Genomic DNA, 72,089 nt, shown 5'->3' with positions numbered 1-72,089 from the left:
TACAAGAACTGGAGCGTGCAATACCCTTCAGATAAGTTTCCATCTTGAATATCCCGACTAATACCCAGCAAATCCAGAAATCTGTGGAGGGATACCGGTCTTGGTGCCAATGGGTATTGACTTCTAAGGTTTCCGTTAAGGCCTGCATAACCTGCAACTTCCTCCAATGTAGGTGTAAGCTCAAAGTTAGAAAAGCGAAATACATTGCGAGTCGGGTACCAAAAAGGTATTAAAGCTTCAATTATGTCCAACCTTGGCTTGACATTCAATAGTCCGACAAGGCCTTCCAGAACTTTTACCACTGTTTCTCTACTGCCTTTTCCTATATCATTCCACCACATATGGAAATTTAAAGGGATCTCATTAAGGACTGTGAAGGGTTCAATTTCGTTTGTGCTCATCCTGCACATTTATTAAGGTGATTATTTTGACCCAAAAAAGAAAAAGTAACACTATTTTTTCGAAAAATTTTCATTTCAAAAACAAACTCGGCTTCGCAAATATGGCCTTTAAACACTTCAAGGGAAGAAGATTTTAAGGCTGTGCCTGCTAACTATTAAAAATGACCCAAGGTGGCTGTTCTTGCAAAAACAGCCTTCCAGCGCCCTTTTGGGGACATTCGGCTTATTTTAAACAAGAATGGCATCACCCGACTTATTTGTGACAGAATCAAAATATTGTTGTTTTTGGGCTATTCTTGCAAAAAGGGAAAGTTGGACCCGATAAAGGTTGCCTACATATCCCACATTCGGTGAGAATCAAACTAGCGTAGTTCGGGCAAATAAAACTATTTTTGAAAACAAAACTCTTTTTTTTCATTTCATTCTTCTCAAAAAAAAATTCGGCGGAGTTTCAGTACTATTTGGACATCGGTTTTTTTCAAAACAGGTGACTAACTCACTCAACCCTTATACCGCTATTTTCTTTTCCAACTTTTTTCTCATCATTCAAAAGTCGGTCAGCATGCGAACCCAAAGCAAATAAATGCACAAGTAGCACGTAAAATATGCATTAGTACGGTCTTTTTAATTTGGGTACACATGTCCTAGACGGACCCAACCCCTGTGTTGAGTTCCCAAAGTCAAATGCACGTGATGCAAACAAGCGTTCCTACTAGGGATCCAACATGAGGCTTTGTTATTATAGGTTTAAAACCCTGGGTTTATTGTTCTAGACCCGGCTTACCCGAGTGGACAGCTCGAGCCGATAGGGGGGTAGCGTACCGGGAATACAGAAGCTTCACCGGTTTTGCAACTTGCCTGAACCTCGTTCTAAAATTGGGATATGACTCTAACAGAAAAGAAGTCACACGAAGTGAACACTTCCCAGATGATTTAGAAGACTCAGAGAGAAGAGGGTTTCGTAAAAATTTTATATACAATTCAAGCAATATCAAAGTGGTAAAAAGCAGCATTTAGCACATTAGGTTCAAATACGTAAAAATCAGATAATAAATAAAAGCCAACTATAACAGTTATTCCAAGATCGAATTCTGAACCTTGAACCAGAAGTTCTGGGTTTTGTCCCCAGCAGAGTCGCCAGAATTGTCATACCTCCTTTTTCCTACACCCGGAAGGGTATAAGGGAGTTTTTCCAATTAAAGGACAATTGAAATGGGATTTATTTCAATTAAAATTCAGAGTCGCCACTTGGGATAGTTTAATGGTGTCCCAAGTCACCGGTTCAAATCCCGAATCAAGGAAAGATTGACTCTGTTTGACAGTCCGCGAATACAGAAATTCGGGTAAGGAATTCTATTAACCCGAAAAAAGGTGTTAGGCATTCCCGGGTTCCGTAGTTTTAGCACGGTCGCTCAACTATTATTATTGTCTTATTATTTGATTTTAATACATTTTTTGAACCTATGTGCATTTTAAATTTAAAAACCGCTTTTATTTATTTTAAAGATGATTTGGCATCGTCTAAAACATGTCTTTGGACTGCGCCACATGAAATGCACCCGCAATCTGAAACACATTTTTATTCAACGTTATTAAGATTTGGATTTGGGTCACATTAAATGCACACCCGAGTTTAGAAAGGTAATATTATTAAAATAACGTGCCTAAAGCAACTACGCGTTTGCAACTTTGCGAGGGTCATGAAAATTCGCTAAATGGCACGCTTCGATTTCTAAGGATGAGCAAGATTAATTAAATGAGGGTCATGATTAATTTTACTATTTAATACGGCGCACCTCAAATAATTAAAGGAGTCTAATTAACTAACTAAAGGCTTAAAGTTATTTGAATTCCATCTAGGCGGGCAAACGGCTTAGTCTTTAAGAATCAATAAAATGGAATAACATTTGGTTATGTGGAACCCAATCAAAATAGGCACAAATCACATTTTGTTATTTTGCATATTGGAAAACAAAAGGCAAAGGCTTAATTGAAACCTGTGGCGCGTCTTGGACTCGAGGAAAACACTGGATCAATGTTAAAGGCCCAATTGCCAAATCCAGCACCGAATTATAGTCATGCTCATTGTTTTAAATTAGAATCAAATGTTGTTTTCTAGACCAACACCAAAACATGTACACAAACACTCTTCAAAGTCATGAGAACCAAGTATATAAACATTTGGACTCACTAGTAGAACAAACGTCTAAGCCTAATTTCATTCATTAATCTAATCCAAAAATATTTAAACAAATAATTGACAGTGTTTTAAGAAATCTGAAACGAAAAATCCCACACCATGACTCTGAATTCTCTTTTGAAAGCAGTCCTTGAAACTATAAAGTAAAAGATTCATTTCAAACACTCCTACAATACACAATGTTCATGGCAAGGAAGATATCTCACAATATCTTCAACAGAACACATCTTTATTTCTTTTTTTACATTAGCCTCTTTACCGTTAGCTCTAACATGAGATTACTACCAAACCAGGCAACCTTGAATGACATAGCCAAAACTAAAGAGAAACAAATCATGTAAAGGGAACAGTAGCTAATCAGTAGAGGAGTGACCTTAAAATCCAAAATAACTCAAATCCAAACTTCAAAGAGACAGACATCAACTACTTCCATTATAATTTTCATGAAACTGATGTGCTAATAAATACTTGCCAAAGTGAATATAGTCTATCCACCCAACTTTAATGCACAGCAATAGAGTTATGAATTACTAACACCACATCAACAACAGACCTACTATTGGGCTTAATACTTGCTGATTTGGCCAACCAATGGCCAAATCTACAACTACAGCCAATACTCAATGACAAAAGCCTTCAGTAACCCTTAAATAGACATCACTTTGAGCAGGATCACTGATTCCATATGAATAGGCATCATATATGCACATCAAAGCTAATTATGACACAAGTTTCAACATATGAATCTAATGAATCAAACAGTAATAAGTTCATGACATTAGACCCTTAATAGTGAATAAGAAATCATTCAAATACATGTGAAGCCACTGAGATATGCTGAATATCCAGAGTTAGGATTACAAACATTACATCATATCCATTAAAACTATAACAAGTTCAATTAAAGCTGAAAATAAACTAGGTGATAAACATTAAGTCATGATAAACTACTAGAATCAGACTTTGATACGAGGCTGAAGTTTAAATATTGGAGCATCAATTTTCATTCAACATTCATATTCCCACTCCAAGGATTCAAGAATGTACTTGATACAGCAAATAAGCAAAGAAAATCTGAGGTTAAGAAGGAGAAACAGCATCAACAGATTTGATTCAATAACCCAGCGACCAAACAAAACTTGAAAGCCAACTATTACTCAAAAAAAACAACTAACGCCAGAAATCCTTTGTAACTTTCACGCAATGGAACTAACAAGGAAACTGGGCTAATTCCCACACAAAGGATAATAAATTTCAATGTTTCTTAGACTCAGCCCTTTTTCAGCTTTCTTAAACTCTATCTTCTTAACTCTCTCCGTGTTCTCTTCCGTATTCAGAGTCTTTTTCAGTATGTCTCTTCGTGTCTATAAATAATTGTTCAACTTAGTGCATTCACCACTATCAATTCAACTTTTCATTTCTTAATTATCCACTAGTTTAGTGCTTTTAATTAATTCAGTAATGCAATTTCTACCCTACCACTATTGAGAAGCTTCCTATGTTTTAAATTATCACAATTATAATAAACAGTAAACAAAAGACTAATACCTTCAACTGGATTGAAAAATCAAAATCAGCTATTAGATTGATTAACGACATACATGAATATGAACTAAAGAAAACAAATGGACAATTCACAATTTTAAACCTAATTCAAAACTTAATTAAATTGTTCAAAGACAAAGAAGAGAAGAAGAAGAGGCAGAGGTGGAATAGGCATTAAAATAAAAAGAAATGATACCGGGAAACTCACCGACTAAGCTGGAAATCAACTTGGTACCTGACTTTTCGATTTCATCGCCAAATAATGTTAGTCACTTGTTCTTTGTCAAAACAAGTGAATAACATTATTTTGTGACAAAATCAGCTCTAAAACTGGAACCATCATAATCAACCTCGAGTTTTAGGTTTGGCTCTTGGAACCCGGATTTGGGAATTAAGATTCGAGGGGTTTAGAAAGGATCTGAGGGAAAATACTTGGAGATTATGGAGGACGGAGGCATGGGGATTCCCTGGTATTAATTTAGGATTGATTGGAAGTGGCACCGCCACCGGAGAATATTAGGACGTCGCTAGGGTTCATCCCTTCGAATCGATATTCGAAGAGCTCCAAGGATATTCGAAAGAAATGAAGTAGGGGTTTGGAAAGGGGAGGGTGAGAGGAGTCTATGGTGTATTTTTGGGGGTGATTGGCCACCGTCTGCCACCGTGGACGATTTCCGGCGGGTGGAATGAGGCGGTGAGACAGGGTCGTCTCTGAAGAGAGGTGAGAGACGAATGGGGGGGTTCTGATTTTGGGTATATTAAATCAATGATTTAATTAAGGCCGTTGGATGATTGAAATCCAACGGCTCCGATTGTATCGTTGATTGAAACGGGGTCATTTTAGTTAAGTGGGCTGGACTGGTTCAAGGGCAGGTCTGACTTGGGTCATGGGCGAGGTTAGGGGCCGTTCGATCAAGTGAGATCGACGGTCCTGATCAAACTATACCAAACGACGTCGTTTGATATGTCCTGGGAAGGACCAGATTTTTACATGGGTTTGGGCTGGATCGGGCAGGTTTGGCTGGGTAATTGTTTGGGCTTCTTAAATTAAATTTGGTCCAATTCTGATTTCTTTCTCTTTAATTCTTTTCCTTTTCTTTTCTTCCTTTTTTTTTCAAAAAATTAAAACTAAAATCCTAAATTATAAAACCAAATCATCCTATCAAAAATACTAATTAACTCTAAATAATAATTATCCCAAATATTATTTACCAAATCAAAAAGAAAATCACAAAATTTCGACATTAAACACTAAAAATGCAAAATACGTTATTTTTTTTTAAATTTTTGTAAAACAACAATTCACTTAATTAATCTAAAAATGTAAAATTAAATCCTAAATGCAGATACTATATTTTTGTATTTTTAATGCATTAAACATGTACACAAACATATGCAAACAATCAGGAAAATAGCATAATAATTCCTAAAAATAACACATAATTAAAGAAAAGACCTAATTTTGGGAATTCTTTTGGAGTAATTCGTATGAGGCAAAATCACGTGCTCATATCCACTCCTGTGGGCGATTCTCTAGTTGTGGATCAGGTCTATCGGTCCTGTATGGTCACATTCTGCGGTTTCGAGACTAGAGCGGATCTCATGTTGCTTGATATGATCGATTTTGAGGTCATCCTGGGCATGGATTAATTATCTCCATATCACACCATCCTAGATTACCATGTCAAGACTATTTCATTAGCGACGCCAGGGTTGCCGAGGTTGGAGTGGAGGGGTTCCATAGTTGATACATCTAGTCGGGTTATCTCTTTCCTGAAGGCTCGGCATATGGTCGAGAAGGGGTGTTTGGCTTATCAAGCTTATGTTCGAAACACCACTGCAGAGTCTTCGACGATTAATTCGGTACCAGTAGTCCAAGAGTTCGCCAATGTTTTTCCTTCTAATCTTCCTGGCATGCCTTCGGATCGTGATATTGATTTCTGTATTGATTTGGCTCCAGGCACTCAGCCTATATCTATTCCACTGTACTGTATGGCTCCTAAAGAATTGAAGGAGTTGAAGGAGAAGCTTGTTAAAAAAGGGGTTTGTTAGACCCAGTGTATCACCTTGGGGTGCACCAGTGTTATTTGTGAAGAAGAAGGATGGGACTATGCGGATGTGCATTGATTACTGCTAGTTGAACAAAGTCGCCATCAAGAACAAGTATTCGTTGCCTCATATCGATGATTTGTTTGACTAGTTGCAGGGTGCTAGGGTGTTCTCTAAGATCGACTTGAGATCAGGGTACCATCAGTTGAAGATTCGGGACTCAGATGTTCCGAAGACTGCATTCCGGACTAGATATGGCCATTATGAGTTTTTGGTGATGTCCTTTAGCTTGACTAATGCCCCAACAACATTTATGGACTTGATGAACAGGGTGTTCAGACCTTATATTGATTCCTTTGTTATCGTCTTTATTACGACATCTTGATATACTCGCGTAGCTTGGGGGAGCACGAGCAGCATTTGAGAGTAGTGCTTCAGACATTGCGAGAGCAGAAGCTATATGCTAAGTTCTCCAAGTGTGAGTTTTGGCTAGAGTCAATGGCATTCTTGGGGCATGTTGTGTCAGGAGAGGGTACTAATGTGGATCCCAAGAAGATTGAGGCAGTTCAAATTTGGTCACATCCTACTTCTGTGACCGAGATCAAGAGTTCCTGGGATTAGCAGGCTATTACAGACGATTCGTGCAGGGCTTTTCATCTATTGCATCACCTCTGACTAGATTGACCTAGAAGGATGCTCCTTTCCCTTGATCCGATGATTGTGAGGAGAGCTTTCAAAAGCTCAAGACAGCTTTGGCTACAGCACCAATTCTTGTGTTGTCTTTGGGTTCGGGGATGTATACGGTATATTTCAATGCTTCGCGAGTTGGATTGGGATATATATTGATGCATGAGGGGTGAGTTATTGCATATGCTTCGTGCTAGCTTAAGATCCATGAGAAGAATTATCATGTGCACGATTTGGAGTTGGCCGCGATTGTTCATGCTCTTAAGATATGGAGGCATTATTTGTATGGGGTGTCATGTGAGGTTTATACTAATCATCGCAGCTTACAACATTTGTTCAAGCAGAAGGATCTTAATTTGAGGTAGCGCAGGTGGCTTGAGTTATTGAAGGACTATGACATCACCATTCTTTATCATCTGGGCAAGGCAAATGTAGTCACAGACGCCTTAAGCAGGAAGGCAAAGAGTATGGGTAGCTTGGCATTCATTCTAGCATAGGAGAGGCCACTAGCTTGGGATATTAAGTCCTTGGCTAATAGACTTATGAGGTTGGATATTTCAGAGCATAGCCGAGTTCTTGTGTGTGTTGTTGCTCAGTCTTCATTATTGGGGCAGATCAAGGCCCGATAGTTCGATGATCCACATTTGATGGTTCTCAGAGAGACGGTGCTACAGGGTAATGCCAAGGAGGTTTCTATCGGCGAGGATAGTGCTTTGCAACTCCAGGGTCGCCTATGTGTTCCTAATGTTGATGGCCTGAGAGAGAGGATTCTAGAGGAGGCACACAATTTGCGGTATTCCATTCATCTGGGTGCTACGAAGATGTATCGTGACTTGAGGCAGCATTATTGGTGGCGGAGGATGAAGAAAGACATAGTGGAGTACGTGGCGAGGTGTTTGAATTGCCAGCAAGTCAAGTATGAATACTAGAGGCCGAGTGGCCTACTTTAGCAGATGCCTATACTAGAGTGGAAGTGGGAGCGCATTACTATGGACTTCGTGGTTGGGTTGCCCCGGACTTTTCGGAAGTTTGATCAAATGTGGGTCATTGTTGACAGGTTGACCAAGTTGGCCCACTTTATTCTAGTGGCGACTACTTATACAGCAGAGAGGTATGCTCATATTTACATTCGAGAGATAGTCCGATTGCACGGTGTGCCTATTTCCATCATATCGGATGGAGGCCCTCAGTTCACTTCCCATTTCTAGAGAGTTGCTTAGAGTGAGTTGGGGACCTGTGTAGAGCTTAACACAACATTCCATCCTCAGACCGACGGGCAGTCCGAGTGGATAGTTCAGATTTTGGAGACATGCTCAGAGCATGTGTGAATTGACTTTGGAGGACAGTGGGATCAATTCTTGCCCTTGGCAGAGTTTGCGTACAACAACATCCATCAGTCCAGCATAGAGATGGCTCCATTCGAGGCTTTATATGGTCGACGGTATTGTTCTCCTATCGGGTGGTTTAAGCTTGGTCAGGCTAAGTTATACAGTATAGACTTGGTGTAAGATGCCTTGGACAAGGTAAAGTTGATTTAGGAGAGGTTTCGCACAGCTTAGTCCAGACAGAAGAGCTACACAGATCAGAAGGCGCGTGATGTATCATTCATGTTTGGAAAGAGGGTTCTCATGAATGTCTCGCCAATGAAAGGCATTATGAGGTTCAGGAAGAAGGGCAAGTTGAGCCCGAGGTTTATTGTCCCCTTTGAGGTATTGAGATGAGTTGGGGAGGTTGCTTACGAGCTTGCTTTATCCCCCAGCTTATCGGGAGTTCATCTGATTTTTCATGTATCAATGCTTCGGAAGTATCATTCCGACTTGTCCCATGTGTTAGACTTCAGTACTATTCAGCTGGATGAGAGTTTGGGTTATGAGGAGGAGCCAGTTGCCATTATTGATAGACAGGATTGCCAATTGAGGTCCAAGAGGATTTCTACGGTGAGGGTCCAGTGGAGGGGCCAACCAGTCAAGGAGGTGACTTGGGAGTCCGATGAGGACATGTGGAGCAGATATCCACATCTATTCAGCAGCTCATGTACTTTTCTATGTCCGTTCGAGGATGAATGTTTGTTTAAGAGGTGGAGAATGTAATGACCTGACTGGTCATTTTGCTTTTTAGAACCCCATTCCCTTAAATAAAACTTCCCCCGCTTGCTTTAACTAACTTACGACCTGCGGGGATAATTGGTTCGGGATTTGGAAGAGATTGGGTTAAAATATGCTCATTTGATCCCTTAAGATTTTCTTAAAAGGCTAAGTTTGACTTTGGTCAACATTTTGAGCAAACGGACCCGAATTCATGTTTTGACAATCCTGGAGGGTCCGTAGGAAAATATGGGATCTGGGCCTATGCCCGGAATCAAATTCCGAGGTCCCTAGCCCGAGTAATGAATTTTTATTAGAAATTGTTAAACTGAAATTCAAAGGATTTAAAGAAACTAATTAATGATTGATCACATTGGTATTTGGCTCGTATGTTGATTCCGAAGCCCAGTACAGGTCCAATATAACATTTAAGACTCGCCCACCAAATTTAGTGTCAATCCGAGTAGTATAAGCATGCTTCGGCACGTTAGAAGTGAATTCAAGAACTTGAAGTTCATAAGTTTGATTCAATTGGTTTTAGGGGTGATTCATAGCTTTAGCATTGTTTCAGGTGTTCCGAAGGTGCGAGCGGGTTCGTTGCATGATTTCAGACTTGTCGGTATGCTCGGGCGGGGCCCGGGAGCCTCGAGCGTCAATCGTTCGAGGCTCGAGTGATGTTGGAAAAGTTGAAAAGGGCTGAAGCATCTGGTATCTGTCATAACCGCACCTGCAGTTGAACGGCCGCAGGTGCGAGACCGCAGAAACGGTCGCCTCTCGTAGATGCAGCCAAGGTAGGCCAGGCCAGAAACCGCAGAAGCAGCTCCCAAGCCGCAGAAGCGGATCCGCAGAAGTGGTCCCAGGCCGCTTAGTCAATTCTTCAGATGCGGTCTCTTTCTCACAAAAGCGGGACCGCAGATGCGGTCCCCTAACCGCAGATGCGAAAATCAGTGAAGCAGTGAGCTTCATTTAATACGGGCTCTAAGTCATTTTTACCAGTTTTACTCCTCCATTGGAGATTTTGGGAGCTTTTGAGAGAAGACTTCCACCTAGCATCTTGAGGTAAGTTTATCCCACCTATTCCTAGTTTAATACTTGTGTCTTAGATAGATTAAACACTAGAATTAAGGTAAAATCATAGGGTTAGAGCAAAACCTAGGGTTTTGACAAAGTTAGATTTAACCACAAAATTTGTTATGAAATGAATTAGAAAGTATATATTATTGATCCCTAGGTTATAGAGAACAACTTCCTTCGAAAATTTTTGGAATCTAGGCACGTGGGCCCGGGGTCGGATTTTAGGGAACTTGTATTAAGGGTTGGAAAATTGCTTAAATAGCTAGAATATGATCATGTGAGCTTATATTGACTAGTTCCTACCTCATTTAACTAGTTTTGGATCGTTCGGCTCCGAATTGAGGGTTTGGACTCGTTCTTGGTTTTGGAAGTACACTTTGGAGCGAGGTAAGTCTCCTTTCTAACCTTGTAAGAGGGAATTGTCCCCATATGTGTAATAATTGAATAATTTGCTATTAAATGTGGGGGCTACGTATGCACTAGGTGACGAGAGTCCGTGCGTAGCTACTATTATGTTAATTGTCCGGGTAGTCTAGGACCCGTATCATGCTATATTTGTGAATGCCTATATTTTCTTGCTAATGTGATCACTTAGGATATGCTAGAGACTTGGAAAGGAATATAAGTGAACGTATATACTTGTTAAACCCTTGTATGAATTTATTTGAACATAAATGCGCCTTCATGTGTTTCCTGATATTAATTGATATTTGTGGATCGGGCCGATCGCCTCGGTGGAAATAGATGCATTTATGGTTTGCGCCATTCGACCCTGTGGCAGTGCACAGTTTATTTTCTGCTGGATCGGGCCGTCGACCTCGGCATAATGTGCGCATGATATTTATGTGAAATCTTGTCCATGACTTGTTATGCTAAGTGTTTGAAATGTAAATGGCTAGCTGCAATATTGTTAAGAACATGACTTGTTACCTCTTGTTGCAAACTGTGGATTATTTGTGACTCTCATGCTTAGCATAACACTTTATTATATTATTTGACCCTAGTAATTATCAAGTCGACCTCTCATACTTCTTCGAGATTAGACGAGATACTTACTGGGTACATATTGTTTATGTACTCATACTACACTTCTGTACTTAATTGTACAAGATCTAAGACAGGTACATCTTGCTATCAGTCTGGTGCGTGCCCCTGATTCATAGTCCGAGACTTCCACGATGAGTTGCTCCCTTCCTGTGTCGTTCAGCAGCTTGATGGAGTCGTTCTTTACTTTTGCTGTCTATTCTATCTCGGACAGTAGGATAGATTTATTCTTTTGTATATTCCACTAGTTGCCCACTACTTGTGATACTAGGTCTTGGCACACACGTTAGTAGACTATTCTTTTGGGAACTTGTATAATTATTTTGGTATATTACTGGTTATTTCTTGTTTTAACTTTGACTTAAGAAATTACTGCAATTATTTTGGTAAAAGTAAAATGAGAACTTACTTGGTACTTCGGCGTTGGCTTGCCCAGCAATGGTGTTGGGCGCCATCATGACCTATTATGGAAATGGGTCGTGACAATAATACTATATTAGAAATAAATTTTTGGTACTACCATCATTATAATCTTAAAGGCAACATTAAATTCTAGAAGTACTTTTGAATGAACACGGAAATTGCACGTTAAATATACATTATTTAGTTATATTTAAATTATTTTAAACAAAAATTATACAACTATTAGGCAATTCGCTGTAACGCTCCTGGTAACCATAACTCGAATAGCATGAAATTGTTCTTCCATCCAAGAACTTGAAAATACAAGAATCAGATGGCCTATTAATATTTGTATTCTCTTCATCTGATCATATAGGGAAAGCAACATCGAATTGAACCACGGAAACTTCTTCTCCTTGTGATTAGCCATTCTTCTCTTCAGACAAAAAATCATGCAATCTTGGAGGAAAGCAAAAAAAGTTAGTTATTTTATATTCTTTTGACTATCAGATATATTAATTTTATCCAAAAATCGATTTTGTATGTGCATTCATTAATTGTCATCATGTTTGTTAAGATTATTGAATTTTAAACTTGTAATTAAGTTTGGGTTATATGGAACTGTAATACATTTTCATATTATATTTTAACTCTTTCTTGCTAAAATAATATATCTTTATTATCACGACCCAAATTCCATCTTAGGCCATGATGGCACCCAACACCGTTGTTAGGCAAGCCAATACTAATCAAATAGCAAATCCTTATTTATGTAGTTGACATGTGATAAATTCCATTATAGATTTAAGAAATTTATAGTTTTAAGGACTTAAGCATATTTAAATGAAAGAAATAAATGCGAATCTAAATCATGAAGACAAGCCAAAACATCACTAATGTGTGTGTTAAGACCTGGTGTCACAAATGTGTAGGCAATCTAGTAGAATATACAAAACCATACTATCCTACTGTCTGGAAAAGGAATAGAAAGGAACATAAAGACAAAAGCGAGACTCCAGCTGTTGCAGGTCGGCTCAAAAGGGCAGCTCACCGGAATATATCGAGCTGAGGAGTCCAGTCTATGTGCCGGACTGATGGCCAGATGCACCTTCCTCAAAGCCTGTACAATCAAGTACAGAAGTGTAGCATAAGTACATAAGAATATGTACCCAGTAAGTATCACGCCTAACCTCGCATAAATAGTGACGAGGGGTCGACTCCGACACTTACTAGGGCCAGCAAATATAATAATGTGAAGTTCAATATATTTAATTCATAGTGTATGTAGATAACAACAAGCTCAAACAATAATAATTATTGAAATCCTTTCATCCAATTAATAAAACTAGGCACTTTCCTCATTTAAATTGGTGACCATTCCAGCAATAAGTCATACGAATTATAAGGGTTCCGGTTCTATTATCACACACAAATACCATCGAGGACGTTCGGCCTGATCCAACATAAAAGTAAAATGTGTACTGCCCAGGGTTGAACGACGCGAATCATAGATGCATCTATTTACCCCGCTCGCGAATCATACATGCGACGTGGTAAAAGCATAACCCCGCTCGCGAATCATCCATGCGACGCGGTCAAACATAATTTTCATCATTTAATTCACAACACTTCTTTGATTGTTTCTCAAAAATGAAGACAATTCTCTTAAAATAGTAGCTATGCACGGACTCTCATCACTTCGTGCGTATGTAACCCCCATAATTAATCACATATTAATTAAGTTCACCTATGGGGAAATTTCCCCCCTTACAAGGTTAGAAAAGAGACTGACCTCGTTTTGAGCCTACTTCTAACTCAAGAACGCGTTCAAATTCTCAAACCTGAGCCGCACAATCTGAAACTATTCAAATAGTGTAAAAACCAATCATTATAGGCTTATAAGTCCATATTCAAGCTATTGAAGTGATTATCCAACTCCAAAGACAAGATTCCTAAAATTCACCCCCAAGCACACATGCCCGGATTTCGAAAACTTTTGAAGAAAGTTGTTACCCATAACCTAAGGATCAAGAATGTGTGAGTTTTACTTCATTCCATAACGAATTTCGTGGTTAAATCTTGTTTTTATCAAAACCCTGGGTTTTAATCTAATCCCATAATTTTTACTAATCTTTGTGTGTTAATCTACCGAAAAATCAAGTATTAAACTCACATTAAGTAGAAATAACTTACCTTAAAGTGCTAGGTGAAAGCCCCCTTCCAAAAAGCTCTGAAAATCGCCTAAAGTGTAGAGGTCAAATGAAATAAATGGCCTAAGTCCCATTTTTAAAAGTTGTGCACATGCCTCGGATGTTGCATTTGCGACCTCTGGTTCGCAAATGCGAAGGTTGCAATTGCGACAAAAGCATCGCAAATGCGAACCTGTGCTCCCTCTGCAAGGGTCACAAATGTGATAGTTGGGTGTCCCTGCTGTGTTCACAAATGCGAACAAAATGTCACAAATGCGACGACTGCCCAACTCAGGCATCTTCGCAATTGCGAAGCCTTCCTCGTAAATGCGAACAAATCCTCGCATTTGCGAGACCTGTAACAGCTGCCCAGAAATACCTTAAAACTGGAGTGTATTTACTCCCAACACACGTTCGAAACTCACCGGCGCCCTTGAGGCTCCACACCAAATACTCACACAAGTCTAACAACATCATACAAACTTGCTCGCGCGATCGGAACACCGAAATAACATCAAAAACTAAGAATCACCACCCAAAACCAATGAATCAAATTTAAGAACTTCAAGTTCTTCAATTTACTTTCAGCGCTTATACTACTCGGATTGACACCAAATTTTGCGGGCAAGTCTTAAATGACATAACGGAACTATTCCCGATCTCGGAATTCCGTTTGGACCTCAATATCACCAAAATGTGTTCCAAATCAAATTTATAGAACTTTTAAAGCCTTCAAGAACCAACTTTTACTATTATGCGCTAAAATGCGCTCGGGTCATACAAAATCCAATCCGGACATACGCCCAAGTCCGAAATCATCATATGAACCTATTGGAACCATCAAATCCTAATTCCGAGGTCGTTTACTAAAAATGTTGACCGAAGTCAAACTTGGCCTTTTAGGCCAACCTTAAGGAACCAAATGTTCCAATTTCAACCCAAACTCTTCCAAATCCCGAACCAACCATCCCCGCAAGTCATAAATCAGTTAAAGCACATACAAGAAGTCTTATTTAGGGCAACGAGGTTCTAAAAAGAAAAACGATCAGTCAGGTTGTTATATTCTCCACCTCTTAAACAAACGTTCTTCGAACGGGTTTAGATTCATACCTGAAGTGTTAAACAAGTGTGGATATTTGCTCCGCATGTCCTCGGATTCCCAGGTCGCCTCCTCGACTGGTTGGCCCCTCCATTGGACCTTTACTGCAGAAATCCTCTTGGATCTCAACTGGAGATCTTGTCTATCAACAATGGCAACTAGCTCATCCTCATAGCCCAAGCTCTCATCTAGCTGAATAGTATTGAAGTCTAACACATGAAACAAGTCAGCGTGATACCTCCGAATCATAGACACGTAAAAAACTAGATGAACTCCCGATAAGCTGGGGGGTAAAGCAAGTTCATAAGCAACCTTACCAACTCGCCTCAACACCTTAAATGGGTCTATAAACATTGGGCTCAACTTGCCCTTCTTCCCGAATCTCATAATACCCTTTATCGGCGAGACTTTCAAGAGAACCCTCTCGCTGACCATGAATAATACATCACATGCCTTCTGATCCATATAACTCTTCTGTCTGGACTGAGTTATGTGAAGCCTTTCCTAAATTAACTTTACCTTTTCCAAGGCATCTTTCACCAAATTTGTACCATACAACTTAGCCTCACCAGGCTCAAACCACCCGATAGGAGAATGACCGACCATACAAAGCCTCAAATGGAGCTATTTAGATGTTGGACTAATAACTGTTGTTGTAAGCAAACTCGGCCAAAGGCAAGAACTGATCCCATTGCCCTCCAAAGTCAATCACACATGTCCTGATCATGTCCTTCAGAATTTGAACTGTCCGCTCCAACTACCCGTCGGTCTGCGGGTGAATTGTTGTGCTGAGCTCTACACGGGTCCCCAATTCACTCTATACGGCTCTCCAGAATTCGGAAGTGAACTGAGGACCTCTATCTGATATGATGGAAATAGGCATACTGTGCAACCGAACTATCTCCCGAATGTAGATCCGAGCCAAACTCTCTGAAGTATAAGTAGTCATAACCGGAATGAAGTGTGCCGACTTGGTCAACCTATCAACAATGACCCAAACTGCATCATACTTCCGCAATGTCCACGGCAACTGAACTACGAAGTCCATAGTAATGCGCTCCCACTTCCACTCAGGTATAGGCATCTGCTGAAGTAGGCCACCTGTCCTCTGGTTCTCGTACTTAACCTGCTGGAATTTCAAACACCTAACCACATACTTAACTATATCTTTCTTCATCTGCCGCCACCAATAACGCTGCCTCAGGTCACGGTACATCTTCGTAGCACCTAGATGAATCGAATACCGTGAGTTGTGCGCCTCATCTAGAATCCTCTGCCTCAAACCATCGACATTAGGAACATATAGGCGACCCTGGAGTCGCCGAACACCATCCTCGCCAATAGAAACCTCCTTGGTACTACCCTATAGCATTGTCTCTCTAAGAAATGCCAAATGTGAATCATCGAACTGCCGAGCTTTGATCTGCCCCAATAATGAAGACTGAGAAACAATACATGCAAGGACCCGGCTGGGCTTTGAAATATCTAACCTCACAAGTCTGTTAGCCAATGACTGAATGTCCAAAGCTAAAGGTCTCTCCTCTACTGAAATGAATGCCAAACTACCCATACTCTCTGATTTCTTGCTTAAGTAATCCGCGACCACATTTGCCTTGCCCAGATGATAAAGAATGGTAATGTCATAATCGTTCAGTAACTCAAGCCATCTGCGCTGCCTCAAATTAAGATCCCTCTGCTTAAACAAATGTTGTAAGCTGTGATGATCAGTGTAAACCTCACATGATATCCCATATAGATAATGCCTCAATATCTTAAGAGCATGAACAATCACTGCTAACTTTAGGTCGTGTACGAGGTAATTTTTCTCATGAATCTTTAGCTGACGTGAAGCACATGCAATAACTCGCCCCTCCTGCATCAATACACAACCTAAGCCAACACGCGAAGTGTCACAATATACCATATACATCCTCGAACCGGAAGGAAACACTAGAATCGATACCGTAGTAAAAGCTGTCTTGAGCTTCTGAAAGCTCGCCTCACAATCATCGAACCAACAGAAAGGAGCACCCTTCTGGGTCAATCTAGTCAAAGGTGATACAATAGATGAAAAGCTCTGCACAAACGGGTGGTAGTAACATGCTAACCCCATGAAGTTCCTAATCTCAGTCACGGAAGTAGGAAGTGGCCAGCTCTGAACTGCCTCAATCTTCTTGGGATCCACCTTAATACCCTCTCCTGATATAATATGTCCAAGAATACTACTGACGCAAGACAAAACTCACACTTGGAGAACTTGGCACATAACTTCTACTCTCGTAGTGTCTGAAGCACTACTCTCAAATGCTGCTCGTGCGCCCCCAAGCTATGTGAGTAGATCAAGATGTCGTCAATAAAGAAAATAACAAATGAATCAATATAAGGCCGGTACACCTTGTCCATCAAGTCCATAAACGGCGTTGGGGCATTAGTCAAGCCAAAAGACATCACCAGGAACTCAGCCATATCTAGTATGGAAGGCAGACTTCGGGACATCTGAGTCCCAAATCTTCAGCTGATGATACCCTGATCTCAGGTTGATCTTAGAAAACACCCTAGCACCCTACAACTGGTCGAACAAATTGTCAATGCGCGACAACGGGTAATTGTTCTTGATGGTGACCTTGTGCAACTGGCGGTAATCAATGCACATCCATATGGTTCCATCCTTCTTCTTCACAAATAACACTGGTGCACCCTAAGGTGATACACTGGGTCTCACGAACCCCTTTGCTAACAACTCCTCAAGCTACTCCTTCAACTCCTTCAGAGCCATATGGTGCGGTGGGATAGATATAGGCTGGGTACCTGGAGCCAAATCAATGTAGAAATTAATGTCACAATTTGGCGGCATGCCTGGAAGGTCAAAAGGAAACACATTAGAGAACTCCCAGACTATGCAAAACAACCCTTCTCGACCAGATGTCGAGACTTCAGAAAAGAGATAACCCGACTAGATAAACTAATGAAGGAACCATTCCACTCCAATCTTGAAAACTCTAGCATCGCTAAAGTAACAGTCTTGGCATGACAATCAAGAATGGCATGATATGGAGATAACCAATCCATGCCTAGGATGACCTTAAAGTCGATCATATCAAGTAATAGAATGTCTGCTCTAGTCTCGAAACCACAGAATATAACCACACAAGACCGGTAGATCCGCTCCACGACCACAAAATCGCCCATAGGAGTGGACATATAAACAGGAGTACCCAAAGACTCACGAGGGATATCCAGGAAATGAGCAAACAGAGATGACACATATAAATATGTAGACCCTGGATCGAACAATACCGAAGCATCCCTATCACATATAGAAATAATACATGTGATCACAGTATCTGAGGCCATTGCATTTGGTCTAGCTGAAAAAGCATAGAATCTAGATGGAACGCCGGTTGGCTGAACAGTAGCTGGCTGAACTCCCTCTACCTAGTATCTACCTCTAGGACGGCCCCTACCAACCTATCCTCCACCTCTAGGCGGCCGGACGGCTGGTGCTGCAATCATAGGCTGATGACCCTGTTGTACTGCCTTGCCCCGAAGCCTGGGGTAGGTCCTCTTTATGTGACCCGGATCTCCACATTCGTAACAACCCCGCGGTGCCATAGACTAATGTCCTGAAGCCTTACCCTAATGGCTAGAATATCCACTAGAAGAACCTTGATGTCCAGAATACCTGCCGGAGGAACCCGGAATAGCTGGTGGGCAGTAAGAACTCTCCGGTATCGCACTGAAATAAGGCCTCACTGGAGCACCTCGAGGAAGTGGTAGTGGTGATGAATAACCTCTCCCAAACTGACCTCTGCCCCTAGCTGGGGTACCTCTAAACTCTCCAGAGAATCGGGCCCTCTTGTCCTACTGCAACTGCTCTCTGCTCCTCTGACGGTAACCTTTAATCCTCCGTGCAATCTCTACCATTAGCTGATACTCAATCCCCATCTCAACCTTTCGGGCCATGCTAGCTCAAATACCGGGGTGTAACCCCGCAACAAATCTCTAAACTCTCTTTGCGTCTATAGGAAGTATCATGAGTGCATGGCGAGACAACTCAGAGAATCTCGCCTCATAGTCGGTCACAAACATCTGACCCTGCTCGAGCTGCTCAAGCTAATATCGCAACTCTTCCCTCTGAGAGGGTGGAATATACTTATCTAATAGAAGCCACATAAATGGATCCCAAGTCATGGGAGGAGAACTTGCTGGTCCGATAAGAAGGTAAGACTGCCACCATTTACGGGCCCTGCCCTCTAATTGGAAGGCGGTGAAATCCATTCCATGGGACTCCAATATCCTCATGGTGTGCAGTCTATCCCTGCACCTGTCAATAAAATCTTGGGCATCCTCATGACACTCACCTCCGAAGATAGGAGGGTGTAGCCTAGTCCATTTATCCATTAACTTCTGTGAATCACCGTCCGTACCTGGTCTGGGCTCAGGTGCCACTACTGCAACTGGTTGGGCACTGCCCACAGGTAATGTACCCGAAGTCTGATATACGGCAACTACGTGCCCAGGAGCCTGAGCAGTAGGGGCATGTGCTCCCCCTCCTGCCTGAGATGTGGATGGGTTTGCTGGAAATAAGCCAGCCTGAGTTATCGAGTCCATGAACCGCAGCATATGGCCCATGACCTCCTGGAAGCCCGGTGTTATCATGAAATCTGCCAGGGCAGGCTCTGCTGCGGGCACCTCGCCCTGCTTCTCGATAATAGGATCCCCCTAGTCTACAGATGGTGCAACTGGGGCAGCTCTGGGACGCCCTCGTCCCCTACCTCGGGTCAGTGCCCTCCCCCAGCCTCTGCCTCGGCCTCTAGCAATGGGAGGAGCAGCTTCTCCCGGGTTTGGAACATTCTCCGTACGCATCCTCACCATCTATGAGAGAATAGAATAAGGAAATTTAGTACATCATCAACTGCACAATAGGAAATGAATAAAGAGTAGTTTCCAAACACCCTATAGCCTCTCGAGGATAAGTACAGACGTCTCCGTACTGATCCACAAGACTTTACCAGGTTTGCCCATAACTTGTGAGACCTACGTGAACCTAATGCTCTGATACCATGTTGTCATGACCCAAATTCCATATTAGGCCGTGATGGCGCCCAATACCGTTGTTAGGCCAGCCAACACTAATCAAATAGCAAATCCTCATTTATGTAGTTGACATGTGATAACTTCCATTATAGATTTAAGAAATTTATAGTTTTAAGGACTTAAGCATATTTAAATGAAAGAAATAAATGTGACTCACAATCATGAAGACAAGCCAAAACATCATAATTCTACTAATGTGTGTACCAAGACCTGGTGTTACAAGTCTGTGGGAAATCTAGTAGAATATACAAAATCATACTATCCTACTGTCCGAAAAAGGAATAGACGGGAACATAGAGACAAATGAGAGACTCCAACTGCTGCAAGTCGGCTCAAAAGGGCAGCTCACCGAAAAGTCTCGAGCTGAGGAGTCCACTCTATGTGCCGGACTAATGGCCAGATGCACCTACCTCAAAGCCTGTACAATCAAGTACAGAAGTATAGCATGAGTATATAAGAATATGTACCTAGTAAGTATCTTGCCTAACCTCGTAGAAGTAGTGACGAGGAGTCGACTCCGATACTTACTAGGGCCAACAAATATAATAATGTAAAGTTCAATATATTTAATTCACAGTGTATGTAGATAACAACAAGCTCAAACAAGAATAATTATTGAAATCCTTTCATCCAATTAATAAAACTAGGCACTTTCCTCATTTAAATTAGTGACCATTCCAGCAATAAGTCATATGAATTATAAGGGTTCCGGTTCTATTATCACACACAAATACCACCGAGGACGTTCGGTTCGATCCAACATAAAAGTAAAATATACACTGTCGAGGGTCGAACGACATGAACCATAGATGCATCTATTTACCCCGCTCGCGAATCATACATGCGACACGGTAAAAGCATAACCCCGCTCGCGAATCATCTGTGCGACTTGGTCAAACATAATTTTTATCATTTAAGACACAACACTTCTTTGATTTTTCTCAAAAATGAAGACAATTCTCTTGAAACCTTTAAATCCTTAGATTTTCTTCAACTTAATTACTTTCTTAAAATTTACACATATAATCAAATAGTAGTGTCCACAAAGCATGGTATAGACCTAGAACTACCCGGACAATAACGGAAATAGTAGTTATGTACTGACTCTCGTCACTTCGTGTGTACATAGCCCCCACAATTAATCACATATTAATTAAGTTCACCTATGGGGAAATTTCCCCTTTACAAGGTTAGAAAAGAGACTTGACTGATTTCGAGCCTACTTCCAACTCAAGAATGCGTTCAAATTCTCAAACCAGAGCCGCACAATCCGAAACTATTCAAATAGTGTAAAAATCAATCATTATAGGCTTACAAGTCCATATTCCAGCTATTGAAGTGATTATCCAACCCCAAAGACAAGATTCCTAAAATTTACCCCCGGGCCCACATGCCCGAATTCTGGAAACGTTTGAAGAAAGTTGTTACCCATAACCTAAGGATCAAGAATATGTGAGTTTTACTTTATTCCATAATGAATTTCGTTGTTAAATCTTATTTTTATCAAAACCCTACGTTTTACTCTAATCCCATGATTTTCACTAATCTTTGTGTGTTAATCTACCCAAAAATCAAGTATTAAACTCACATTAAGTAGAAATAACTTACCTCAAAGTGCTAGGTGAAACCCCCCTTCCAAAAGCTCTGAAAATCGCCTAAGTGTAGAGGTGAAATGAAATAAATGGTCTAAGTCCCATTTTTAAATGTTGTGCACATGCCTCAGATGTCGCATTTGCAACCCCTGGTTCGCAAATGCGAAGGTTGCAATTGCGACAAAAGCATCGCAAATGCGAACCTGGGCTCACTCTGCAAGGGCCGCAAATGCGACGTTGGGTCACAATTGCGGTCCCTGTTGTGTTCGCAAATCCGAACAAATGTGGCAAATGCAACGACTGCCCAGCTCAGGCTTATTCGCAATTGCGAAGACTTCCTCGCAAATGTGAAAAAATTCTCGCATTTGCGAGACATGCAACAACTGCCCAGAAATACCAGAAAATTGGAGCGTTTTCACTCCTAACACACGTTCGAAACTCACACGCGCCCTCGGGGCTCCACACTAAATACTTACACAAGTCTAACAACATTATACAAACTTGCTCGCGCGATCGAAACACCAAAATAACATCAAAAACTAAGAATTGTCACCCAAAACCAATGAATCAAATTTAAGAACTTCAAGTTCTTCAATTTACTTTCAATGCTTATACTACTCGGATTGACACCAAATTTTGCATGCAAGTCTTAAATGACATTACAAAACTATTTCCGATTCAAAATTCCATTTGGACCTCGATATCACCAAAACGCGTTCCAAACCAAATTTATAGAACTTCTAAAGCTTCCAAGAACCAACTTTTACTATTATGCGCTAAAACGCTCCAAGGTCATCCAAAACCCGATCCGAACATACGCCCAAGTCCGAAATTATCATACGAACCTATTGGAGTCATCAAATCCCAATTCCGAGGTCGTTTACTCAAATGTTGATCGAAGTCAAACTTGGCCTTTTAGGCCAACCTTAAGGAACCAAGTGTTCCAATTTCAACCCAAACAACTATCCCCGCAAGTCATAAATCAGTTAAAGCAAGTATGGAGAGTCTTATTTAGGGGAACAAGGTTCTAGAAAATAAAACGACCAGTCGGGTCGTTACATTGGTGTAGTAAGACAGTAGCTCACAGGAATCCCACATTGGAAAGGAGAGGGAGAGTCCTGGACTATATTAGCAAGACTGGGACTTACATGTGCATAGGCCTTTTCCCCAATGGGATTGGGGGAGAATAAAACCGTGCGGGTGGGACCCAAAACGGATAATATATGCACAATGTGGGCCTAGGTCGTTACAGTTCGTATCAGAGCCGACTCTCGACCAGTATGATGGGTGGGTACCCACAACGACGACGTTGTTCCTTATTGGTGGGGTGAGTGCAGTGGGACTGTAGCTCACAGGAATCCCACAACGGAAAGGAGAGGGAGAGTCCTAGGCTATATTAGTAAGACTGAGACTTACATGTGCATAGGCCTTTTCCCTAGTGGAATTGGGGGAGAACAAAATCGTGGGGGTGGGACCAAAATGGACAATATATGCACAGTGTGAGCCCAGGTCGTTACATTTATTAATTTTTTATATAATATTTTAAAAAATAGATTCTAACACTTACAATAGATAACAGAAAAAATATTTAACAACAAGAGAGATGATTGGCAAAGGTTAACTATCCTACTAAACGATTCGAAACTGAAATGTTGCTTAATATTTTACCCTTTGAAAATAAAATTTTTATTGGACAAAATTGTAATTATGCTTAAATATTTAAAAAATTTGATGGACTAATATTAAAAATGGGGGTGTTCATGATTCGGTTTGGATCGGTTTTTTCCTATAAAAAAACCAAACTAAGTAGGTCGGTTTTTTAAATATTTAAATCAAAGCAAACTAATTAAGTCAGTTTTTTTATCAATTCGGTTTATGTCGGTTTTTATGGTTTTTTCAATTATTTATCAATTTTTTCTTAAATATGAGACAAACACATATTCGGGTGACTATGTTCTCAACATAACACTATCAACCCAATTGCTATTTTACCAAGATATATTGATAACAATTGAATCAAACAGTGATGAAAAATTTAAGGATTCAATTTTTTGTAAAATAAAATAGATTCGCTTAGCAAAAGAAAAGTAAAGAATTAGATTATCATAATAGCAAAGTACTAGACTAAAAGTACAAACGATTAACATGTACCATACAATTTTTGAAACTTTATATTAAAAAATTACATATATAGGTATAATAATAAATTTTAAATAGCTACTTCTATAGTTGGTTTGGTTTGATTTTTTTCGGTTATTTAATTAAAACCAAAACCAAACCAAATTTGATCGATTTTTAAAATTCAAAATCAAAATCAAACCAAACAAAAAAAAAGTATCGATCTTTTTGCTCGATTTGGTTTGATTTGGTTTTCGGGTTTTATGATCGCCCTTAATTAAGAACTTGAATCAACAAAATAACTTAACTTTTTTAGTATTAAGAATAAACTATTAAGAACTTAAATTAACTAATTAGCCAAAGAATCTGATTCAGGTTTTCTAAATTCATCATACGGGTAAAATCATTTTTAAGTTAACACAACTCTCAAGATATACAAATTTATTTTTAAACGAATGGCAGTATGGTAAAAGAAATCATAAATTTTGCATAGCCACTTATACTATAATATTAAGAGTCAAAATGATTAAAATACAAGCTCGAAAGAATGTATAAATGGTGTCCCATTTCGAAGTAATATTGTCTTATTGTTGCGGTTATCATTTTGCGGAACATTATATTAATTTGATTATATAGGTATACAATAGTTTTTCCTTTACCCTTTAAATCAAATACACCTTCTATATATAGAATTTATGTACAAAAATATTAAATAATACATTAAATTATTCTATATTATATATAAATTTTCGGTACTACCATCATTATAATCTTAAAGACAACATTAAATTCTAGAAATACTTTTGTAATGGCACGACAATTGCACGTTAAATATACATTATTTAGTTATATTTAAATAATTTTAAAAAAATTATATTCATTAATATGGCAACAGGCCGCAATTTAGATATTCTATTCGTCAACGGGGTCATGCTCTTTGAGGTAGCGTTGACCGTAAATTCTCTTCTTGGGATTCAGAGAGGTCTGGACCGGATTTGTCGTAAAATTGAAATTATTTCTTTTACTTCCTTATCATAGAGGGGGCCCCAGGCTTATTTATTGAAAAAGTGGGAGTGACAGGGGCGCAAAAACACGTAACTAAGACTAGTCATATATATATATATATATTATATTATAAATGTGAAGTCCTTAGTGTGATGTTAAAAGACTCAAATATCCAAATAAAGGTGAACGACATTTATGCCCTTCAATAAAGAGCTATGTATTCCTATAACATCTTTGTACAAAGCTGTAATTATACATTAAAATAAAGATTAAAAAAAGTTAAATTAGAAATAAGAACTTCTATTTGTTACTCTTGAAACTTGAAGAAAAGAATTCGATAAGTCGTAACGAATTCAATAGAAATTATAGGTTAGATCCATTACACACTGAAAAGTTTTTCTGTGTGTCACGCTTAATTGCTATTTAATGGTGGATAAAAATATAAATATCTCAAAAGGGGAGTTATGTTGAGGAAAGTGGCGATTTAACAATATATCTTTGCAGTGTGTCTTTTTATTCATTAGGTATGTTATAATTGCATCATTTTCATACAAATAAAAACCTTAGAGATTATTCGTTCTTTGGCTTATCTATATATTTCATAACCTAGAGATTTTCATACAGTTGTATATTATGTTTATCTAGATAGTACTTAGTATTTATGTTATATCATACCATTGTGTAATGAATGCCCTACAATTTTTGTTGAGTCATGCAGGTTGTAGTTTATGTCAAATATCTATAATTCAGTTCATCGATTTTTGGGTTGGTAGGTGTTTCTCATGGCAGATGTGTTGTGCAATTATCGATGCTAAAACATTTGATATTTTTCTTATGTGAATTTATAGTGAGAATCATAGTTTTATTTGCTTCTTATTTCAAATAGCTATTTGATTCTATCCTTTCAAGGAACTATCTTTGTTTCAATTATAGACTTCATAAATTTCAGCAAATGTCCTCCCTCTATGCTAGGAGTACAAACTGATCAAACTGATATTTTTGAGTCTAAATTTTGGTGGACTTAGCATAAAAGCTATAGGGAATTGCCAATATTGTTTAAAAGCTGTATTAATCAATCCGAACTTTTAAAATTAATATGTTATTGTTAAAAGAAGCAGTATTGTGAATACTGATTCAAAAAGAAAGTTTCCGATAAACTAAAATTGATAGGTTTACGGAAAGACAATTGAATTTCTTTCACTTCTTGCTATTTTCATTTTCTTCTAAAAATATGCATAATAGAATAATTACACATAAACTTCAAATAACCTAAACGTTAGAGCAAATAAAGAGACATTATGTTGATATATCATTTATGTAATTCAATTAGGAGCTACTAGAAAAAGCTAAAGGTCTATAATATCTAAGAAAAAATTGATTGCACATATGTTGCTCCGGCTTATATGACGGCAGTCATGAAAACGAGGATTTTGCTACATAATGTATGCTAATTTAACATCAATAGAGTTGGATTTAGGAGCGAAGATTCTGTTTGAGGTGTAAAAGATCTATATAAATTTATATAGCTTTTATAGTTTTGGTTTGTTCTCGGGCTCAATTTTATTATAAATAATTTTTTTGTCCTTTTCACCCGATATATAGTATAGGATGCCTATAATAGTTGACATGAGAAGTTTACCATTTTCTTAGTGAGAGTTCTCACTGGCAGGGGAACCGATTTGAAAAAGTTTATGTGAAAATGAAATCAAATTTTGGATTTGCATAGCATATTTGTTTGACAATAAACAGATATTTTAAGACTGTAAATTTTATAGCAAACAACAACTTGAACTGTAATGCATGATGGAGGAGTTTTAAATTTCTTTTTGCCTATTGTTCTTTGGACAGTGTCAAATGGATCAACTATGATGAGATTTAACTTGGTCACACATCTTGCTAATTGACCTTGCACTTTTGAAGCTTCAAATTTTTGATTATACTAATATTTATGTTGCTTAAAATTTTTTATATTGACTGACACGAGATACACTTGCATCGCTAACTAATTTATTAAAAGCGCCTCCTTTGTACAATGAGTAGGGATCATTTTAAAACGAACAAAAAGCCGAGGATGTAATAGACATGATAAAAAGAGTTAGGGACCTAGCCAAACATTTGCAACTTACAGAAAACTCCGAAAAGTTCCACTTTTATGCTGGATGAACGCTAAACTCACGCAGTTCTATGCAAAAGCAAACTTTGCAGAAAACAGAAGAGAAACACAGTGTGTGTGTGTGTGTGAGAGAGAGAGAAAGAGAAGAATGTGTGGGGTGAAAGGTATAGTGCTGGACGCTTCAGTTCTGTTGGCAGCCGATAAAAATGATGATGAAAATGGAAGTGTCTCTCTTGGGCCTGGAGCTGATTATATTCTTCGCCAGCTTCGTTACTCCAAAATCCTCACTGTATGTAAACACTCCTCTATATAATTTTTTTTTGCATTTATTGTTCTCTTTTAAATTCTTGCAATATATTGTGGAATTCCCAAAATTCATTCTTGATTGGCCCGAAGTCACAAATCATGATTAATCATTTTGTAATAACAAATTTAGGTGTGTTATGAATTTTCTGTATGCATTTTGCTCTATTCAGCTCAGTTATTATAGTTGGACTACATTTTTTGATTGGTGCGATCACATGCAATCATTCAATCGATCAATTAATCAACTAAGGGTGTGTTTGGTACTAAGGAAGTAAGCAGAAAATAATTTTCTGGTGACAAATTAACTAACTTTTGGAGGTTGGAGTGGGGGTGGGTATGGGGGTAGGGTGTGGGTAGGTGGGGATGAGGGTGAGGGTGGAGAGTGAGAGTGGGACGCGGTGGGTTGAGCAAGGTGGCAGTGGCAGTAGGAGGGTGGGAACCAACAGATGGATATGGCATGAGAGAGTTTCTTGTCATTTTTGAGAAATTAGAAATTAGAGGAAAATGTATTCTTAAGGAAAATATTTTCCAAAACATTACAACCAAACATGGGAAAATTGGACTCGTCCACACCAAACACACTCTAAGTCTCAATCTCAAATACTATATGAATCATATGTATTCATTTTGCTTTATCGGGTTGTCTCTTCCACCCCTCATTCCTTATCTAGGGTTTGTAACTCACATAGACATAAGTTGTCAGAACTCAGAAGTTACATGCCCAAAAGGAGACTTTCATTTGTCTTCTTTGTGGTTGTATGCCTTCTGAGTGCTTTCTTTACAATAGCTTGATACTAATTACTGTTCTCATATTGGTTCTTTTGTGTTATTCTGAATTGGGTAAAGTTGATTCTTTTGTGGGTAGGTGGGGATGAGGGTGAGGGTGAGGGTGAGGGTGAGGGTGGAGGGTGAGAGTTGTCAGAACTCAGAAGTTACATGCCCAAAAGGAGACTTTCATTTGTCTTCTTTGTGGTTGTATGCCTTCTGAGTGCTTTCTTTACAATAGCTTGATACTAATTACTGTTCTATCTAATTATGTCATATTGGTTTTTTTGTGTTATTCTGAATTGGGTAAAGTTGATTCTTTTATGGAAAAATGTTGGATGAGGGTGAGGGTGAGGGTGGAGGGTGGAGGGTGAGAGTTGTCAGAACTCAGAAGTTACATGCCCAAAAGGAGACTTTCATTTGTCTTCTTTGTGGTTGTATGCCTTCTGAGTGCTTTCTTTACAATAGCTTGATACTAATTACTGTTCTATCTAATTATGTCATATTGGTTTTTTTGTGTTATTCTGAATTGGGTAAAGTTGATTCTTTTATGGAAAAATGTTGCATTGCTGAAATAATTAGATTTGTGGGTTGTGAGAATTGTTTTTCTCCCTTTAATTATTTGTGGTAGTGAAGGAATTGTTTGATTATATGACTGAAATGTTATATATTTCAATTTATGCAGGGTATATCTTATGAACCTGATCTTTCTGCTTATAAGGTGATGGCCTTTTTGTTTTTGTATTGCTTTCTTTTGTATTTTTTGGTGCAATATTCTTTAACTGAGATGGCTTTGTGCAAAGAAATGTTTGCACTTTGCGCCTACTGTCTCATACTTTCCCTGCCTATCGAAGCGGTTTGAAATGTCCTCATCAATAGCTTTTATATCCTTTTCTTTCTATTTCTACATTTTACTCCAAAATTTGGTCCTTGCTATATTTTCTTTAACTTCTCAAATCCCAATTTTGTTCACCTTATAAAGTGGCACTAGTGTAATGATGTGCACTGTTTTTCAGAGATATTGAAACTCAAACAGTTGCAACTGTTTGTTATAGGTGCGCCTGCTCCAAGAAAAAGCAAGATTATATTCCTACAATTGTTTTGTCTTTCAGTCAACAACCATAGACAACTTTGTAAGTGAGGTTTCACTAGCATGGGGCGACCATTCTGGAAGTTATATGCATGTAGTTTCCAGTTACATGGACGAGGAGATTTCCCCATTGATAAGTTCTGACTGGCTGTTCACCGTTCTTCGTGAGTTCCAATGCAATGAAAAGTTTGTGCTTTTTTCTTTTTGATAAGCCACCTACGCACTGATAACTTAAAGAAAAAGGAAAAGAGAATTAAGAAGAAATTACATGAAGTTTTCTGAGAAAAAAGTTTAAGATGTTTCCTATAATTGTTACTAAATGATTGATAGTTTTTAGCTTTTAAGCAACCTACTTTCAAATGTATTTCCCTCCAAACCCTAGCACTTAAAATGTTCCTTTTGAAGCTCAGATTGGATTTCAAATTTGTTCTCCATGAAAAGGTTCCAAAACTCTCAAAGGCTGCACTTATCTCAAAGAAGTTAAAATCCCTTACGTTACCGAACTAAATTCTTTAATCTTTACCAACATATGCATGATTTTTTTGATTGAGGTGAGTGGGTATGATAATTATTGACAGAAGGTTTGATATCTGTAGTAACTGTGGGTGGAAAGTTTGTTCTCATTCTTTCACGTACTGTGCTTGCAAACATCTCATCACCTGACCTATTTTTGCAGGATCTCCGGGAAAACCGTCAGGTATAAGCTCACAACTATCTTCCCTTCAGACAATTAGTTTCAAGCATATTAAGGGATTTTCCTTCTCATTCTCTAGGGAACTCTTTCATTCTAGCTTGTGAATTTCTGTTGCAATGCCATATTGAGGAAATTTGTTGACTTCTCTCAAGTGGTAAAATTGTTATCTTCTTCTGAATCTTAAAATTTCTACATTCATGTCAGATGTTGAATATAGTCCTGGAACTGAAAATCCAGGGAAGATTTTCATTAACAAACTTGAAGAATTGCCTCTGACTATCTGCAGTTTGAATAAGAAGGTGAGAAGAAATACTGTGTACTCATTTGCATTTGGCATCCTTAAACTGCTTAAACAAAGATTTGCTGGGAAACTGCATAATCACTTCACCATAATGGCTTCTCTGAAACATTTGGGCATTCATTCCTTGCTGAAGGTACTGTTAGTTTGTATCATGAAATTTTCTCCAGGCCCAGCTTCCATGGCATCCTCTAGCTTTCAACAGGAACTTTTTTACTTTTATTAGTAAAGTAATAATTTTATTAATGTAGCAGGAGAATCCCGCTATACAAGTGGCATACGAAAGTACAGAGCCTACATGGAGGTGTGGATGTATGGTTCTATACAAATAACCCCTAATCATCTATACTAATTTGAACCTCATGTTGTATCACGGATGTTTGGTTCTATACAACTAACCCTGGATCATCTATACTAACATGAAGCTCATGTTGTACCAAAAATTGACAAGAAACAAAAGACAGTTCCTCATTTGTAGAAATATCAATTTTCACACTTTTAAATTTTTTAGTTTTCACTTCCGAAGTACTGACATGATGGTGAAAGGGGTTACATCTATGTCTTCTTTCCTTCTTCTAAAAAACCTACATGAACATCACATCCTTGGTTATAACCGACATTGCCTACTGTATTCCGAACAGATTCAGTACCATCCACCATAAATGACTAGAAACCTGGTAGTTTAACAACTAGTGGTCGACGTCTTCTCCCGAGCGTTTACAATGTAACACCCCATGTATCACCAGCTAAGATATGTTATCTTTCTTTTCCTCGTATTCAGATGTAAGAATGCCCCCTCAACATCTATAAAAAAGCCCTTTCCCCTTAATAATAAGGTAAGCGTAAGAACCTGCGGAATTGCCCAATCCTTTCTTTGCTTGAAGTCGGTCTGGAGTAGGAGCTACTTCTACAGCAAAATCAGACTAAACTCGATCGCTTGGCGGGGGGTTTAGGAGGTCTTTTTGAGCACATGTTTATCATATCGATAAAGCGGGTTTCGTCTTATTTTCTGGAAAGCCAGTCATACTATTCCACTTTAGCTAATGATGAAAGAGGATCTGGATTTTTCTGCAGATGATGATAATGTCCACTCCTGGTTCAATGCGCTTAACGAAAAGGAACTCCCTAGATTAAGAAAGAATTTCTTTCGTAATTAACCAGCATCCTTTAAGTGATTTTTTTTTTTGGGGGGGGTGGGGGTTGTATAGATGGTTGCCCTTGCAGAACCCTTGTTATTGGCCAAGTGAAAGATTTTCCCTTCTTCGGTGCTGGGAATCTACATGGATGGGTGTGGAAACATTGTATCTTTTGTCCTTAATAGTTGGTGGAAGAAGGACCTCATCAAACTAATTTCGCTTCCCCTCCCATTTCATTTCTAGGCATCCTGGTCTGCATGTAATGCTTTGCTTGTATAGTAGTTCCATGACATTTGTAACTCTCCCTATCCTATAAGTTTCTCTAGAATCTTAAATTCGAAAAGTTCCACTGTCTATCACCCAAGGATGTGGCCTAGTGGTCAATGAAATGAGTTAAGAACCATGAGGTCTCGGGTCCAAATCCCAGCGGAGGCAAAAGCACTATGTGATATCTTCCCATCTATTCAAGCCTTGTTAGACAGAGTTACCTGGTACCTGTTGCTAGTGGGAGGTAGCAGGTATCCCGTAGAATTAGTCGAGGTGCGCGCAAGCTAGCCCAGACACCGCGATTATAAAAACAAAAGAAGTTCCACTGTTTTGTGTCCGATGTACCAGAGTGATTGCAATAGCTTTCTAGCTCAATTTGCTAAAGATTGTCGGAAGGACATGACTGAGGGTGTCGTTACTACTCCAAGTATGCTTACAAAAAGTCAAACTTATGTTATATCCAATTCATGCTTTAAATGATGTCGCCGAGGGTCTATTGGAAACAACCTCTCTACCTGCATTAGGTTGGGGTAAGGTCTGCGTACAAACTACCCTCCCCAGACTCCACTTGTTGGGATCAAACTGGGTTTGTTGTTGTTGTTGTTGCTTTAAATGATGTCGTTACTAAACACCCCCACCCCCTTCCCCATAATATTTCTCTATAATCCTCACTCATATGGCGATATGATGATGTCGGTCCTTCACCCTCCCTCTTGGAGATCGTACTAGCTACAGTTACTTTTCTCTGAAAGGCTGCACCTTGTTGCCAAATCTCTGTTGTATTTCCCTCTTGGCTCTCAGCATGGAGTATACTACTATGTCATTTGCTAGACCATTTGATCCACCATTGTTTTCAGAAAGTTGGTGCTACTATGTGTACATATGAGCCAGATTCTGCCACCATGACGAACAGGCCATCCTTTTACTTTCTATCTCCACTTTTTCCCAATATCTGCAGCTATAGTGCATGAATTTCTTACCTCTCTCTCCTTTTCACTGTGGTCAATGAGGGTTATGCAGTGGTTTATTGGACTGGAAAGGACGTCTAACTTGATCAATGTATTTTGTTGCTGATTACTTTAGTGTCAGTTTTAGTTTTTTCTTTTAATCTTTTTGGGTTGGATGGTTGGGCTATGGTGATTATTTAGTGTTTATGGTGAGCTGGTAGGTTCATTCGCATGGGTACATGATGACCACGACCCTCCAATTTTTGATGCATTTATGGAATGGTGGTGCATGTCTTTGGATAAACACAAGATTTGCTAAAAATCACCACCATTCATTACTTTTGCAGTTCTCTTAAATTCCATATGAATTAGTTGCTCATGATTGGCTTAACTGCTGATCATTATGGCATCCAATCAATTCTTGAGGGGCTTTTTTAAGATGGCTTCAGATTTTGCTGAGGCTTTTGATTCCTGGTATGATCCTCGTATATGGTTAGTCTAGAGTAGAAAGAATGCAAATTGGAGGAAGAGGCTATGTCCAGATATGTGGAAGAGTTTGATTTCTAAAAGTTGTTAACATAGATTCTGCTGCAGCTGGATGAATCCTATCCAAAGCAAGCATAAAAAAATAATCTTTAGTGGGAAATCGCAGCCGATTAAAATGCTGTTACTGATGCATAAGAAACATATTTCGTGAACAGATTCTTTTTATTTATTTATTCACGGGCAGGCACGCTAGAGCCATTTTAATTCCATCTAAACCATACTGAACTCTTAAATTACAGTTAAATACTGGAGAAATAAATTTGTATCCCTTAGGAATTGTTTGACAGAGTGAATATTTTTTTTTTAATTGGTAACTATTGTATATATTAGAAACATCAGTACATAGGTTGCACTGAAAACCAAATTTACATGAAGAGGATTAGTAGATGTTCTGATTTGAGACCTAGCAAGATCCTAGTACGTCTATGATTGTCAATGTATCTTCTGTGTAAATCTGTTTACACCAAAAACAAAAAAGAAGAATACAATTGAGTTTGATCTTCTGCACTGGATTACTTCTATCTTCAAAACATCTAGCATTCCTTTCCCTCCAAACTGTCCACTAGTTACAAGCCGGGACAGTCCTCCATCTATCTCTACTAGTTGCTTCAGCTCCAGCTTCTTCCCAGCTATAAAGAACATCTTTAACCCTGTATGGCATTGACCATGAAATACCCCTAAGACTAATAAAGATTTTCCATAGTTGGTCTGTAATCTTGCAATGTAGAAATAAATGGGTGACAGTTTCAGCATTTTCCCCACATAAAAAACATCTTGAACACAGAGAAATTCCCCTTTTTATGAGATTATCCTGGGTTAATACCGCCTCCTTTGCTAGTAGCCAAGTGAAGCATGCTACCTTGTATGGAATCTTTGTTTTCCATATATGTTTCCAAGGCCATGAGTCTACCTGTTGATGATTATGATTCAAAATCTTATATGCATCCTTCACCCGGTAAACCCCTCTGTTGTGTATCTGACACCAAAGTGAATCAAACCCTTCCTGTAATCCTTTAAATGCTTCTAGCTCTTTGTAAAGGTCAGCTAATCTTGTTATCTCCCAGTCATTCAACTGTCTTCTGAGAGCGATTTCCCATCCTTGATGACTCCTCATATCAGCTACTGTCCTATGCTGGTTTTGTGCTAAACCAAACATATCGGGGTATCTTTCCTTTAAGCTTCCGTGTCCTAACCAGTTATCATTCCAGAATGATGTGTTCCTTCCGTTGTTCACTCTTATGGAGGAGTGGTTCTTCATTATAGGCCAAAGTTCTCTGATGGATTTCCACACACTTACTCCATATGATGTTCTGACTTTTTTTGACACCCAGTTATTTTCCTCACCATACTTAGCTTTGATCACTTTGCCCCATAAAGATTGGGGTTCTTGAGAGTACTTCCATAACCATTTCATTCTAAGAGCCTTGCTTTGATTCTTCAAATTCCTTATTCCTAAACCACCTTGTTTTTTAGCCATTGTGAGTGTCTTCCATTTAACTAAATGGAAGACCTTTTTCTCCTTATTACCTTGCCAAAGGAATGATCTTCGTGGTTTATCCAATCTCTGTAAAATGCCGGCTGGAATTGGGAACAAAGACATTATATAAGTAGGAAGTGAGTCTAATACTAAGTTGATTAGAACTAGCCTGCCCCCCAATGATAGGTATTGCGATTTCCATTTTGACAACTTCTTCTCACACTTTTCTATGACTGAATTCCAGATCTCTTTTGATTTGGATCTTGCACCAAGAGGCATCCCAAGGTAAACAGTTGGTAGGGACCCAACTTCTCATCCCAATATCTGTGTCAGTTGCTCCATGTTGTTAACTTCATTAATTGGGAAAATATTGCTCTTTCTCCAGTTGATGTGTAATCCTGAGACTCCCTCAAATAAGACCAAAATGATCATTAGGAATCTAAGTTGTTCCTTTTCAGCGTCACAAAAGACTAGAGTATCATCAGCATATTGGAGATGTGTGATCTCTAGATTGTTTGCCCCACTCCTGTTTACCTCAAATCCTTTAACCCATCCACTGACTTTAGCCGTTTTGATCATGTTGTTCAATCCTTCCATGGCTATAATGAATAGAAAGGGAGATAAAGGATCACCTTGTCTTAGACCTCTGTGTGAATGGAAAAAACCTTTAGGAGATCCATTTATGAGAATGGAGAATGTTACAGTAGATATGCAAAATTTCATCCATCTATTCCATTTCTGCCCAAAACCCATTAGTTCTAGCATTCTGAGTAGGAAGCTCCAATTTACATGATCATAGGCCTTCTCAATATCTAATTTGCATAAGATTCCAGGTTCTTTTTTTTTTTATTCTTGAATCCACAGCTTCGTTGGCAATCAACACTGCATCTATTATTTGTCTTCCTTTGATGAAAGCCATTTGTTGAGCATCGACAATTTTCCCTACCACCCTCTTAAGTCTTTCAGTCAAGACTTTTGAGAGCAGTTTGTAGAAGCTCCCTATCAGACTGATCGGTCTGAAATTTCTCAATTCTTTCGCACCTGTCTTCTTTGGAATCAAAGCTATATATGTTGCATTGAAGCTTTTCTCAAACATCTCCTGAGAATGGAAGTTGTTGAAGGCCTCCATGATGTCTTCCTTCAAAATGTCCTAACACTTTATGAAAAAACCCATTGTGTATCCATCCGGACCTGGGGCCTTGTCACTTGCACACATCTTCAGACAGCTCAAAACTTCTTGTTCCTCAAAGGTACTCTGTAAAGACTCCCTCTCTGATTCAGAAATTCTTGGGCTATTTTCGAAATTGACCATTGGTCTCCACTCTTCAGGTTCTGTGTATAACCCCTTGTAGAATTCAATAATCTCGTTCTCTATTCTGGTTGGATCCTCGACTACTTCATGCCGAATCGATAGTTGATCAATGTTGTTGTTTCTCTTGTGTGCATTGGCAGTACGATGGAAAAATTTTGTATTCCTGTCCCCTTCTTTGAGCCACAGAGCTCTTGATTTCTGTCTCCATGCACTTTCTTCATTCTTGAGTTGTTCCTCAATCTCCATTAGAGTAACTGCTTTCCTCACTGATTCCTCCTCTGTCAGCGCTCTTAGTTGTTGTGTTGCCTCAAAACCTGCGAGTTGACTCAACAATTTTGATTTTTTCAATCCCAAATTACCTTCACAACTTCTGCTCCATTCTTTTAGCTTGCCCTTGAGAGCTTTTAACTTGCAAGCTAAAATGTAATCTGGTCTTCCTGAGAATTCAAAAGATGTCCACCAGTCTCTAATTCTGTCATCAAAACCTTCCACATTCAGCCACCAATTTTCAAACTTAAAGTATGATTTAGCTTGTTCCCAAGCACCACAGTATAGAGCCACAGGTGTGGTCAGAAATCAGCCTTTGTTGGATAGTTTGCTTGATGTTTCTGAAGCTTTCATCCCATTCTTCTAAAATGAGAAATCTATCAATTCTTGAAGCGGTTGTATGATTGTCCCTTTTGAACCAAGTATAGCAACCTCCTTCAAGTCAAAGATCTATCAACTCCATATCTTCTATAAAATCCGAGAATTCCACCATCGCTCTGGACCTCCTTGAACATTCCCGTTCAGAAGGGTACCTTGTAACGTTAAAATCACCACAAACCGCCCAAGGACATTCCATCAATCCTCTCACTGCACCAATTTCTCTCCATACTATTTTCCTTTCCATTCTACAATTTGGGGCATACACTCCTGTTATGTGACATTGAAAATTCTGTAAAAGAGCCTCGAACTTGCAAGTCAAAGTGTATGCACCAGTCTGTAACACCTCCCCATTCCATACTCTGCAATCCCATAATAACAAAATCCCCCCTCTCGTGTCGCTAGCTTCTAAACTTGCATACTTCACCCATCTACCACCCCATATTTGATTGACTATTTCCTTGATATCCCCCTCCACTTTTGTCTCTTGCATGCATATGTCTGTCCTCCAGTTCTGCACTTGACTTTTTATGATTTCCCTTTTCTTCTTGTCGTTTAATCCCCTTACATTCTAGGAAATTACTTTGATCTTCATATTGAAATGATTGATAGATCTCTTCCCCTACTCCTTTTCCCGTCACTCTTGAATTTGACATCAAACGAAGTTAATCCTTTTAATTCCAGTAATCCTTTGAACCTTTGTTTCTTCACCTCCAACTCTGTCTCCACCCTTCTAACCTGTCTGCAACTGTCAATTTGCATTAACAACTCCAATGCTTCTTTTTCATGGCCTTGAAAATCTACTCTAAACATTTTCCCCAATTTGATCATATTTTGATGGACCCATAGTGTTGCATTCATGTCTTTATCCATTAATGGGTTGTGTTGCTGAACTGCTATAGGAGTCACCTCCTCGATTTCCCAATCTTGGATAGAGCTAAAGTGTTTTAGTTGTTCCAAAGCACTTCCAGCTTGATCTTCCCCCATTTTTGTGTTTATGATCTGCTCCCCTGCCTTCTGTTCCAGTCTTGCTATCTCTGCTCCACCTTTTGGCTGACTGCAACTGTTAAGTGTTGCCTTTGGCATACTTTCAAGGTTTGCATTGGAGATTGGATCCCTTGGACTGGACTCTTTTGCCTCCAAGTACGAAGGTCCTCCCATTTCCTCAATATAAGGCTTCAGCCTAATATCATCAGAAAACTCACACGAGAGATCATTAAAAATGACTTGTGCAGCCAAATCGGAGTCATAGGATTTCAGCTCGTTGTTTGTCACTTTACTGCTCCGATTTATCGAACTCGAACCATGTGTAAGTTGAACACTTGCCTTTCCTTTATCAGTGTTTTGCAATATGGTGCATCCCACTTGATTGTTCAAATATCTCTCTGCTTCAAAACATTGTTCGTTTTCTTGCATCTTCAGCTCAAATCTTGCCTTTCTTTCGGCCCAGATTGGGATGAAAAATTTGATACCGTCTCTTTCAATCCCAACCTCATTGGGAATCTTTCTGCCATCACCAACAATTTTAATTCTTGCCCACTTAAGATGATTTTTGAGATCAGTTTCTTCTTCAGTAGCTATCCATCCCCCACAGAGATCTCCTATTTCTTTGAAGATCTTTTGTGACCATAGATGTAAAGGAATCCCCATGGCTCTAATCCAGCATGTTTCCGCAATTTGTGAGTTTGGAATTGTGAAGCTTGAACTTTTTCCATCTCCAGTCTCCTTGCAAAATCTGCTCTGCCATGAATCTGTTTGGAAATTCAAATAGAAATATGTTGCCTGTCATTTCATACATGTTTACTCCATATGCTTTGTTCCATGAAGCACTAGCCCATCGCCTTATGTCTGCTAAAGTGGGTCTCTCGTTGATTTCTTTCCCAAAAAACCCGACAATGCATCTTTTTAGTAAACCAGAATCCTCGCTACCTGTCGGTTCCACAACAGAGATATCTCCATTGTTTATGCCGACCTTTGCCTCACGAAGGGTATTGGATTGCCATTTACTCTCCTTGATTGCTTTGACATAAGGATAATTGTCCACAGTGATTCTAGGTGGGACTGTGGGATTCATTTTGGGGATCTGATGTGTGAATCTTTCTATCTTAACTGCTATGTCTTTCCAACCTGCATTCAAAGCTAACTCTGGAATTATAATAACAGACCTCCCTTCTCCCTTCAGTGACAGAATGCTCATATATCTTCCATGAACGTTGAATTTCCTGGTACAGAAATGTTCTGTCATATGTTCCTTGTACTTCCATCGCTTCACTAAATTCATTTGATCTGTCGACGCTTCTTTAAGTACAAAACAAATCCATTCCATTGCCTTTCTGCCCATGGATGAACGTCTCATCATGCTGCGGCTTCTCTTCACCCATTCGAACCATACATCTTTGTTGGAATTCCATCTGGTGATGTCAAAAGATTTGAATCCTGCGTTGAAATAACTCCGGTTGTCTCCCATATTGTACTACCCAGCTGCTCAGGTTATGGAAATTATAAGGAGTGTTTGATGGTTATCACAGTTGAGCTGTTGAGGTAAAAGAAACTGAAATCTGGACTAAACAGAGGTTCCCCGCTCCCCGGAAAAAATAAAAGTCGTCAGAAATCTGAAAAAATTGTACAGATCTGGTCGGAATTATCAGTAGAGGAAGCTGTCCAAAATTTTTTTTTTGAAAAGCTGCCGGGAAAGGGCTCACGCGCCCGGCGTGTGGCGACTAGGTCACCGGAAAGTGCCGCGCGTGGCGTTGCGTGGCAGCTTCTTCGTCGGAAAAATTTCAGTGGAGTGGTCGGAATTTTGAGGGCTTTCTAATGGTGTTCATGGAAACCTAAGATTCCTTGTTCCCAGGCTCCTCGGGGAGTGTGCCTGAGAGCTTGAAAGTAGAGAGAGAAATTTTTACTTACTGATAGAGTAATACTAATCTTGAATTTTGACAGAGTGAATATTCTTCTTCTAAAGGTTTCAAGTAACCAAGAATCTTTATTGGGAAATTGCAGCTTATTAAAATGCCATTACTGATGCATAAGAAACATATTCGGGGAACAGATTTCCTTTTATTTATTTGTTCACTGGCAGGCACTCTAGAGCCATTTTAATTTCATCTAAACCATACTAAACTCTTAAGTCATAGATAAATACAGGAGAAAAGGACTTGTATCCTTTAGGAATTGTTTGACAGAGTGATGATTAATGTTCTAACGGTTTCTTTATTTTATGCTGTTGGAAGAAGCAGGCAATGGGCAAGGAAGTCAAGACAGTTGGTTACTTGATGAAGCCTTCTCGTGAAGAAGATTTTGCCAAGGTCAGTTCTGGTGGCAAAATGAGTTAAGAATTTACTTATTACACATAAATGGTCGTCACCGTCCAAACTTCTCGCATCTTCTCAAATAATCGATGCCTTGTATATGTCTTCTCCATGACCCGGCTTCAAATATTTAAAGTAGGATTTTTAAGCTGGTGTAAATGATGGAATATTACTAGTGCTTTGTACTTGACTAAGGAAGGATCCTAATGTGAAGCTTTTTCACCCTATGTTATACTTGGAAATTGACATGTTCTTTATGCTTTGCAGAGAGGTGCATTCCCCTTAAATCCTACACCAAACGGGTTAACTTTTGTGGCCCTTAACTACGAGCTCCCTATATCATGGCAGTTAAAAGAAGTTGACGGCGTTCTACATAAATCAACCGATGACATCATTGCTGTTGAAATGAGCAGCTCTTCAGATTTTGAAAACAAAGTTGCTTATACAGAGGGCATGGAACAGTTACAAAGGTGACTTCCTGCTATTAACTTATTATCGGTTAATAATTTACTGCAGAATACAAAAAAGGGTGAACATTCCTTAGTATCTCTCCTTTAATCACCTTAAAATTTCTGTTGCAACTACCTGATTAGAATCTCGATGATTTTTGTCATTTCTTTCTGTGAATCGCCTTAGCATCATCTGTTTTGACAACTGAACGAGATAAATTTCATAGTTATATACCAGACATTGGAAGTCTACCCAACTAAGCTCATCTTTAATCAACATGTCGAAGCTTTAAGTTGTTCAAGGAAATCAATGGAGCCTACAGAGGACTGCTATGAGTGCAAAGAAACCCTATTGTTTGAGCTAGAACTAAAAAGCCTAAAGATAAATATTATTAATAAGAAGAAGCAGACGCTAAGAAAGTTTTAGCTAGCTCTAACTATGTGCCCCTAGTCCATGTTTAGATCAGAGAGCTATATGCCCTTTCAGTTGAAATTTTTTTCTCACTTTACCTTAGAACTGCTCTGCAAGGGTCATGATGACCTGGAGCAATCAAAAAAATTTAATGCTTTCATTCATTCTCTCATAGCCTCTTTGATATTGATTCATTTGTTGATAACAAAATGTGGATGCTGTTCGTAGATCCTTGTACTTTCTTGATGGAAATAACTTTCTTCCGAAGCAGCCAAATGACATCTTTAATATTTTTGCATGTTCTTTTTTTGTCTGATTGTTTATGGCATCTGTCTCTATATCTGAAACATGCATTGCACCACATTTTTTCAGCTTGAACTGGTGATGATGGTTGAAATAATTTCTGTAAATTGGATGTAAGTTTGTGAACTTTTTAGAAACTCTGTTTGAGTTTCATGCCAGAGAGTTGGTTTAAATTTCACTAAAACTCCTGCAATTATTTTCTGCTCAGGTACATCAGATGCCATCCTGACTGTTGTGTGATTGACCCATTCAGCAACATTTATCCTGTTCTTGATAGGTTGAAAATACAGCAGATTCTAGGTGGTTTGGAAAATCTTAACACCAAAAGCTGCAGTAAAATCAGGGGTCCCCATTTTCTAAAGGTCCTTTTTGCTAAATGTAACACATGTTATGCTTATATTATCTTTAGAAAAACCTGTGAAATCTTTGAGACTTCAATCCCTAATCTTTTCCTTATTGATCTTTCATAATTGCTTCATCTGTTTCTTATTTTCTTCATTCAGCAGCCCACTTTCCAGAAGCTATGTTAAGCAAGGCCTTATTTTGGGGTCTCAATTCCCACAAAGTATATGACCACAGACCAGGGGTCATAATTTAAAATTATCAGATCTTATTATAACAATGTGTTTTGAGTGGGATCAAGTGATATAGAGTTTCTGGAATCTGAGGTGATGGAGTCTTTAAATGGAGATAACATTAGTGGATCAGTGTGGTTAGTCCAGGAGTCAGTTTAAGGCTTTTCCCACTTTATGTGAGAAAGATCAGTCAGCTTTTTGGCTTGTAAAAGAAAGCCCAATCTAAATCGATCTTGCTTTGTTGGGATAAAATTGCTTTTACAATGGAATTTGACCAGACAATGCAGTAGTTGATATGGTTATCATAGGGCCTTACCTGACAATAAAACCAGTACAATAGGAAGGAAACGTTATTCTACGAAGAATCATTTTAATTGAATTGTATGCCACGGGTTTTATCATCCCATGGCTCTCATTTGTTTGATATTCAACTATATGGTATGTAGTTGTTTATGCATCGTTTTCAGGTTTTTGTTGTTTCTTCATTATGACCAATTTCTTTCTAGTTGAAATTTACCCTGATGCATTTTGGTGCAATCTAAGAAATATAATTCATCTATATGTTATCTTGGGTTGTTTGTGCTGTCTGCACAGTTTAAGGGGACAACGTTCTTTTCTGTCATCATTAGGTTTGGAACACTGCATTCAAGAGTTTGCCTTTTACTGTTTTTCTATAAAGTTAGTCATTTTGTTCTGTTCTTATCACTGCTTAGCTCGGGTAGGTTAAATTTAAAGTTGAAAAATCTAATTACACACAAAAATTTCAAGATTTTATCTATATCCCTATATAGCTTCAAGATTAGGATCTTCTTATGCAGTTGTTAATGTGAAGCTCCTTTTGCCTCATGATCTAATGCTCTAAAACCAAACTTTGAACCCAAACATAAAAGGAAATGCTGGAACACAAGCTCATAGTAGTCCACTACTCATCTCATCATTTATCATATAAAACTGTGGGTATGTGAAAATTACTTTTCTCTACTTGGTAGATATTTGATGTAACATGTGCTTCTTTGTGCAGGTTCTCGATTTTCGTGAGCCCAAATTGGAAGACAGGATAGCCGATGCAAAACTGTCACTTCCAAACATTGTAAAACCCCAAGTTGCTTGTGGAGTTGCTGATGCTCACAGCATGGTAATGCTGAGTTCTCAATCCAGCATGAATAATATTCTTGGTCTCCCCTCTTTCTTCTCTACATTTATATTTTAAACGTCTTACTCTGTAGAAGGTTTAATTTGGCATTATGCATTCCTCTGTTTGATGTTATAGAAAATTTTAATCTTGTATGGACTGTCTATGCTTCAGCTCTAAGCTTTGCCTTTATATATCTTCCTTTCTTTTTCATTTGTCATGTGAATTGTCGACTGATTTTGCAACTTTTTATTTGATAAGTGATTTGTCTATTATGGCAGTCTTATCTTGAATTCTTAATGGACAGGCTATTGTCTTTAAGGCAGACAGCTACAAAGACCTCAATGTCCCTCTTCCAGCTATTGTGCAGGTAAGCAAAGGGCTATATCTCATTATCTTTTAATCAGCAACTTGAATGGTAGAACTGGTTTAACTTGAACATTCTACATTAGTGCGTTTGTGAAAGGTATTGCATATTTTCTCATTGATATGTAGGACACTTTCATTATATGCAAATGGCAATGGGTAGGCAGCTTGATTGTATCAGATACTGATTAGATTAGCGAGAGTGTTTCAGAAGCACATAATGTTGTGCAAAGGACAGTTAATTTGCATGTCCATTTTGGTTTGCATCTTTGTTGATTGTTGAAAGGATCTCCATATTTGTCATCTAGATGAATTATTTCCTGCTAATGTTAGCTTTCTCCTTCGAGTTAAATATGAACTCAAGTGTAACTGCAGGAATATGTGGATCATTCATCCACTATGTTCAAGTTTTACGTTGTAGGGAAGAAGATTTTCTTCGCAATTAAGAAGTCTACACCTAATGCAGATATCTTGATAAAGTTAGCTGAAGAAAAGGAGCTGAAGCCATTACTTTTTGATAGGTATTTTACCACCTTAAATTCCCCAGTCTGTTATAGTAATAAGCCCTTTCTATGCCTTAAGAAGACCTATTTTTGCAGCTTAAAATCTCTACCTGTTGACAAAGACAATCAGCAAAAAAGCCAACATGACGATAATAATCGAATTGATCAGCAGCTAGTCACTGATGCTGCAAATTGGTTGAGAAGGGTGCTTGACCTTACCATCTTTGGCTTTGATGTTGTGGTGAGTACTTTCATATTCCTCACCCCTTACAACCTATATTCTAGTTGATTATTTTTTTTTCATTTATTTTCTAAGAAGATAAATATATAAAAGATCCTCCATCGGTAGCTGTTAATGATAAAATTCATTGCTTAAATTTATGCTCTATAAAACATCCCTCTAAAATGCTTTTACTTGTGGTAAGACTGAATTGTCCAATGATCTTGCCAGAGCTGCATTGGCAAGATGTCAAATAAGCCAGGTTGACCCTGTGATTGTGGATAAGCACATAATGCGTATAATTTATCCCTATCGTTTTGCCAAAGCTCTTAGTAGTAACAACCTCTAGATAGAGAAAGATCTCTCCATAACAAATGAATTCTTCCTCGACTCTCCCTTCTGTAGTGTTGTCATTCTGCGTTTTGTCCACAGTGAAGAGAGGGCCTTTGTGCTTTTCAATCAGCAATGTAGTGTTAAAATAAACAAATAAATAAATACTAGAAACAGACTTAACTCTATCAGCAGGCCCTCTTCTCTGCCTATGTTTCCCCTTTCATGATTAGTTTTGTAGTTGCATATTAGTCTTTGGGATGTAGGGATGAAATTGTTTCACTCTGAACTAGAAGTTCCAAAATCTCAGCTCCTAATCCTTGGTCCAAGCTGAGGATTTTACCCCAAATAACTAAAACGGAAGGGAGTGATAGTCTAAAGAGAATATTGCTCGAGCAGCACACTTCGTGATATAACTTTTCAATGAAATTTCAGATCCAGGAAGGCACTGGTGACCATGTCATCGTTGATGTAAATTACCTTCCATCATTTAAGGAAGTTCCAGATGAGGTTGCAATACCCACATTCTGGGAAGCCATAAAGGAGAAGCTGACTGGAAAAAAGAGCACAGAAGCAGCAATCCTATTGTAATATTCTTAGTAGCATCACTAATAAAAATGTCATCTTACAGATGCTGATTACCAACTTTTCTTTTGCTATTCACGGTAACAACTGTAACTTATTCTGTAAAATTGAAATCCTATTTCATTCTGTTCAGCTTATTAGAGGTATGTATGTATGTATACACTGTCTCAATGAAGGTTCAAATTTTGAACATTAACTATTGGCGAAATACATAAACGATCCTGCAACAATTTTCACCGAGCCACCTCACCTGAGGCTTGTACCTATTAGATACTCCAATCTCACTTAATGTGTGCCTATTAAACACAAAAAGCTGACATGTCAAACAAACTGGTTCTTCTCTTAGGTGCGTGAGAAATTCAAGAACCCCATTAAAAAAAACATTTCAAACATCACCCTACCGCCATTAACCCCCCCAAAACTGCCGCCGCCACAAAGAAATCAGCCACCATAACGAATTCAGCTACCACCTCCTCCCTAACCTTCTTCTCGTTTGCGGTGGCCAACACCTCTTAGTCCTCTTCTTCTCAACTCAACACACCATCACAGAAAAGTTTGGCCACCATCACATATTTTTCTTATTTTTATATCATTTTCAGAAACCACCATATCACTGTGTTCTGAAACAGAACAAAAAAGAGGGAAAGAAGATATTGGGAGGGAGGTTTTTTTTAAAAAGATAAAATAAGAAAGGAATTGAGTAAGGTTGAAGTATCTGTTAAGTACAAGCCGCCGTTGAGGCAGCTAAATATAAATCGTTGCCAAATTAACAGCGTTCATGTATTTCACCTTAACTATTTGGAGTTTATGCCACATAGCTAATTATGAGGATTCTTTCAAGCGTAATGTACAAGTTCCATCTCAATCATGTATGTTTAATTTGAAATATCGGGAAGTTGGTTATCTCTTCTAATACTTTTTGGTGTCTGAACTTTTGGATTTAAAGGGGGAAAAAAGATGAATTTGTTCTGTTTTTTTTAACCCCAACATTTTGATTCCTAAAACATCACAGGTAAATTTTTATTTCTATTCAATGTTTATACCAAATCAATAAATGTAAGATATATGCCGTTTATATACACATTTATCACTTAATCATGGTTAAGTAATTTCTTGCTCCGATATAGACACCTGGTCGGATAAGTTTTTACCAAAGGCCATACTTTGTCCTATTTTCATGTTGTCTAAACAGAGCTCAGATAGGATTACTTGAGGTTTGAAGAATGTGGTTCTGCATCTTCCAACTTGAGGCTGCTAAGGTGGAGCATATAGAAAACATCTATATTGATGCATATACATCCAAGTAGGAAATTAGGATTCAAATCCTAGTTGAAATAAAATGTACTAGAAAAGATCTGTGTTAGATTTGAGGCCTATTAGTCCTTTCCGCCAAAGTTAAGGACTTAAGAATTAAGATATATAGCTCAAATAGAGTGAAATCGGAGAAACCACCCAACACTGGGTCAAAATATATTATTTTAGGGTAGAAGTTACTCACCGTGTGAGAGATTATTAGTTTGGCCTTGTATGTGTTGGAACTTAGGCCAACACCATGAAATGAGTTGATTAATGTCTGAATAATTATGTTCATTGCAAAGGCAAAAGACGAGAACTTTATTGTAACATAGAAGACTTAATCGTTCATCCAAATATTAAAAACTAAAAATAGCCAATAACTATATAATATATGTATAATATGTGTCTAACCATATATAATTGAATATAAAGTGATTTTCGAAGTCGACAAACCTTTGACGGACTCATAACCTAAAATCCAGGAAGCAATATATATATATATATTCTCGAAGGTTCCCGTGTAAGAAAGCATTATGCATGTCCATTTGATGCAATTTCCAGTTCTTCGCTGCTGCCACTGCTAAGAAAACCCGCATGGTCACCATCTTGGCCACCTGCGCAAATGTATATGTGTAATCGATTCCTTCTTCTTTTTTTGGTAATTGATTCCTTCTATATGATGATTTCCGAATATGACCAGATGGGCTTTATAGCATTTTACTGTACCGTCGGAGTTGTATTTTACCTTGTAGACCCACCTGCAACCCAGAGCTTTTTTCCCGAAAGGCAAATCAATTAACACCCATGTCTTATTTTTTGGCAAAATACCTTGAACCACCCCTAAAAAAACCACCCCTAAACTTGGTTCAGATTATTGGCATCCTCCCCGAACTATGCCCGGTCTTAATTACCTCCCTCAATTTGGCCTTTTGAGGGCCCTAGACGCCAATGTGGCAAAAAGTGTGGGTGCACTCGCCTGCCACGTGGGTTTTTCTGTCTATGTGGCATTTTTTGAAAAATAAAATATTTTTTTTACCTTTTTAAGAATATTACTTTTTTAGATAATTTTTTTCGAAAAATTTTTATAATAAAACTTAGATATAACTACATTATTTAAGCTAAATATTTTTATTTGGCCAAAAATAATAAAGTTTTAGTTAATCTTTTTTTGAATTTGACCTGAAAATAAAGATTTATACAATTGAAATAAATAGACAAGACATCTAAAAAGTTATAAAAAATACATAGTTGAAATAAATAGTCATTGCATCAAAAGAAGAAATGAAAAGAGCGTACAATTGCACTTGTAATTTCTTACAATTGTACACTCTTTTTATTTCTTCTTTTGATGCAATGACTATTTATTTTTACTTTTTTAGGTAACATCTGTTTTAATTTTTTTTAGAGCACCGTAATTTAGAGCTAAAATAATTAATTTCAAACTATGTATTTTTTATAAGTTTTTAGATGCCTTGACTATTTATTTCAATTGTATAAATCTTTATTTTCAGGTCAAATTCAAAAAAAGATTAACTAAAACTTTATTATTTTTGGCCAAATAAAAATATTTAGCCTAAATAATGTAGTTATATCCAAATTTTATTATAAATTGTATTCGAAAAAAATTATCTAAAAAGTAATATTCTTAAAAAGGTAAAAACTATTTTATTTTTCAAAAAATGTCATATAGACAGAAAAATCCACGTGGCAGGTGAGTGCACCAATACTTTTTGCCACATTAGCGTCTAGGGAGGTAATGGCTCTCAAAAGGCCAAGTTGAGGGGGATAATTAAGACCGGACATAGTTCGGGGAGGATACTAATAATCTTAGCCAAGTTTAGGGGTGATTTAAGGTATTTGCCCTTATTTTTTTTAATGCTTGTATTTCCTGTGTCATTGCCGCCCTCCAACGACCGTCTTTTATGGCTTCAGAGAAGGTTACTGGTTCCTGATCATATGCTAAAAACTCGTATTTTAGTCGTTGTAACAACACTTTAATTATTGTATTTTTACAAAGGTTTGAGCTTAAATATTAATGAATTGTACTAAATTCATGCTTTATGCCTTGCAGGAAGAGATTTCGACTTAAGAATTAAATTTGGGATGAATTTGATTAATTTGGGGCTTTAAAGTCTAATTAAAAGCTAAATAAGTCATGTCGGGATCGTGTTCGGGGGTCGCATAGCAAGCCCGAAGAGAAAAACAAAAGAAAAAACAAAGCAGCGCAGAAAATTACACTGCCGCGCCGCGTGGGCGCCGCGACAGTGCATTTCCAGCAAAAAAAATTTTCTGCTCCGCTAAATTGTATTCTGCCTCTGACCAATCCATATACGCGTCGCACAGGGCGCCGCGGACGTGTAAAAATTACAGAACTATTCTATTTCTGTCTTAAAAGGGCATAATTATCAAAATCCATTCTTACACGATTAAAATGGGTAAAGTAGCCATTATTGACGGATCAAACCTGATTTTAGAGAGAAGAAGAAGAGGAGATTCATCTTCAAGTATCAAAATCAAGAGGAACAACACTTTGGAGCAAGGATTAAAAGAGATTTTCTAAACTTTCTTCTAGTATCTATTTATTTGATGTTTAAGAGTTATATTGTTGATGTTTGTATGAATATGAGTGGCTAAAAACCCAAACATTCTGGGATCATGAGTGTTAGATGATTATATTGTTTGAAGCTTAAATTAATGATCTTGAATTTATCGTTATGGGTTGTTTATTTGATTATGCTGTTAATTATTTTACTGCGTAGCTAACAGTGAAATACTATTTATGAATCTTGAGTTAAACTTGAAAAAGGAAATTCTTGATTGCATATAGAATCTAATAGAACAAGATCTTAATCCTCGGCATCCGGTGAAAGATTAACGATTAAGATAGAAATATACTTAATTGCCTTGTTTGGTTGAAAAATAGGAATTGTAAATGCATTTGAGTTAATATTAATGCCATAGAAATATAGGTATTAATTTAACTTAAATAGGCGCATAAGAATTCGTCAGATTCTTATGGGTATTATTAGCCCTATAATCAATAACCCAGATAATTCAATAAATCATTCTTAAGCTAAAAGCGTAGCATGATCTCTAGCAAGCCCATGACTATAGAATATCTCTTTTATTAATTGTTAAAAGAAAATTGTATAAGTAGTGTAGTAAACTTTGCGTTGTATTATTGTTTTATTACTATTTAAATTGTAAGTTGATTATTTATGTATTTTGTGATGAATGAGCTTGAATTGATAATTGTTTGAGTTTGCATCAGTCGATAAGTTGATCATAATTCCTCATGGGAACAAAACTTTACTTATTACTATATTACTTGACGATCGCGCACACTTGCATGAGTGTTTTGGTCGCAACAAGTTTTTGACGCCGTTGCCGGGGAATTAGAAATTAGCTACTTGACTGAGTTAAGCTTTTATTAGCTATTTGTTTAAGCATCAATTTTTAGTTCACTTTGTTTGTGTCACGCATGCTCTTCTCTTGAATGTGGAGGAGTAGAAGCACAAGCAATCTCTTCCCTCTTGATCCTGAAATTGAAAGAACACTTCATAGAGCGAGGAAGGAGTTGGAAGTTAGATACAAAACAGAAAGAGAGTTGGACATTTTAGTTCAACCACAGCCAACAACGATGGCAGGTAATGGAGGGCGTCCGGTGATAGAAGCTGCAAGGCCAAATCTTGCTAATATGACTCAGGCTATTGTGAAGCCTGATATCACTGGTCACTTTGAGCTTAAACAGTACATGGTACAACTGATTCAGTCCACTAGGCAATATGTAAGTCTATCTCATGAAGACCCGCAGAGGCACATTCAGAATTTTTTGGAAATCACGGATACTTACAACTATCCAAATGTTTCCAAGGACTATGTCAGACTGACCTTGTTTCCTTTTTCATTGTTGGGGGGAAGCTAAAGAATGGTTGCAAAAGGAGCCTGCTAATTCAATCCATACTTGGGATGATTTAGCAAAGAAATTCTTAATCAAGTTTTTCCCCAATAAAAAGACAAAGTCTTTGCGGAACCAGATTCTTGGGTTTCAACAATGGGATGGTGAGACTCTTCGCCAAGCTTGGGAAAGATACAAGAAACTACTCCGAGACTGTTCACATCATTGTCAGACTGATGAGGTATTGGGCCATACTTTTGTTGATGGATTAGATGAGACTTCAATGATGAATCTTGATTCAACTTGTGGAGGTAGCTGCATGGCGAGACCATATAGTGAAATACAACTTTTGCTAAACAACTTTACTGCTAATGATCATAATTGGCAAGGTGTGATGACCCGACCAATCGTCTCATGAGTTACCGCTCCGTTTTTCCCATTTCTGCTTCTTTATGCTTCGTTATCCGTGTTTTGTGGTATCGGGTCGGTCGGATCGAATCCAGAATGATTTTTGGTAAGGTTTGAGACACTTAGTCTCTTTAAGGAAGTTTAAGTTAGAAAAGTCAATCGGATGTTGACCTATGTGTTAGAGGGCTTGGATGTAAGTTCCGATGGTTTGGTTAGCTTCGGGAGGTAATTTATGACTTAGGAGCGTGATCGGAATGGGTTTTGGAGGTTTGGAGTAGATTTAGGCTTGAATTGACGAAGTTGATATTTTGGCAATTTCCGGTTGGTAGGCGAGATTTTGATATAGGGGTCAGAATGGAATTCTGAGAGTTGCAGTAGTTCTGTTGTATCATTTGAGATGTGTGTGCAAAAATTCAGGTCATTCGGATGTGGTTTGGTTGGGTTTGTGATCGGAAGCGTAATTTGGAAGATTTTAGAAAGTTTGGCTTGATTCCGAGGTGTTTGGGTGATTTGATGTTGTTTGAGGTATTTTGATGATTGGAGCAAGTTCGAATAAGGTATTAGGACATGTTTGTGCTTTTGGTTGAGGTCCCGGGGGCCTCAGGGTGATTTCGGATGGTTGACGAAGGAGTTGAGATGTTATTGCAGCTGCTGAAATTTGCTGCTTCTGGTGTTTTCGCACTTGCGGTTTGGGGACCGCAGGTGTGGCACCGTACGTGCGGAAGGGGGAGCCGGAAAAGTGGATTTGGGAGGAAGAGTTAGGAACCACAGATGCGGCATTTTGACGTACCTGCGGAGTCGCAGGTGCGGAGCGTGGACCGCAGATGCGGAATTGGTCCGTTAAGTGATTTCCGCAGAAGCGGAGGATAGACTGCATATGCGGTACTCCAGAAGCGGCAATGGTGCCACAGATGCAGAACAACTGGGCAGAAGAATTAAAAAGAGTCCTTCGTGAATTTTGGGTTATTTCACCATTTTTGGACTTCGGCTTGGAGCTTTTGGGCGATATGAAAGAGGGATTTCAAGGGAACTTCGTTGAGGTAAGGAATTTGGACTTGAAACTCATTCCTATGCTATTATTTCATGGATTAGATTTAGAAATTAAGGAAATTAAGGGTGAAATTTGGGGAACCTGGGTTTTTTTTTGGCAATCCGCTAGGCAAGCGCCTAGGGCTAAGTTTTTTATTAATAAAAGAACAGAAAAATACAACAAATAGGAAAAGTACAAATAAGGGGGACAATAGCACCGGTTTTGTTACCCATATGCCTTGGCTATATAATCACTCCTCTGCGCCTCACACTGTCTTATGATGATAGCCTCATGTAGAGGATTCATGGTGTAGCTGTCGGCAACGTCTCACGAGGGCATATAATCTCATAACCGTGTGGATATTTTCCAAAGGCATAGGACCAAGGCAACACAAATCGGGCTAAACCTTACCTTACTAATCCTATTGAGGCAAATAAAAAGCCTCGCTTACTAACAAGCATGTAAAAAGAAAGAACTGGAAAGAACCAAATATTTAATGATCATCACAGAGTTTATAACATACTCTGTGATGATATTACAAATGAGTATACTAACATAATGGTAGAATAAAATGATGAAGGAATTAAAATGTTGTCCCTTCTTGTCCGAACTTGTAATTTCTTCAATTTGTAACTCTTTTTCATCACAATCCCAATTCTTCAAGATGTATTCAAAATTCATGATTTCTTTTTTGAACGATTGGACTTTGTTGATGTAGTTGGGGCAGCCTTATTTTGTTTGGCAACTCTCATTGGAGGTCGCCTAACATTTAAAAAATCACTAACCTTGTCATCCCAACTATTCTTCCTTGTATGAGATTTGCAAATTTTTCCACTATGCATTGGTGATAAATCCCCTTTTCTTGCCGCCTCTTCTCTACACTGTTGTAACATTGCATCTTCTTCTCCTTGTTCAAAAAACTCTCTCCCTAAATTCACAGGTTGTGGTTCATTTTGAATCATATCTAGTGACACCAAGGCAGATTCTCCAGTTGCCACCATTGCCTTACTTTGTTGTTGTCCAATGTGTTGTAATTTGTTGTTATTCCTACCTACAGGACCCGTGCTAGATGTAATAGGATTTACAGGTATGGAACTTACCATAGCTTCCAAAAGCTATCTCTCCTCCTCTGAAATAACTGGTTTAGTGGTGACCAGTTGCTGCTGCCCAGTTTTTGCCCGTTCAGCTGTAGGATGTGCAGCTTTAACAGTCTGCCTTGTGCCTGCTGTTGCAGCTTGACTTGGACTTGTATTTGGGGAACAGCTCTTAGCACCTATAGTAAGCTGCTTGGAAGAAGTTGCTACATGTTGAGGCAAAATTCCAGCTGGGGCATTTTGAATTGCAGCACTAGGAGACATTCTGGGAACAAATGCAGGAGCATGGAGGTTTAATTTGCTCGTGGGGACTGCTGCAATTTTCCCATGAGACTTTGACTTAACTAGAGAGTCAAGATCCTCACCTGCACTCTCCTGATCCACCTCCTCGTCACCTTCTTCAGCTGAGTATCCTGCAAAACCATCGCCCCAGTCCTCCTCTTCATCTTCGTCTCGTTGATCATGCCACAGTTTGGATGTAATAGACTTAAGCCTCACATTTGTTTGTATAACCTCGTTGTTATTCCCCGTTGACAACATAAACTGCCTAGATTCACCTTCTAATTCACCAAACGACTCCGCAGATTGAGAAGGGATATCATATATGGAGGTATTCAAAGTGACCACAGGTTGTTTCACAACAGTAGAATTTTTCATCATTTCATTCTGAGCATCTTTGATGATTTGTTCTGCTTGAGGGTTGGAAAAATGCATTGTAGGTGCATTTGAACCGTGTGCCTCTGCCTTTTGCTTATCAACACGAAAAATGTCCTTCGAAATAGTGAGACGATCACCTATGTTCTTGGAATTTTGCTGCTGCGTGTTATTGCGTAAAGGTTGTGGTTGCCCATTTTTTGGAGTTGTGTTCATCATCATAGCTACTTGGGCATTCTCTACCATTTTAGCTAGCTCGGTATTGGAAATGTGCATTGTTGTTGTAGGATCATCATGTACTTGACTTGCCTCAACAATGTGATTTTTATCTGTTGCAATCCCAAGTCGATCATTTAAACCTGTGTCACCCTGCACCAGTTACAATATATTCCTAGCTTCCTTCTCACCTTGCTCATGGACATTGAGAAAAGCATCAAAAGAGTTAGAACACTTGAAAGTTTCTGCTGCCCTTTCCAGTATTTTAATATCTGAAGCCTCCTTCTTGCTAGGTGATCGATGCACAACTGACCAACCCATATTCTGTGATTGTTGCCCATGTCGATACTTTGCTTTAACACCTGATCCCACAACAGAAGCAGTATCTAAACAAGCTGCTTGTGCAGCTGATTCAACATTAGCAGATGAACTAAATTGTGTACCTGCTACTGTTGCATTGTTCAGAAAAGCTGAAGCTAATGCATTATCATCAGTAATCTGCAGAATCTGCCCAGATCTTTCTATTGCATTAACCCTTGCATCATCCATATTTCGAGCATCAGTAGTGAATCCCTGCTCTTCAGATTTTCCAGCTGCATTTAGTGTATCAGCGTCCTGATCCACCTTCTTAGGATTTGGAGATTTTTCTACACGTTCCACAGGTGCTACAGTATCTATATTAACAAAGGTAAATGCAGCTCTATCCACTGTTGTATTCAGTGCAACATCAATCTCCATATTTGACCCTATAGTATTAGGAACTTTTACATCTTTTTCAACATCTCCTGCCCCTTGACGATTCTGTCCAGATAAAGTAACAGCTGAATAACTAGCAGCCTTCAAAGCACCAGCTGTTGCTGCATTCATTCGTTCAAAAACTATTGCAGTAGGGATGTCAGCTGGAGGTTTGGCTTTCATAGGAGATGATGCATCACCTACTGCTATCCCTTGTTTACCAGCATGAATTCCTTTACCATCCCCCTTTTGTCCAGCATTAGCCAAAACCAAATAGCCATTAGACTTTTCATTAACATTAACACTTTGTTGTCCTCCATTGGGATGCAAAATCAACTGGTTCACAACTATACCCTCAACCTTTTTCCCAGCTTGATATTGCACTTGTTGGACCTGTATGTCCTCAATTGTCTTGTTCACAACCACCTCTTTACTACCATCATTCACAGTGGCCTTCAAATTATTTTGCTGCCCAAAAATTGTATTTTTTCTAGGTCCTTCAATCAACAGTTGGCTATCTCTTTTTGAATTTAAATAGTCCCGTGCATCACCCTGTAGCTTCTCCATCACACCTGTTGCATCCATTTCATCCTCCACCTGTTCATCATGTGTTACTGGTTTGTTTCCTAAAAGGATGCGACATGTATATTCGTCATGTTCTTGATGCATTGGTTACAATACAAAGGTAAATTATCATACGTAACTTGTTGAAGCTGTTCCACAATCTTTCCAGTTCCTCCATCAACATATTTGAGCCTTATTTGTTCTGGATGTTTGTCCAAAATATTCAGAATCACCTTGACCCTGGCTGTACTAGGTCTAGATCTAAGTTGAGTAGCCTTATCAATAGCAATAGGCTTTCCAACAGCTGCTGCAATAGACATTAAGGCACGCCTAGCAAACAACTCAGGGGGTAAACTTTGAAACGAAATCCATACCGCTGCCATAGATGTCTCTTCTTTTGGATTGTATCCAATCGTCCATGGAAACACTCTAACCTGATGTTCTTTTCCTTTGTTAAAAAAATAACTAACTGACCTTGCAAGACAAATTACAAAGTCTTCATATTGATCCAGACGAACGAGAATCTGTCTTTGCGCAAGAAGTCCGATCAAATAGTGGCCTTTGACGCCAAACTGTTTTGGAAGGATTGTATGCAATTCTTGCAATTGTGGAGCATTAGGTGAAACCTTCACTACAATGGCTTGATGTAAACCTTCCTCCCTTGCAAAGTCTTCCCGTTCCTCCATTGTAAACTGTAACGTTGGGATTCCATGAACTACTTCGTTTGGCTTCAAGATTGTTTTTGTAACTTGTCCAGTTGTTTGTTTATGGATCAAACTTGCTGCATATGAATTGGGTTTGTTGTTTATGGAGTTATTAAGGATTGGAGGGATGATTTTATATGGCTCTCCCATAGCTTGGAGCTGGGGAGAGACGACAACATCCATGGCTGCTCAAGACGTGACCATATCATTGACGTGAAGAGCAAAAATTAACGATAAAATATTGAAAAATCTGGAAAAAGAGCTGCCTGCTACAGTAACCGCGAACTAATATTCAAGATCTCTTACAAATGGCTATGGATTTGAGGATGAAAACAAATGGGGTTTGTGCGCAAAGACTAGATGCTTCTTTTGACACCAACTTTGCGAAGATCCACCACCGGATGTCGGAGTTGAGGCGCATGAATAGTGACGGAATTACTATTCACCCTTCTTCCTAGAGAGAATGAGAACGGAGGGATTTTTGAACCTGGGGTTTAGTATTGGAGACCTATGATTGAGGATTTGATGGACCATTTGGGGTCGGATTTGAGAAATTTTGATATGTATGAACTCGTGGGAAGATAAGGAATCTAATGGTATAAAAATTTCTGAATTTCAAGACGTGGGCCCGAGGGTCGGGTTTTGGTAATTTCGGGATTTGTGTCATTTATTGATTGTTTTCGCTTGGGATTCGTTCCCTTAGCATATTTTGATGCCCTTGTTTTGATTTTGGTTAGATTCGATGCGAGTGGAGGCCGATTCGAGGGGCAAAGGTGTCGCGAGCTAGAGATTTAGCCGGTTCGAGGTAAGTAATGATTGTAAATGATGTTCTGAGGGTTTGAAACCCCGGATTTTCACATCGTAGTGCTATATTGAGGTGAGGCACATGCTTGATGACGAGCGTGAGGTCATGCACTATTTGGGATTGTGACTTGGTCCGTCCCGATTGATGATTTTATCGCGTGTTTGATTGAAATTTATTTGCTACCATCATTATTTGGGCTGAATGCCATATTTGGGCCTAGTGCCAACTATTTGAACCCTTCGTGCCTAGTGACATATTTGGGCCTAGGCCCTGAGATATGTACGCCACGAGGTGGCTTGATTGATATAAGGCCAAGAGTCTAGTTTTGATGCCACGAGATGACTTGATATTGCGCCTGGGCCGTAAGGGGCCCCTACAGGAGTCTGCACACCCCCAGTGAGTGCGGGTACCCATTGTGATATGAGATTAAGCTCTAGGGGCTGGTAGTGTTCTATGTGATTGCTCGAGGGGCTAGTACTGTTCTGAGATGTTGCTCGAGGAGCGGATTTGTTGATACTGTGCCCGAGGGGAGAGCCTTTATGTGTTTACTTTTCATAATTTGACTGTCAATTACCTGCTTAAACATTTAAAAAGGCTTTTTCATGAAACTATATTTGAGTTAAAGAATTCTACCTATCTTTCACTGATTTACTGTTTTAATTGGTTTTACTGCTTTATTATAGAATGCTTTGTGCCTTATGTGTTTTCTTACTTTCAGTCGTTATTTACATTTGTTACTCACTGAGTTGGAGTACTCACTTTACTCCCTGCACCCTGTGTGCAGATTCAGGCGTAGCTGGTTCTGCTCCCGAGTGCTGATTCCTCCAGATTCAGGCGGACATTCGGAGTTCACAAGGTAGCTGTTGGCGTCCGCAGCCCCGTGTCTCTACTCCTTTATCAGTTCTATCTCATTTCAGACAGTTATACTAGTTTATAGACTTAGTGGATTTGTATTATGACTTATAAATGCTCATGACTAGTGACACCCCGGTTAGGGCTATGTATGGGTGTTCTTCGGCATATTTATGTTATCATCTATTATTTCTGATTTATTTTATTATGTTTAGACTATTCCTAATGCTTAATTGTTAAAAATTGGAAAATGGGAAGTGTTGGATGGCCTTGTCTTCACGAGAGGCGCCATCACGACCGGGTCCGGTTTTAGGGCCGTGACAAGTTGGTATTAGAGCCTAGGTTACATAGGTATCACGAGTCATGAGCAGGTTTAGTAGAGTCTCGCAGATCAATACGAAGACGTCTGTATTTATCCTCGAGAGGCTGCAGAACCTTTAGGAAAAACTTCACATTCTTGAAATTCTTGTCGTGCGAACTTATTGATCCGAATACTACACTTTTGTTATTCTATTCTCTCACAGATGGTGAGGACGCGCGCTACTGGACAGGGTGGACGACCACCAGTGCCACCAGCTGCGGCCACCAGAGGCTGAGGACGCGGTCGTGGTTGTGGTAGAGGTAGGGCGGCTAGGGCAGCACCTGCAGATCCACCAGCTGCCCCAGTTTAGGACCAGGTTCCGCTATGGATGCTCCAATAGCGCCAGCTCAGGAACCAGCTGTGCCCATTATGATTCTGGGTCTTCAAGAGGCCTTGGCTCAGATCTTATCAGTTTACACTGGCCTGACTCACGCAGTTTCAGTTACTACAGCCGCAACTACTTCTCAGGCAGGGGAAGGCAATCAGACTCTCGCCGCTTGCACACCTGAGCAGGTCATGCAGGGACTTCAGACGCCAGGGGCGCATCCATCCCAACCGGTTGCAGCTGCTCAGGACTATGTAGTTCCTATCGTGCCGGAGGATGGGCAGTGTAGGTTGGAGAGGTTAGGTAGAATGCAGCCTCCGACCTTCAGCGGTACAGAGGGTGAGGATGCCCAGGGTTTTTTGGATAAGTGTTAGAGGATGCTTCGTACTGTAGGTATTCTGGAGACCAGCGGGGTCGCTTTTACCACCTATCAATTTTCAGGAGCTGCTTTCACTTGGTGGGAGGATTTTGAGAGGCGTAGGCCTGTTAGTGCAACACCTCTTACCTGGCAGCAGTTCTCCGTTCTCTTTCTGGAGAAGTATGTACCACAGTCTCACAGAAAGGAGTTGCGTAGGCAGTTTGAGTGGTTACATCACGGGGAGATGACTGTGTCGCAGTATGAGTTGAGGTTCTCTGAGTTGGCTCGTCATGCCATATGGTTGGTTCCGACAGATCTAGAGAGGATCAGGAGGTTTGTTGATAGTCTTACTTATCAACTCCGTATTCTCATGACCAGATAGAGGGTATTTGGTGCTACTTTCGAGGAGGTTGTGGATATTGCCCGTGAGATTGAGTCTGTTCGTCGCCAGGAGTGAGAGGAGAGGGAGGCCAAGAGGCCTCGAGGATCTAGCAGTTATAGTGGTGCTCCTTCGAGGGGTCAGTTTTAGCAAGGCAGAGGCGGTCCATTTAGGCATGCTCAACCTGCTCGCCCAGGTTATCGTGGGGCATCTTCGGGTCATGGTCATCACAGTTCTCAGCAGGGCCAGTCATCACTTAGTTCTCCATCAGTTCAGGGCTCTTCTATGCCGAGTGCATCTGCTAGTCACTCCGATGCGAGGGGCTCCTTTCAGTCCCCTTTTCCAGCACTTGTGAGTTGTTATGAGTGTGGCGAGATGGGTCACATATGGAGGCAGTGTCCTCGTTGTTTTGCTAGTTCATCTTAGTAGAGAGGTCAGTCATCAGCTTCAGCGCATTTCTTCACCACCATCTGCTCAACCAGCTAGGGGTGGGGTTCAATCAGCCAGGGGTCACCCCAGAGGGGGAGGTCGATCAGGGGGCGGTCAGGCCCGTTTCTATGCACTCCCAGGCAGACCCGATGCCATTGCTTCAGATGCTGTCATTACAGATATTGTTTCAGTCTTCCATAGAGATGCCTCTGTATTATTTGATCCCAGTTCCACCTTTTCTTATGTGTCATCATACTATGCTTGTTATTTGGGTACGCCTCGAGAGTTTCTTGCTTTACTTATTCATGTATCTACCCCGGTGGGTGATACTGTTGTTGTAGACGTATGTACCTGTCTTGTGTGGTGACTATTGGGGTCCTGGAGACCCGAGTAGATCAGTTATTATTGAGCATGGTGGATTTCGATGTCATTTTGGGAATGGGTTGGTTATCTCCGTGTTGTGCTATTCTGGACTGTCATGCTAAGACAGTCATATTGGCTATGCCGGGTGTGCCACGGATTGAGAGGCGAGGTGTGACTGATTATGTTCCTAGTAGAGTGATCTCTTTCTTTAAGACCCATCATATGGTTGGGAAGGGTTGTCTTTCATATCTAGCCATTTTGAGGGATGTCGGAGTTGAGACTCCCAGTATTGATTCTGTTCCAGTTGTAAGGGATTTTTAGATGTGTTTCCTGTAGACTTGTCGGGCATGCCACTAGATAGGGATATTGATTTTGGTATTGACTTGGTGCCGGGCACTCAGCCCATTTCTATTCCGCCGTATCGTATGGAACCAACAGAGTTGAAGGAGTTAAAGGAGTAGCTTCAGGAACTCTTGGATAAGGGGTTCATTCGGCCTAGTGTGTCACCTTGGGGTGCGCCGGTTCTATTTGTGAAGAATAAGGATGGCAGAATGAGGATGTGCATTGATTATAGGAAGTTGAACAATGTAACAATTAAGAACAAGTATCCTTTGCCTCGCATTGATGACTTATTCGACCAGCTTCAAGGAGCGAGGGTGTTCTCCAAGATTGATCTCCGTTCAGGTTATCACCATTTGAAGATCAAGGATTCAGATATTCTTAAGACGGCTTTCAGGATCCGATATGGTCATTATGAGTTCTTGGTGATGTCTTTTGGGCTAACCAATTCCCCATCAACGTTCATACATTTGATGAACAGTGTGTTACGGCCTTATATTGACTCGTTTGTCATAGTCTTCATTGATGATATTCTAGTGTATTCGCGTAGTCAGGAGGAGCACGCAGAGCATTTGAGAGTTGTGTTGCAGAGATTGAGGGAGGAGAAGCTTTATGCAAAATTCTCCAAGTGTGAGTTTTGGATCAGTTCAATGGCTTTCTTGGGGCACATGGCGTTCAGCGAGGGTATTTAGGTTGATCCGAAGAAGATAGAGGCGGTTCAGAGTTGGCCCAGACCGTCCTCGGCCACAGAGATTCGCAACTTTCTTGGTTTGGCAGACTATTATTGCCGGTTTGTTCAAGTATTCTCATCTATCGCATTGCCCTTGACCAATTTGACTCAGAAGGGTGCTTCATTTGTGTGGTCGAGCGTATGTGAGGAGAGCTTTCAGAAGCTCAAGACAGCCTTGACCATAGCTCCAGTGTTAGTTTTGCCATCAGCTTCAGGTTCACATACTGTGTATTGTGATGCTTCGAGAGTTGGGATTGGGTGTGTGTTGATGCAGGAGGGTAGAGTTATTACTTATGTTTTTCATCAGTTGAAGCCCCATGAGAAGAACTACCCCGTTCATGATTTGGAGTTGGCTGCCATAGTTCACGCATTGAAGATTTGGAGGCATTATCTGTATGGCATATCTTGTGAGGGGTTCACTGATCATCGCAGTCTTCAACATTTGTTCAAGCAAAAGGATCTTAATTTGAGGCAGCGGAGATGGCTGGAGTTGCTTAAAGGATTATGATATCACCATATGGTATCATGGGGGGAAGGCCAATGTGGTGGTCGATGCTTTGAGCCGAAAGGTAGTGAGTATGGGGAGTTTAGCATACATTCCAGTTGGGGATAGACCTCTTGTAGTTGATATTCAGGTCTTGGCCAATCGGTTCGTGAGGTTAGATGTTTCGAAACCCAGTCGGGTATTGCTTGTATGGTTTCTCGGTCTTCCTTATATGATCGCATCAGAGAGCGCTAGTATGATGATCTACATTTGCTTGTCCTTAAGGATAGAGTTCATCATGATGATGCCAGAGATGTGACCATTGGTGATGATGGGGTGTTGAGGATGCATGGCTGAATTTGTGTGCCCAATGTGGATGGGCTTAGGGAGTTGATTCTAGAAGAGGCCCATAGCTCGCGGTATTCCATTCATCCGGGTGCCGTGAAGATGTATCAAGATTTTAGGCAACACTATTGGTGGAGAAGAATGAAGAAAGACATTGTAGGATTTGTAGCTCGGTGTCTCAATTGTCAGCATGTGAAATATGAGCATCAGAGACCGGGTGGCTTGCTATAGCAGATGGATATTCCCGAGTGGAAGTGGGAGAGGATCACTATGGACTTTGTTGTTGGACTTCCACGAACTTTGAGAAAGTTCTATGCTATTTGGATGATTGTGGATCGGCTGACCAAGTCCGTGCACTTCATTCCTATGTGTACTACTTATTCTTCATAGCGGTTGGCAGAGATCTATATCTGGGAGATTGTTCGTTTGCATGGGGTCCCAGTTTCCATCATTTCGGATAGGGGCACTTAGTTTACATAGCAGTTTTGGAGGTCTGTGCAGCGAGAGTTGGGTACTCAGGTTGAGTTGAGCACAACTTTTCATCCTCAGACAGACGGGCAGTCCGAGCGTACTATTCAGATATTGGAGGATATGTTGCGTGCTTGTGTTATTGATTTCGGAGGGTCATGGGATCAGTTTCTACCAATTGCAGAGTTTGCTTATAACAACAGCTACCAATCGAGTATTCAGATGGCTCCATATGAGGTTTCGTACGGGAGGCGGTGTAGATCTCTAGTTAGTTGATTCGAGCCCAGTGAGGCTAGGCTATTGGGGACAGACTTGGTGCAGGATGCTTTAGAAAAGGTGAAGGTGATTCAGGAGAGGCTTCGTACAGAATAGTCGAGGCAAAAGAGTTATGCAGACAGGAAGGTTCGAGATGTGTCCTACATGGTTGGCGAGAAGGTTCTATTGAAGGTTTCACCCATGAAGGGTGTTATGAGATTTGGAAAGAAAGGGAAATTGAGTCTGCGGTTCATTGGACCTTTTGAGGTACTTCAAAGGATTGGGGAGGTGGCTTATGAGCTTGCTTTGCCACCTAGCTTGTCGAGTGTGCATCCGGTATTTCACATTTCTATGCTCCGGAAGTATATTGGAGATCCGTCTCATATTTTGGATTTTATCACGGTTCAATTGGATGATGATTTGACTTATGATGTGGAGCCAGTAGCTATTTTGGGTCGTCAGATTCGAAAGTTGAGGTCAAAGGATATAGCTTCGGTGAAAGTGCAGTGGAGAGGTCGGTCCGTGGAGGAGGCTACTTGGGAGACTGAGTGGCATATGCGGAGCAGATATCCTCACATAATTGAGGCTTCAGGTATGTTTCTTGATCGTTCGAGGATGAAATTTTGTTTAAGTTGGGGAGGATGTGATGACCCGGCTAGTCGTCTCATGAGTTACCACTCCATTTTTCCCATTTCTTCTTCTTTATGCTTCGTTGTCCGTGTTTTATGGTATTGGATCAGTCAGATCGAATCCAAAATGATTTTTGGTAAGGTTTGAGACACTTAGTCTCTTTTAAGGAAGTTTAAGTTGGAAAAGTCAACCAGGATGTTGACCTATGTGTTAGAAGGCTCAGATGTGAGTTCTAGTGGTTCGGTTAGCTTCAGGAGGTGATTTATGACTTAGGAGAGTGATCAGAATAGGTTTTGGAGGTTTGGAGTAGATTTACGCTTGAATTGGCGAAGTTGATATTTTGGCGATTTCCGGTTGGTAGGCGAGATTTTGATATAAGGGTCGGAATGGAATTTCGACAGTTGCAGTAGTTCCGTTGTGTCATTTGGGATGCGTTTGCAAAAATTCAGGTCATTCGGATGTGGTTTGGTTGGGTTTGTGATCGCAAGCGTAATTTGGAAGATTTTAGAAAGTTTGGCTTGATTCCGAGGTGATTTGGGTGATTTGATGTTGTTTGAGGTGTTTTGATGATTGGAGCAAGTTTGAATAAGGTATTAGGACATGTTTGTGCTTTTGGTTGAGGTCTCGGGGGCCTCAGGGTGATTTCGGATGGTTGACGGAGGAGTTGAGATGTTATTGCACCTGCTGAAATTTGCTGCTTTTGGTGTTTTCGCACCTGCAGTTTGGGGACCGCAGGTGCGGCGCCGCACGTGCGGAAGGGGGAGCCGCAGAAGCGGATTTGTGAGGAAGAGTCAAGAATTGCAGATGCGGTATTTTGACCGCACCTGCGGAATCGCAGGTGCGGAGCGTGGACCGCAAATGCGGAATTGGTCCATTAAGTGATTTCCGTAGAAGCAGAGGATAGACAGCATATGCGGTACCGCATAAGCGGCAATGGTGCCGCAGATGCGGAACAACTGGGCAGAAGAATTAAAAAGAGTGCTTCACGAATTTTGGGTTATTTCACCATTTTTGGACTTTGGCTTGGAGCTTTTTGAGCGATTTGAAAGAGGGATTTCAAGGGAACTTCGTTGAGGTAAGGAATTTGGACTTGAAACTCATTCTTATGCTATTATTTCATGGATTAGAGTTAGAAATTAAGGAAATTAAGGGTGAAATTCGGGGAACCTAGGGTTTAGTAATGGAGACCTATGATTGAGGATTTGATGGACCATTTGGGGTCGGATTTGAGAACTTTTGATATGTATGAACTCGTGGGAAGATAAAAAATCTAATGGTGTAAAAATTTCTGAATTTCAAGATGTGGGCCCGGGGGTCGGGTTTTGGTAATTTTGGGATTTGTGTCATTTATTGATTGTTTTCGCTTGGGCTTCGTTCCCTTAGCATATTTTGACGTCCTCGTTCTGATTTTGGTTAGATTCGGTGCGAGTGGAGGCCGATTCGAGGGGCAAAGGCGTCGCGAGCTAGAGATTTAACCGGTTCGATGTGAGTAATGATTATAAATGATGTTCTGAGGGTTTGAAACCCCGGATTTGCACATCGTAGTGCTATATTGAGGTGAGTCACACGCTTGATGACGAGCGTGAGGACATGCACTATTGGGGATTGTGACTTGGTCTGTCCCGATTGATGATTTTACCGCGTATTTGATTGAAATCTATTTGCTACCATCATTATTTGGGCTGAATGCCATATTTGGGCCTAGTGCCAACTATTTGAACCCTTCGGGTTCTTTTTATTGATATTTCCTCACTAATTTGACTTTATACTTGAACTTAGTCATGTTATTTTCCACTGTTTTCGTACTCAACCATGTTTACTCCGTTTTCAAGACTTAAATGATATTTCAAAATGAAGTTTAGGGTTGAGAAACACTGTTTACTATTTTTTTCATAAGACTTAAACATTCAATTGCACTTGGGCATCATGTCTTAAACTGAATTCAACATCTAGCTATCATGTTCATAGGTTTTTTTTTTTATCAAAGTTGAGTAATGTACTCAAAGTTGATATCACACAAAGTCTAATACAATTTGTATAACTAAAAGCCAGCCCATACAATTCATGCATTAGTATACGCCTTTCTCCTTCGCATTTGCTTCTATCCAGTTGCAATTTAGGTCCTGCTGTTTGCATACATAACTCTTTTCTATGTGGCTTATCGATCGCAATGTCCAGTCCATTCTTTTGTTGGTGCTGCTGCATTATTCATGCGTCCAATCTGTTGTTCCAACTTAAGATGGTCGAAATTCATTAGCCACGCTTTATCTGCATACAACATGGAATGTCGACCTAGTGGTGCCTCCTAGGAAACTGGACGCGTGCGCTTACTCTTCTGTCGCTATTGCTTAATGGGAGCATTGTATTCCCACGCGTATACTCTTTTCGTTCGATCCCTTTGCTGTTGCTGCGTCGAAGATGAGAGGCACTGTTTTACTATTGCCCGAGAGGCTTTTGATGATTTTTGACTGAGTAAGGCCGAGGGCCTACGTTGTGAGGAAACATTGATACTGATTGAAGGCCGAGGGCCTAGTTTTGATGCCACGAGATGGCTTGATATTGTGCGTGGACCGTAAGGGGCCCTTCCAGGAGTCTGCACACCCCCAGTGAGCGTGGGTACCCATTGTGATATGAGATTGAGCTCGAGGGGCTGGTATTGTTCTATGTGATTGCCCGAGGGGCTAGTACTATTCTGAGATGTTGCTCTAGGGGCGGATTTGTTGATATTGTGCCCAAGGGGCGAGCCTTTATGTGTTTACTTTTCATAATTTGACTGTCAATTACCTGCTTAAACATTTAAAAAGGATTTTTTATGAAACTATATTTGAGTTAAAGAATTCCACCTATCTTTCACTGATTTACTGTTTTAATTGGTTTTACTGCTTCATTATAGAATGCTTTGTGTCTTACGTGTTTTCTTACTTTCAGTCATTATTTACATTTGTTACTCACTGAGTTGGGGTACTCACTTTACTCCCTGCACCCTGTGTGCAGATTCAGGTGTAACTGGTTCTGCTCCCGAGTGTTGATTCCTCCAGATTCAGGCGGACATTCGGAGTTCACAAGGTAGCTATTGGCATCCGCAGCCCCGTGTCTCTACTCCTTTATCAGTTCTATATCATTTCAGACAGTTGTAATAGTTTATAGACTTAGTTGATTTGTATTATGACTTATAGATGCTCATGACTGGTGACACCCCAGTTAGGGTTGTGTATGGGTGTTCTTTCGCGTATTTATGTTATCATCTTTTATTTCGAATTTATTTTATTATTTTTAGACTGTTCCTAATGCTTAACTGTTAAAAATTAAAAAATGGAAAGTGTCGGCTGGCCTTGTCTTCACGAGAGATGCCATCATGACCGAGTCCGGGTTTAGGGTTGTGACACAAGGTGAGGGAGAACCAAGGAGAGCAATGAAATAGAAAGCAGCAGGGGTACTTAAACTTGATGACTTTTCCACCATGAGAGTAGATATAGCAAAATTGGCAAACCAAATGAATTGAATGACAATGAACCAGACACAACAAATGCAATATGTTCAACAAATGTGTATTTATTGTGAAATGTGTGGTGACAATCACACGAGTGATATGTGCCCCACAAATACTGAATCTATTTATTATGTGGGGCAACAAAGCAAAGGTCCGATAAACCAACAGGCACAATATGGGAACACTTACAATCCAAATTGGAGGAATCATCCTAATTTCTTCTGGAGTGGAAATCAATCAAATCAGAATCAATATAGACCCCAAGGAAATTTTAATCAACCTCAAAGGCCACCCCAGCAAGTAGAAGAAAGTACAAATGATTTGTTGAAGAAATTGTTGCATGACAATCAACAACTCAGAACTGACTTCAGAAATCTTGAAAGGCAAATGGGACAGCTAGCTGCAAATCAAAACACTAGGTCTGTAGGTGCTCTTCCAAGTGATACAGAGAAAAATCCGCAAGTTAGTGCCATTACACTTACCACTAGAAGGGAATTAAAAGAAGTTCCAAAGAAGAGAAAAGACAAGCATATACCTGAAGGTGAATTGATTCCCAAAGGAACACATGAAACAAAGAAAGATGATACAATTTCAGTGCCCGTGAATGTTCCAAGGCCACCACCACCTTTTCCACAAAGATTGCAGAAAAAGAATGATGATCGCATGTTCAACAAATTTCTCTCTATGTTGAGTCAGATTCAATTGAATATTTCGTTGGTAGATGCGATTCGTAAAATTCCAAAGTATGCCAAGTACATAAAAGATATTGTGGCTAACAAGAGGAGATTGAATGAATTTGAAACAATTGCACTTACTGAAGAGTGTACTTCAAGGGTCCAAAATAAGCTTCCTCAAAAGCTTAAGGATCCTGGCAGCTTTACTATCCCTGTGAGAATAGGTAATGTTGATATAGGCCATCTACTTTGTTATTTGGGAGTGAGAATAAATTTGATGCCATTGTCTTTGTACAAACAATTGGGTTTGGGAGCTCCAAAACCCACCACAGTAATGTTGCAACTAGCAGACAGGTCCATAGCTTACCCGGAAGGGGTGATTGAAGATGTGCTGTTGAAAATTGGAAAATTTATTTTCCCACATGATTTCATTATCTTGAATTTTGAAGCCAATGAAAAAGTTTCTATTATATTGGGAAGACCTCTCTTGGCTACAGGTGATGCTATAGTTAAAGTAAGAGAAGGAAAAATGATCATGAGTGTTGACAATGAGGAAGCTGTTTTTAATGTATACAAAGCAATTCAACTTCCTCGCCATTATGAAGAATTGTCTATGATATCTGTCATGGAGGTGGATGAGCAACTTATTGCCCCAAACGTATATTTGAAGGATTCTTTAGAGAAAACAATAATATTGTTTGAGAGTTTGGAGATTAATGATGAGGTTGAAGAGATGAAGCATATTTTTAATGCATCATGTGAATATATGAAAGGTTTAAATCCCTTTGAACATGCCAAATGGTCCTCCTCTGAAGCCATCAATTGAAGAAGCTCCAAAATTGGAACTAAAGCCTTTACTTTCTCACCTTCATTATGCTTATTTGGATAGTTCTGATACGTTACCTGTTATTATTTCTTCTGACTTGTCTAAATTGCAGGAGGAAAAATTGCTGAGAGTACTACGTGAGCATAAAAGAGCAATTAGGTGGACAATGTCTAACATAAGAGGTATTAGTCCAGCTTTTTGCATGCATAAAATTCTCATGGAGGAAGGACACAAGTCGATCATAGAACAACAACGCCGCCTAAATCCCAACATGAAAGAGGTGGTAAGAAAAGAAGTGATTAAATGGCTTGATGCAGGTACTGTATTTCCAATATATGATAGCAAATGGGTAAGTCCAGTCCAATGTGTTCTAAAGAAAGGGGGAATGACTGTAGTGACACATGAAAATAATGATCTAATTCCCATTCGGACTGTTACTGGGTGGAGGATTTGCATAGATTATAGAAAATTGAATAATGCCACCCAAAAAGACCATTTCCTCTCCCCTTTATTGATCAAATGCTTGATAGATTAGCTGGACAGGAATACTACTATTTTTTGGATGGATACTCGGGATATAATCAGATTGTTATAGCCCTAGAGGACCAAGAAAAGACCACATTTACATGTCCCTATGGGACATATGCATTTAAAAGAATGTCATTTGGTCTCTGTAATGCACCTGCGACTTTTCAAAGGTGTATGATGGCTATTTTTACTGATATGGTTGAAAGATTTGTGGAAGTATTTATGGATGACTTTTCTGTATTTGGATGTTCTTTTGATGAATGTTAATGAATCTTGACATGGTACTTTCTAGGTGTGAAGAAACAAATTTGGTACTAAATTGGGAAAAATGCCATTTCATAGTAAGAGAAGGTATCGTCCTAGGGCACAAAGTGTCTAAGAATGGAATGCACGTAGATAAAGCAAAGGTGGAAGCAATTGAAAAATTTCCTCCACCAACATCAGTTAGAGGCATTTGCAGTTTCTTGGGCCATGCAGGTTTTTTATCATCGTTTCATTAAAGATTTTTCAGAAATTTCATCTCATTTGTGTAGGCTTCTTGAGAAAGATACATCCTTCAAGTTTGATGATGCTTGTCTGAAAGCATTTGATGAGCTAAAAATAAGATTAGTTACTACACCAATTATCATTTCTACAGATTGGAAACTTCCATTTGAGTTGATGTGTGACACAAGTGACATAGCCATTGGAGCTGTTTTAGGGCAGCAGAAGGAGAAACTCTTTTACTCCATTCATTATGTGAGCAGAACTCTTAATCCAACACAAATGAATTACACTGTTATTGAAAAAGAGTTGCTTGTAGTAGTATGGGCATTTGATAAGTTTAGGTCCTATCTAGTGGGAACCAAAGTCATAGTTTACACAGATCACTCAGCTATCAGGTATTTATTTGCAAAGAAAGATGCCAAGACAAGGTTAATCTGATGGGTTTTTCTTTTGCAGGAATTTGATTTAGAGATTCGAGATCGAAAAGGGATAGAGAATCAGGTTGCAGATCACTTGTCCAGGTTGGAAAATCGAGGCCATGTAACTGAAGGAGAATCAATCAAAGAAACATTTCCCGATGAACAGTTACTAGCCATCACTTTGGATGAAACCCAGTGGTATGCTGATTATGTGAATTTTATTGCAAGTGGGGTGACTCCACCAGAATTTACAGCTGATCATAGAAGAAGATCTTTACATGACATGAGATTTTATATGTGGGACGAGCCTTTTCTATACAAGCAATGCGCAGATCAATTGGTAAGAAGGTGTGTCCCTAAGGAGGAGATGAATGCAATATTGCATGATTGTCATGCTTCTCTTTATGGAGGTCACCATGGTGGAGACAGAACTGCACAAAAGGTTTTGCAATTAGGTTTTTACTAGCCAAAATTGTTTAAAGATGCACATGTTTTGTTAAAAATTATGACAGGTGTCAAAGAACAGGTACAATCACGAAGAGGAACGAGATGCCTTTGCAAAATATTTTGGCAGTAGAGCTCTTTGATGTCTGGGGAATTGATTTCATGGGACCATTTCCATACTCTAATGGTTACAAATATATTTTGGTTGCAGTCGATTATGTGTCTAAGTGGGTTGAGGCCATTGCTCTTCCTACTAATGATGCAAAGGTAGTGGTAAGTTTCGTAAAGAAGCATATTTTCACACACTTTGGAACTCCAATGGTGTTGATAAGTGATGGAGAAACACACTTTTGTAACAAATCATTGAAAAATGTTCTAGCAAAATATAGGGTAAGACACAAAGTTGCTACTGCGTATCACCCTCAAATGAGTGGTCAAGTTGAAGTGTCAAACAGAGAGGTAAAACAGATTTTGGAGAAAATAGTGAGTGCAAATAAGAAAGATTGGTCTAGTAAGTTAGAAGATGTATTGTGGGCTTACCGAACTGCATACAAGACTCCAATAGGTACTTCTACGTACATGTTTGTTTATGGAAAGGCATGTCATTTGCCCGTTGAGCTAGAACACAAAGCTTATTAGGCAATCAAAAAGCTAAATATGGATATGGACTTAGCAGGTGAAAAAGACTGCTACAACTCAATGAACTTGATGAGTTTCGGTTGCATGCTTATGAAAATGCCAAGTTGTATAAAGAAAAGACCAAGAGGTGGCATGACAAGCACATCCAACATCGTGAGTTTGAGCTGGGTCAAGAAGTTATCTTGTTTAATTCAAGGCTAAAGCTTTTTCCTGGAAAGCTTAAGTCCCGTTGGGCAGGCCCTTTCGTTGTGGTGAATGTGACTCCTCATGGAACAGTTGAATTGCGGGACATAAATTCAAGTGGTACATTCTTGGTGAATGGACAACGAGTAAAACACTATTGGGGTGGTGATATTAAACGTCACAAGGCCTCGGTAGATTTGGTTGATGTGTGATGAAGTGTTGATTCGTGTCGTGACGTTAAATTAGGCGCTTGTTGGGAGGCAACTCAATGACTAACATCACTTACTTTTAATTATAGTTTAGAAATATTATATTTTAGATGTTTTAATGTTTTTAATCAAGTGCAAGCATGAATTTGGCATAAAATCAGTGTATAAAGATGTAAGGGTGTAAGTTGTGAGCTAAAAATCGAAAAATAGGCTAACTCTGTGAAAAATTGGCCTACCGCGTCACGTGGGGCGTCGTTCCACAAACTGCGCTAGGCAAAATTGCACAGACGAGGCAGAATACAAAATTTTTGGAGCAGCTGGATTTTTTGCACTACCGCACCGCAGGGGGAGACACGGCAGTGCTATTTAATTAAAATTTTTTTTTAAAAAAAACCCTTAATACCCGAACCCCCTTCCCTTTATTTCATTATTTCCTCTCCCAAACTCTCTGCCTCTCCATGTCTCAACCCAAAAAGCCCCAAACAATTTTACTCAACAAATCCATCCCCAAATCCTTCTTCTTCTTGCAAGGTAAGTATTCTCTTCTCTCTTTTCTTTCAATCTAGTAGTATTTTATGTTGTATTTCTTTCTTATTTTCAATTATATTTGCATAAACCCTAGAAAGAATTGTGCTTTTAATTTTTTTTCCGTTTCTTTTGTTAATATTGTTGAAAATAGTATTAGAAACTTAGAATGTATATTATCTTTGTGATTATGGAGGATTTTAGGGTGTGTTGAGGTGATATGGGTTGAGTTCTTGTTGAATATTGTTGAGGGGTACACTATTTCGAAAATACATATAAGAAAGTGAAAATTTGTGCATTGAATATTATTGTGAAGATATGGTGATATTATAGTTGTGAAGTGAGGTATATTTGTGTTGTTGATATGGTGAATTTACCTCATTTCAAGTTGAAATTTAAAGAATGCAAGACATGCTTACAATGTGTTTGTTAAAATGTCTAAGTGACATGAAATTGAGTAATGTTGCAAATTGAGAAACAAATTGCATTGTGAGATGTTATTTTTGATAACAACTATGACATTAGGCTAAACCATGATTTTTCGCTTGCTATATGTAAAATGATATGTAGGATTCATGCTAATGTGCCTATGTAGTATATTTTGTATAATAATTTTGGATTTTGTAAAATAAACTAATTTCTTTTTATGTTTATTTTAAATATTTTCAGCGTAGTTTTTGAATTCTTATTTTATTTACAATTGTTGCAATTCTCTCTAATGTTGGGTAGGCCGATAAGTATTATATCATTCTAATTGAAGAATAGGGTAGTCTGAAATCTCTGTTATACATGCTAAGTGTCAACATGATAATAACATAAATGTGGGGTGTTTACTCCACTTGCTTTTATAATTATTTTTGTGCGTTTTAGCTAATATATCATGTTGTGTAGGTGTAATGTCTCGGCGCCCAAGGAAAAGATCAAACACTGGCCTATCTGAGGTTGCATCTACTATCCCATGGGGAGGTAGAAGGGCACCCCCCGGCACCAGTTGAGGAGGAAGAGGAACACATCGATCCTGATGCATATGAGGTACCAGAGTGCAAATATGGCATCAGAGTTATTCTATCCCATGCAATACAATGGTTCCAATCATTTGTTCCTGCTGTGCCACCAACTCCTGAAGTTGCCATAGATGAAAAAAAGCTCGCTCGTAAGTATAATGCAATATGTAATAACATTCGAGCTTTGGGTTTTGAAGGGTTGTTTCGCCCAGGTGATAGTGTGAATATCAATTTGGTAAAAGAATTCTACGCCAATTGGCAACTAGGAGGCGATTTAGATGCAAATTACCAAGTAAGGGTCAGAAACAGAGTGATTCCATTTTCTTCAAAGGTCATAAATCAAATAATGGGTTTCACTGAGCATTCACATAAGCTGTTTAGAGGTTTCTTTGTAGATCAAACTACCTAGACATTCGCAGGCAGCTATGTGGTGCAGATTCCTTTGCCTTGTGGACTAGAGATTCAAATGAGTTTCACAAGGAGATGAAAAAAGGAACATTCCAGCGTCCTGCAAGAGTTATTTTGAAGATAATAAATGCAAAAATCATGCCGACATAAAGTGATAAGGACGTATC

At 39.3% G+C, this 72,089-nt stretch overlaps 1 protein-coding gene across 1 annotated transcript; it reads left to right on the top strand.

Moving 5' to 3' along the window:
* Nucleotides 1–26,688: 26,688 nt before the first annotated feature.
* Nucleotides 26,689–44,561, top strand: LOC107785842 (inositol 1,3,4-trisphosphate 5/6-kinase 4). Its single transcript, XM_075253461.1, has 13 exons — nucleotides 26,689–26,988; nucleotides 28,456–28,491; nucleotides 28,826–29,024; nucleotides 29,537–29,557; nucleotides 29,759–29,853; nucleotides 39,419–39,487; nucleotides 39,758–39,960; nucleotides 40,863–41,016; nucleotides 42,251–42,364; nucleotides 42,669–42,731; nucleotides 43,103–43,248; nucleotides 43,327–43,471; nucleotides 44,216–44,561. Exons 1-13 carry the CDS (start codon nucleotides 26,746–26,748, stop codon nucleotides 44,369–44,371), a joined length of 1,644 nt encoding a protein of 547 aa, XP_075109562.1. The 5' UTR covers nucleotides 26,689–26,745; the 3' UTR covers nucleotides 44,372–44,561.
* Nucleotides 44,562–72,089: the final 27,528 nt, after the last annotated feature.

This window comes from Nicotiana tabacum, chromosome 5, assembly GCF_000715075.1.
Source record: "Nicotiana tabacum cultivar K326 chromosome 5, ASM71507v2, whole genome shotgun sequence".
NCBI lineage: Eukaryota > Viridiplantae > Streptophyta > Magnoliopsida > Solanales > Solanaceae > Nicotiana > Nicotiana tabacum.
This window is presented reverse-complemented; position numbering and strand designations above follow the sequence as displayed.

Coding starts and splice junctions, on each gene's coding strand:
- LOC107785842 (XM_075253461.1), top strand. CDS start 26,746: ATGAACGCTAAACTCACGCAGTTCTATGCAAAAGCAAACTTTGCAGAA. Junction 39,961..40,862: donor GGCATGGAACAGTTACAAAG/GTGACTTCCTGC, acceptor TTTTCTGCTCAG/GTACATCAGATGCCATCCTG. Junction 43,472..44,215: donor TCTTTGGCTTTGATGTTGTG/GTGAGTACTTTC, acceptor ATGAAATTTCAG/ATCCAGGAAGGCACTGGTGA.